General features: G+C 59.4%; 5 protein-coding genes across 9 annotated transcripts in view; 3 read left to right on the top strand and 2 right to left on the bottom strand.

The window, feature by feature from the left end:
* The first annotated feature begins 290 nt into the window (after positions 1–290).
* JUP (junction plakoglobin) lies at positions 291–19153 on the top strand. Of its 4 annotated transcripts, none has more exons than XM_059489193.1 (15): positions 291–334; positions 9389–9621; positions 10575–10828; positions 11999–12237; positions 13117–13318; positions 13700–13844; positions 14170–14273; positions 15168–15506; positions 15955–16110; positions 16405–16524; positions 16655–16805; positions 16886–17007; positions 17387–17426; positions 17967–18134; positions 18317–19153. In XM_059489193.1, exons 2-14 carry the CDS (start codon positions 9396–9398, stop codon positions 18110–18112), a joined length of 2244 nt encoding a protein of 747 aa, XP_059345176.1. In that variant the 5' UTR covers positions 291–334; positions 9389–9395; the 3' UTR covers positions 18113–18134; positions 18317–19153. The 4 variants fall into 4 exon arrangements, with proteins under 4 accessions (XP_059345176.1, XP_059345177.1, XP_059345178.1 ...); XM_059489194.1 differs by lacking the exon at positions 291–334 and adding an exon at positions 341–375; XM_059489195.1 differs by lacking the exon at positions 291–334 and adding an exon at positions 486–490 and having other exon boundaries at positions 9394–9621.
* A 1490-nt stretch (positions 19154–20643) lies between these two features.
* HAP1 (huntingtin associated protein 1) lies at positions 20644–32217 on the top strand. The gene is given in 17 exon segments (XM_059489015.1): positions 20644–20810; positions 21942–22024; positions 22936–23127; positions 27159–27235; positions 27346–27462; positions 27567–27667; positions 27900–28008; positions 28134–28212; positions 28295–28425; positions 28510–28584; positions 28670–28807; positions 29189–29256; positions 29333–29504; positions 29710–29974; positions 30068–30286; positions 30693–30786; positions 31377–32217. Coding segments are annotated over 17 exon segments (2490 nt in total). The 3' UTR covers positions 31780–32217.
* A 619-nt stretch (positions 32218–32836) lies between these two features.
* Positions 32837–33267, bottom strand: LOC132084242 (gastrin/cholecystokinin-like peptide). Its single transcript, XM_059489308.1, has 2 exons — positions 33081–33267; positions 32837–32961 (listed from the first exon to the last, which is right to left on the bottom strand). The coding sequence occupies exons 1-2, from the start codon at positions 33265–33267 to the stop codon at positions 32837–32839; spliced, it is 312 nt and encodes a 103-aa protein (XP_059345291.1).
* A 3789-nt stretch (positions 33268–37056) lies between these two features.
* Positions 37057–38629, bottom strand: EIF1 (eukaryotic translation initiation factor 1). Its single transcript, XM_059489302.1, has 4 exons — positions 38464–38629; positions 38024–38187; positions 37833–37934; positions 37057–37277 (listed from the first exon to the last, which is right to left on the bottom strand). The coding sequence occupies exons 1-4, from the start codon at positions 38492–38494 to the stop codon at positions 37233–37235; spliced, it is 342 nt and encodes a 113-aa protein (XP_059345285.1). The 5' UTR covers positions 38495–38629; the 3' UTR covers positions 37057–37232.
* Positions 38630–57047: 18418 nt separating this feature from the next.
* The window catches only part of LOC132084177 (keratin, type I cytoskeletal 14), a 14735-nt gene continuing 10834 nt past the window's right edge, over positions 57048–60948 (top strand). For both annotated transcript variants that reach the window (XM_059489221.1, XM_059489223.1), the window contains exons 1-4: positions 57048–57589; positions 59071–59153; positions 59663–59819; positions 60326–60487. In XM_059489221.1, coding sequence (XP_059345204.1) covers positions 57083–57589; positions 59071–59153; positions 59663–59819; positions 60326–60487 — 909 coding nt within the window. In that variant the 5' untranslated portion in view covers positions 57048–57082. The remainder of the gene's footprint in view (positions 57590–59070; positions 59154–59662; positions 59820–60325; positions 60488–60948) is intronic.

Here is a 60948-nt window from a genome sequence, read left to right as displayed (position 1 = left end):
CGGGTCCGGCCCCACCTGGCCGCGCCCACTGACGTCACCCAGGTGGTCCCCTCGTGGTCGCGCCCTTGCTCTGCCGCCGCCGCGCCCCGCCCGCCCCGCCCCGCTGTCCAATCACCTGCGGGCAGGGGGCGGGGCGGCCGCGCCCCCGCCAATGGGGAGCGGATAAACACGTCCGGCGGGGGCGGGGCCTGGCGGGGCCAGGAGTTGATGGGCGTGCGGAGCAGCCAATAGCGAACGGGCGGCGTGTGGGCGTGGCCTGTGGGGGGCGGGGCGGGGCGCGGGGCGCTGCTCGCCTTTTGTTCGGGCAGGAGCGGGCGGGCGGCGGAGAGCGACGGTGAGCGGGGCTGGGACACCGGGGACGGGTGGGGAGCGACGGTGAGCGGAGCCGGGGCACCGGGAACGGGCCGGGAGGGACGGTGAGCGGGTCCAGGGCACCGGGAACGGGTGGCGGCAGTGAACGGGACTGGCGCACCGGGCACGGGGAGCGACGGTGAGCGGGGCGGGGCACCGGGAGCGGCGGTGAGTGGAGCCAGTCAGCGAGCATCGGGCATGGGGGACCGGCGGTGAGCGGCAATAGGCCGGCGGAACCGGGCAGGGATCGCTCCGGTGAGCGGGGAGGCTCCGGAGGACCGGGCTGGCGGGGAGGGGTCCGGTGAGCGGGGTTGGGGCGGCCGGGCCGGGCCGGGGCCGTGGCTGTCGGTTGTTCCGGGCTGGGCTGCACCGGACTCCGCCGCGCGGCGCTGGGGAGCGGCCGCGCTCGGGGCGGGGAGGACCAGGGTGGTGGCCGGGCCGGGCAGTACCGGCAGCACCGGCAGTCCCGGCTCGGCCGTGGGGCAGCGCTCCCCGTGTGCTGCCCGGGAGCTCGGCCGGTGCTGCGCGGCACCAGCTGGGCGGGTCCCCACGGGCAGCCGGGCTGTCCCGGCCCTTTCCCGGTGCCGAGTGGCGGCTCCGGGAGTGCGAGGCGCTGACTCTGTCCCGGCCCCGCCCGCAGCCGCCGCTGGGCGGGCGAGGCCCTGGCACGGCGCTCGCCCGGTGCTGTTGGGGCTCTTACGCAAACCGGGGCTGCTCCGTGCCACGGCCACACCTGGGGACACCGCGTGCTGCTCTTGAGGCCGCCTCGGATCGCCTCGACATCGCCATCCCTACCCGTGGGACCGGGGATATCCTCGGCTTGCCACCTGGCATCAGGGGGCTGAGAGGGTCTGGGGGGGTCCTGGCATCACCCCACAGCCCCCCGCGGCTGAGGGGTGCTGGGCACGGTGAGCACGGAGGGTCCCAGCTGAGCCCCCCGGACAGCGGCCATCCGCACCGGGAAACGGCGGGGGGAGCGAAACTTGGCTGTTTGTCTGATGTTTGGAGAGGAGAGAGCGCTCTAATTGCGTTAGCTGAGTGATTAGCTTAATTAATCAGGTTTACAGCGCAGATGAAAGGATAATGCTGAAATGTTGCTGGGAGTTGCCCGGAGAAGGCAAACGTGGGCTGTCATACGAGCAGCGTGTGCTGGGAGAGGAGCGGACGGGACAGGGTGACCTGCGCCACCATCGTGCCTGCCCGGGTGTGGGACCATCAGCTGCACCCTCTCCGGCCAGGCTGGGAGTCCCTGCACCCCCGAGACGCTGTTGGGGTGCCGGGGTGAGTCCCATGCCTGGTGTCATGTTCCCTTGTCAGCTTCCCCATACCAGAAGGGAGGTGGCGGCTGGGGACACAGCCCCGTGACACAGCCCCCCCAGTGGCTTCACCTCCTGCTCCAGCCCACGTCGTGCTGGTGCTGGCGCTGGTGCCAGCCCCGGGCAGCGCACAGCTCCGGTGTCCGTCTGCCATCGGCCGGGGGGAGCCGGGGGCGCAGCGTGGCCCCGCCAGCTGCCGCCGGGATGGGGATGGGGATGGGGCTGGAGCCGTGCCGGGGGCGTTTGCTCCGGGCTGGCAGGTGCAGTGTCCGCGGGGGCTGCTCCGGGCTCCGCGCTCGGAGTGTCCGGTCCAGCCGGAAACAGGGAGGAGAAAATTATAGGGGTCCATCTCTGTGTCCTTGTCGCTGTCGGAGCTGGCTGGGAAGGGTGCAGGGCACCCACTGGAACTGCGTTTGTACATCCGAAGCCTGTTATCGCTCATTGTTTTAGAGGTTTTCCATGAAGTGTCACGAAAAAAACCATTTTTACTGCTAATTTGGCTTAAACAAGTTGGCCATGGGGACGGGGCCGCGCAGAGCTCCTGGCAGCGGTGGCTCGGGGTTGTTCTCCCTCCTTGCCCTGTGCAGGAGCAGGGACAGACGCGGGTCCCCAGGGCTCGGGGCGCTGGGGAAAGGTGGGGCGGCCGTGCGGGGCCCTCTCTCAGACAATGGCGTTCCAGTCTATTGTCTGGGCGATGTGCCGTGTCCTTGCCGGCTCCAGGAAGCGCGTTCATCCCCGGGAGGGGCTGTGGGGACGAGCCGGGCTGCAGGGAGGGGTCTCCTGGGGCTGGGTGTGCGAGTAGTTTGTGCTCCGTGCCTGGGCTAGCGCGGGTGCATCGTGGCCGGGCTGCAGGCAGGGGCATTGAGGGATGTCCCCTCCGGTCCTGGTGCCGCATTTCAGTGTTTCAGCGCTGCCCTAATCCTATTAACTCCCCCCTTTGTTTCCCCCACCTGAAAGCCTCGCTCAGCCCAGCCGGGCAGGCACTGCGGTGCAGCTGCACGGCTCCTGCAGCCCAGCCCGTTCCTGGGGAGGACGGCTTCCCTTCGAGACTGTGCTTTGGTGTGGGAGCGCTTGATGGGATTTGGCTTTTTATCACACTTCCAGATCTCCGGGATTTCAGGCGGCGCTTTTGCCGGGCGCGCTGCCGCTCGCAGATGGCAGAGCTGCCCTTGGCCCCGCTCCGCAGGCTGGGGGAGCGAGCAGAGCCTCTCTCTGCGCAGAGAACTTGCAGAACTTTAATTGCAGCATCCCTAACGACGCTTGTGCCGGTTTTGAAGGTTTAAATTAGACGGGCTTCTAATTAACAGAAGTTAAAAAGAAATGTCGTGTCTGTTACAGCAGTAGGAGCCTAACTCGGGGTTCAGGTGGTGCTTCCCCACCTGGACAGGGTGTGTGGGCACCCAGAGCTGGGGGTGGGTGTCAGTCTCAGCCCCGTGGGGTGTCTCGGGTGGGTCTGTGTGAATGGACACGGCTGGGGATGGCAGCTTGGGAGGACACCAGGGCAGCATCCGTGCCTTGAATCGCATTCTCTGCTCTGGCAGGGTTGATTTTACCCCTCTTTGCTCATGGACGGACCTGACAAAGATGTGGACAAGGGCGTGGGAAGGTGCAGGTACTCTTGCTCCAAAAAAGCTTAAAACTTGACCTCAGCCCCGTGTCTGCGCTTAAACAGGGCTGGCTTTGCAGCCACACCCGCTTTGTCCATGGCTGCGCGGGCTGGGCAGGGGGGAGATGAAGATGTTTCTATTTAAGCAGAGGTTTGAAATACCCTTCTAAATCCGCCATCCCCGATGGGTTGTGCGGTGGCTGCTGGCGGGCCTGGAGGCATCCTGGCACGCCTTGGGCTCGGGAATTGCTTTGGGAACGGGGCCGGAGCCTCGAGCCGCGGCTGCCGGGGCTTGTCGGGCAGCCCGCGACATCTGTGCCGCCTGTTCCCAGCCCTCCTCGGGCCTCCTTCCCAGACCCGGAGCTTCTGCAGGGGTGGAGACGGAATGCTCGGTGTTTTCCCCATATCCCACGCCTGGCTGAGCTGACCTGGCAGGGGTGACGGTGGCAGTGCCCTCTGGGGGCTGCCCTGCTGTTGAGGCACAGACCCCATGGGGTGGGTGCATGGGGGTCCTGTGTGGCTTTTTGGGGTAGGGGGCTGGATGGAAAGCGTTCCTCTGTGTGTGGGGAGAGACCTTTGGCAGCTGGCAGAGCTGCTGTAATCGCGGTGACGCAGGGGCAGAGCCCTGGTGACAAATCATTAACTTGCTCCGACAGGCCGGGTGCTGACGGCTGTGGGTGATAATTTCTTGTGAAGCGTCTGAACTTTGCAGCTGTAATGCAACTGGATGGAGAAATTAGGCCGGGGCTCAGCACCTCTGTGCCCCTCCTCGCTGCCCCAGCTCCTCTGGCAGGGCTCGGTGGCAATCCCTGTGTGCTGGGCACCGTGGATGGAGCTGGGAACAGCCAGCAAGGTCCAGAGCCTGCAGTTAGAGTGTTCTTATTGTTCTTTGTGCTCATTGAGACAAAATAATGGTTTTTGGGTTTTTTTTATCCAGATGGAGTAATTGTGATTAATCTCACCATGCCAGTTCTCCATTTCATGGACAAGTGGCAAATTCCCATCTTTCCCAGACGTGATTCTAATGAGATCAGCAGAGTGTGGGGAGATGAGCCCATGTGGGTCCTCCTGATCCTGCAGGTGGAGGTGTCTGTGCCAACAGCCAGTGATGTGGGGAGGGGGATGCGCTGCCAGAGACCCCACAGTGGGTCTTGGGCAGGTGGGTGTCCCTGGGAAAGCCATCCCTGGGCTGAGGGTCCTGCTGTGGGCCCTGCCCTGCACAGGAGCCGGGGCTGGGTGTCATGCTCAGCGCCGTGTGTGCGCACGCAGCGGGAGAGCGCTTGATGGATAACACTGTGTTGGTTTGTGATGTGAAGTGCCAAAACATCACAGCCTGGGCCTGGCATGTGCTGGAGCTGTCAGGAGCTGTTAATTCAGGTGCAGGTGAGGCATTTCGGGGACACGGTCTGGGTTGATGGAGAGCATCAGCTGAGTGCTGCAGGTCGTGGCACAGTTGTCACCTTCTGGGGCTACTCTGCTGCCAGAGCCTGGTCTGGTGCTCAGGGGGATGCAGCACCCCCAGCAAGAGGAGCTGGAGCTTTGCATGAGGCATTCAGCAGCTCAAGTATAACAAAATCACAGTAGCTGAAATATAGAAAAGGTTTGGAGCCGGGATCTGAAGCTCCTGCACCCTGCTGCCTTTCCTGAGTGCCCAGAGCTGGTGGGGCAGCCAGGAGCCATTCTGGACCAGGGCACATCCACACACAAAGGCCATGGGCTCCTTTGTGTGCAAGGCCAGGCCAGTGGTTTTGCCTGCTCTAACGAGAGGCTGATCCCCTGCCACTGTCTCCTCCTCATTAAACTTCAAGCTGCTCTCGTTCCCCTTTGAACTCTTCCACTCATCTTCCCTGTGAAGCCCCAGTGAAAGGGCTCCCGGTGCTGGGATCTGACTCCAACGCTTCCCATTGATGCTGCTGAGGTCTTGACAAGCTCCTTTCTCTGCCTGCTCCCGCTGTGTGTTCCTGAGGATCCTCTTCAAAACCACTGAAGCTTTTGTGCTGTGTCTGCAGGGCCTTCGTTAGCGGCTGCCTCAGCTTTCCCAGCCCTTGGTGTCACTTGAGAGCACCTTGGGGCAGGGGCAGGGTGCTGGGGGACTTCAAGGTGCACTCTCACAGGGCTCTGGGTGCCCTTGTCTGTGGGGAGACCTTGTGCTCTGGCTGCCCAGGGCTGTCTGAGCTGCTAATCCCTGGCTGCTCCAGGGAGGGGGGGACCGGAGATGGCTTCTGTGTAGTGTAAGTGCTTCTAAAATAGAGTCTTTTCTTGTGCTGCATTTATTGAATTGCCTTAACTGCCTCTTCCCTTTCCCTTGTAAGCCTTGGCCACTGTAATTGCAGTGAGCTCAGCCGAGCTCAGCCCCTCACATGCTGGGGCTGCATGAGGGGCTCCCCCCAAGCACTGTGGGGCTCTGTGGAGCACCCACACTGCTCCATGCTGGGCTGAGGGCAGGCTGGACCTGCCTGTGATGAGCTCAGGCTGCCCCTCACACCCCCTGACCCTGAGACCCAGTGCTTGTGGGGGCTTGTGAGGGTGCCCTGTGCCCCACAGCTGCTCCCCTTGGGGTGACCCCACACTGGGGATCACAGCTGCTCACCCCAGGGGCTGCTGCTCCCCGAGAAGCCCCTGAGCAGAGGATATTCCTGCATAAAGCAGCGCTCGCTGCTCTCCTGATGCTGTTCTGGGCAGTTCAGCCCTGTGTGCCGGCTGTGCCCTGCCTGCTGGGGCTGAAGGCTTCACAGCAGCTGGTGAGAAGGGCTACTCAGGCCTGGGGCTGCATGTTTGCCAGAGACTTCCTCTGCAGACGGTGTCCCGGGGGCGCTGTGCTGCTTGGACCACGATCAAATGGCTCCGGGGGCGGATGAGCTGCTGGCCAGTGCCCGACAGCCTGCGGGAGCTTCCTCTGCCTTCCTGGCTCAGGGAAGTGGTGGGAGAGGGATTAACCTCTTCCTGGCAGTGCCCTGCTTGAGTGCCTGAAGGCCCTGCCCGTCCTGCATCCCATGGCTGAAACCCCTCGGGTGTCTTGGCTGCTTTCCTGTTGTGGTGCAGGAGCAGGATGGAGATTCTCCCCAACTCGCTGGCCCCTCTGAACAGTCCCCCACAGCTGCCTCACTGCTTCCTGGGGGATTTCTCACTGTTTGAGGAACAAACCCTGTTTCTCTGGGGTCTAGGTTTGTGTGGAGTGGGGCTCAGGTGAGGCCTGGTGGGTTCGTTCTGCCCTCACTGTTCTCCCCTTCCCATCCACCAGCTCGGTGGGGGAGGCATGGCTGGGCTCAGCAGCAATCATCCTGCCCACAGGCCTGATGTGGGAAGGCTGGAGCCCACCCAGACATGCCCCTTGCTCATGGCTGACCCTTCAGTGTGGGTATTGTCACATGTGCCCCAAATAACACCCTGCCTCTCCCTCCTGCACAAGGGTCCTTCCTTGCTGCAGCACTTCCCTAGAAACACTGCTGGGAATGGCTCCTGAACCCAGGGCTAACCAGCTCTCCTGATCCTGCTGAGGAGAGAGGACACCTGAGGACAGAGCCAGGCTGTGGAGGATGAGGGAGAAGCTTGTGTCAGTGTCTGCCCCTCACGGAGTGATGAGCAGGGCACGCTTGACACAGGGCTCAGAAAATGTCACTGCTCACAGCAGGAGTGTCTGGCATTTGCTCCACTGGCCCTGTCACCTCGGGTGCTGCTGGCTTTGCTGTTCCCTGTGGCCATGAGCAAATGCTGTTGGGGGGATGCTCAGGGGAAGCACAGGTGCCTGTGTCTCTTCAGTGGGGCTCCTGGTCCTGCTCTCCTGCTTGGAGCTCGTCTGGGGCAGCTCATGTCAGAGCTGGAGGAGCTGTGCTGGCTTTTGATGTCCCTGGGTGCTGTGGTGCAGACAGAAGGGGTGGCTCATGCATAATGCAGGGCTCTGTACAGTGTCTGAGCCCAGCTCCTGGAGGTTTGGAAAATTAAGTGCCTGTCTGATGCCTCTAAATTGTGGCGTGGATGTCACTGTTCAGCAGTGGTGCAGCAGCATCAGCCCCTGCCAGCTCTGCCAGCTGCTGCCCGGGGTCCCTGCCCTGGCTGTGTGGTGTGTGCTGCCCTCAGCTCTGCTCTCCCCCTGCCCACCTTGTCCAGGGCAGCTTTCCAGTGCTGGCCTGGGCTGTTGTGGCCTTGCAGTGCAGGTGGGATGGTGCCAGCTCACCCAGCCCCATGGCGCTGTGCCCTGCCAGTGTCACAGAGCCCTCTCCTGCCTACCACCTCCACACTTCATAAAACACGGCTATTGCTTCTCTTGGGTTTCCCAACACTATTTAGAGACTGCCACCGTGCCAGGGTGACCCCGCTGAAGGACTCACCCTCCCAAATACCAACGCAGGTGTGCGGCACTCCCAGCTCCGCCCCGGGGCTCCCACGGCCCATCCCTGCTGCCACGCGGGGTGGGGAGCAGCTCTGCCCCTCCTCTGGCCCCTGGCACCGTGTGTCACACACCGTCCTGCCCCACTGCTCAGATCCACCGCCCTCCACTAGCGGCTCCTCCGTTTCCTGACCACCGTGCATGATGCTCAGCCCATTAGAGCCGCTCTCAGTCTGCCGGTGCTGCTTGACAGCTCAAAAAATATCGGATTGGCAGGAGCTGCGCCCTGCCGCGGCTCCGGGCAGGCGGTGGGACCGGGGCTGGGCGTTGCGGGATGCTCCTACCGGGGGGGACACGCGTGGGGGGCGTATTTCCCATCTGAAGGATGAGAGTTTGGGATTCCTCCCTGTGCAGAGAGGGCTCGGGGTTCCCATCTGTGCAAAGGGTTTGGGGTTCCTCCCTGTGCAGAGAGGGCTCGGGATTCCTCCCAGTGCAGAGAGATTGGAATTCCTCCCTGTGCAGAGAGGGCTCGGGATTGCTCCCTGTGCAGAGAGATTGGGATTTCTCCCTATGCAGAGGGTTTGGGATTCCTCCCTTGCAGCTCCTTGGGAACAGCCGGCAGCGCCGGACGAGCCGCGCCAAGCCCGAGCGCGCCGTGCCCCGCCGAGCCGCGTCCTCGGCCACCACCCGACGCCCTGACTCAGCCTGGGGCCTGGCGGGAGGCTCAGCTCCGTGTTCTCGCTCCCCCAGGAGGGTTTTGGGCCCGGGGTGCCGCCCCAGCCCGGCCGGTCCCTGCGGGTCCCGCGCGGTGCTGGCGGCTGGAGCGGGGCCAGGGATGCGCGGCCGCCCCGGCGCAGGAACCGGGGCCGGTGCAGGCGGTAATTAGGGTGTTTGCGATGGGTGCTGCTGCTGCTGCTGCTCCCTTATCGCCTCTGAAACTCTGACTCATTCCTCTCCTGCGCGGCCGGGAAGGGATAGGAATGCTGGGTGATGGGTCAGCGGAGGGCTGGGCGGGTGCTGCCTCCATCCCTCCTTCCCTGCCTGCCTCCATCCCTCCTGGTCGTGCCGGAGGCCTGGATGCAGGGCTGGTGACTCACAGCCCTGAGTGAGCTCAGGCATTAATCCCTGAGCCATCCTCCCTCCTCCTGTATCTCCAAATTAAAGACAAGGAAATCCCAGCCCTGCTCCCAGCAACCTTGGCTGGTTTGTCCTGAGTGTTGGGATGTGCCGGGCTGCCCTGTCCTGGCACTGAGTGGGGAGTGCCGAGCCCCAGACCACGCCGTGGGCGCCTGTGGGAGAGCTGAGCCAGTGGCTTTGCCTGCTTATTTTTAGGTGCTTTAGGAGTGTCCCAGGAAGCTTCTAAAAAAGTTCATTTTATGCTTGGAACTCCAGCCATATGGAGCTTGGAGCTCCTGGCATGCCCCCAGCTCTGAGCAGGTTGTGTCTCTGGAAAAGGTCTTAAAAAAGCTCATGGGACCCTGAAGCTTGTGGTGTGTCTGCGCTGGGCAGAGCCTGCCCACACCTTGGCCGTGGCAGTGGTGAGACACAGCTCGGTGAGACGCAGCCGCCGTTCATGTCTGAACACGAGCAGCAAAGTGCTGAGCTTTGGGTTCGTCATCGCGGTGCCGCCTTTCATCTCCAGTGGGGGAGGAGGGCAGATAGGGATCGGCTCCATCTGCGCAGGGCCGGCTGCTGCGCGGGGCCTGCCGTGCCATTCGGGGCCAGGACGGGGGCAGGAGGGTCCTGAGGCTGCCTGGAGGTGTAACATCTGCCCTGCCTACCTCGCAGAGCAGCCATGGAGGTGATGAACATGATGGAGCAGCCCATCAAGGTGACGGAGTGGCAGCAGACCTACACCTACGACTCCGGGATCCACTCCGGTGTCAACACGCAGGTGCCCTCGGTCAGCAGCAAGTGCCTGGGGGACGATGACGAGGTGTATGGGAAGCAGTACACCATCAAGAAGACAACCACCACGAGTTACTGCCAGGGAGGGAGCCAGAGCCAGAGCCAAGCGCAAGGTAAGGGGCTGTGAGGCCCGGCACATCCGCGGGCTCAGCTGCTCAGCTCCTGCCTTCCTCTTCCTCCCCCGCAGCTGTGCTGCTTCTGGGTACTCCTCCATGCTGGCTTCCACACCCTGGGAGTTGTTGCTGCCTAAAATATGCTTCCTCCTGTCCTCCTCCCCAGCGCCGAGAGGCTGTGGCGCGGGGGCGGCGGGCGGTCAGCCCGCGCTGGAGCTGAACTGAGTGGTGCGCACATCCGAGTGCGCCAGCGGGTTGGCTCGAGATGGGAACAGCTGATCCCATCCCACGGAGCTGCCACCTGCTCCACTGCCTGTCTGCCTGCTGGGAAACCTGTCCCAGTGTGGCTGCCAGAGCTGCCAGTCTGTGCCATAACACTGTGGGCACTGCCACGGCTTCTCCTGCTGAGGCGAGGACGATGTGGAGCCGCAGCCTGGGGTGAAGGAGATGCTCCCCCCAGCTTTATCCCCTCAAAGGGGCTGGTTTGCTCTGCTTGCCTCTGCAGTTCCCTGTCAGCACTAGGTTTATTGGCAGTTCCCATGGGGATCAGAACTCCCCATGGGACCCTGTGCAGTCCTTGTGGTGCAGAGGTGGTGACCATGGTTGGCTACCACAGTATCACAGCTCAGCATCCTCGATGGGCAAGGCCTCAGTGTTGTCCTTTTTTCCAGTGCCAGCTAGTCCCAAGTTGCAAATACCCTTAATTTTTTTAATTAATAGGCCTTGTGTGACAACTGCCCCATCACGCTGCCTAATTGAGTGTTGTCTTATCTCTGTGCTGCCGGATCTGTTTACGCTTTGAAGCTCCAGCTCTGCGCAGAGCGCGCGGGCACTGCTGACGTGGCCGGTGTCTCTGCGCTAAGCTCTTGCTCATCTCGTTGGGTTTGGGGAGCAGGGCTGGGAGTGCTCCTTGGAGAGAGCCTCATGCTGCCTCCCTGTCCCCCCTCCTGCAGCAGACATGGAGGCCCAGCTGGCCATGACCCGTGCCCAGCGTGTGCGGGCTGCCATGTACCCCGAGACGGTGGAGGACCGCTCGCTCCTCATCACCACCCAGCTGGAGGGGCAGCAGACCAACGTGCAGCGCCTGGCTGAGCCCTCCCAGATGCTGAAGTCTGCCATCGTGCACCTTATCAACTACCAGGATGATGCTGAGCTGGCCACACGTGCCATCCCTGAGCTCACCAAGCTGCTCAATGATGAGGACCCGGTAAGGAGCTCTCTTTGCTGTGTTTGTCTCTGCAGCTGATGTGTGGTGGAGTTTGCAGGGGTCCCAGGATGAGGGAAGGGATGAGAATCTTGACTCCATGTTTCAGAAGGCTGATTTATTATTTTATGATATATATTACATTAAAAGAAAATTATGTATTAAAGCTATACTAAAGAATAGAAGAAAGGATTTCATCAGAAGGCTAGCAAGGAAAATGATGGAATGATGATAAAATCTTGTGACTGCTCACAGCCTTGACACAGGTGGCTGTCATTGGTCATCAAGTAAGAACAATTTCACATGCTGGGTAAACAGTTTTCCAAATCACGTTCCAAAGCAGCAAAACATGGAGAAGCTGAAGCTTCTCAGCTTCTCAGGAGAAAAGGATTTTTCATAAAATATATCTGTGACACTGGGCTCCTGTCCCTGTGGGGCTCTGTGGCCATGTCTGTCTCCTTCTTATTCGCCAAACTCCTGCTTGCCTCTGCCCTGCACCAGGACTGAGCCCACCCTGCCCAGCCACGTCACCTCACACCCTGTCCTTGCTATGGGACCTCTTCCCACACCTCTCCTATTGGAATATTACCAATATAGCCAGATGGATGTGCCTGAGCTTGTCTGGCCCTTGCTGCTTGACCAAAAGGCGGCAACTGTGGTGATCTCACCTCAGAGACACCTTTGGCTGGCTGCATGCTGCAGCTGGGTGCTTGGAGACAAGTGATTTGGATAATTGTTTATCCAGACATGCAGGAGCTCAGGTTTACCTTGGTGGAGAAGCTTTAAGGTGATGGTGAAGGAAAGGAGTCGGTTCTGATGGAGGGTTTGGATCCAGAGCTTTATTCTGGCTCACAGCCTCTAAATCCAGCAACAGCTCCAGCAGAACTCCCTGAGCCTGTGGTTGCTGCTCCTTTTAACCCTGGGGAGAGGGGCAGGGAAGGAGTAGAAAGCCAACAACTAGGTACAAGGGACAAAGGACACCTGGATGGCCCAATGCCCCCCCAGGGGTAGAGGGCATCTTTTGAATCACTTGATGCTCTTCTGGCATGCCAGGATTGACAGACAGTGCTGGGAGGGGAAGGAGAGGTGACTGACGCACCTGGGGAAGGAATCTTCAGGTAGAAACCCGGGCTATCGGAGGCAAACCATGACCCCTCAACGCTCTCCCTGCAGGTGGTTGTCAGCAAGGCAGCCATGATCGTGAACCAGCTGTCCAAGAAGGAGGCGTCGCGCCGCGCGCTGATGCAGTCGCCGCAGATCGTGGCGGCCGTGGTGCGCACCATGCAGAGCACCAGCGACCTGGACACCGCCCGCTGCACCACCAGCATCCTGCACAACCTCTCCCACCACCGCGAGGGCCTGCTCTCCATCTTCAAGTCGGGCGGCATCCCAGCCCTCGTCAGGATGCTGAGGTAAACGGGGGTGTAGAGCCTTTTGCTGGGTTTGGGGTGTCCTGTTTGGGACAGGCTGCCCGAGCTCCAAAGCAGTTCTCAGCTGCAGGCAACCTTGGCAAGCTTGAGTGAGATCAGCTCTTGAGTGATTATCAGCTCATTGTGATTTCAGCCCTTCAGCTTGCTAGGTGCCTAGGCAGGCAGGGAGAGAGGAGAAGGCTGTATGGGGTTCCACAGTGATGTCTTTATTAATTCTTCTGTGGAGGTTCCCAGTGACAGCTCTTCAACCAGAACCAGGCTAAAACAGCTCTTTTTATATATATATATATATGTATATATGTATGTATATATAAATATATGTATATTTTAATATATATGGGGTACAGGGGGATCAGAAATTGTCCAATGGCAAGGGTTACGGGAAAGTGACCTATAGGGGTACAGAGAGATAAGCAGGCATTCCAAAAGGCAGAAGAAGGGCTTCTAGCCCATTCACCATGACTTGGCATCTCCTATCTTAGGTTTCTGCACACCTGTGCCTGCTACAGTGATGGGCATGCCAGGGGGATGGCAGAGCCTGGCAGCCCCTCCTGGGATGGGGGCAGAGGAAGGGAGGGCTCATGCTGCCCTCAATGTGGGTCCTTCTGCTCACCAAAGCAATGGGAGAGTGTGAACCTGTGAAAACCCCTGGGGTTTGTGTATGGAACCTGCATGGGGGCAGGAGGAGGAGCAGCTACCTCACCCACACTGGCCACAGAGATGGGGCTCAGGCTCTGAGGTGTCCATTCCCTGGGGTGCTGCTGGGTGCTGGGCTCGGGGCAGCCCTGGGCGCTCTGCTGCAGCCTGCTGTGAGTGTGGTGTAGCTTCTGCCCTGATGTGGAGTGTGCTGCCCTCCCACAGCTCACCCGTGGAGTCTGTCCTCTTCTACGCCATCACCACCCTGCACAACCTGCTGCTGTACCAGGAGGGGGCCAAGATGGCCGTGCGCTTGGCCGACGGGCTGCAGAAGATGGTGCCCCTGCTGAACAAGAACAACCCCAAGTTCCTGGCCATCACCACTGACTGCCTCCAGCTCCTGGCCTATGGGAACCAGGAGAGCAAGGTGGCCTGGGGATCCCAGAGGTGTGGGGAAGGCAAGAAGGGGGTGGTTGCCCAACTTTGCACCTCAAGGATGTGCAGGAGGCAGTGGTGGAGACCCCACCATCCGTGTATCCCTGGTGATGTGACCAGAGCGATCCTGCATGCCAAGGGGCTGGAGCTCCTGCCTGGTTTGTGTCCTGGCATGAGCTGGGGAATCTGGAAAGGGGGTCCCACACCCCAGCCCTCCATTCTTGATGTCCATCCCTGGAAATGTTCAGGATCAGGTTGGGCAGGGCTTGGAGCCGCCTCATCTAGTGGAATGTCCTGCTGCCCGTGGTGGAGGGTGGAACTGGAACTTTAAGGTGCCTTCCAGCCCAACCCATTCTGGGATTGTGCCTTGCAGCTGATTATTCTGGCCAACGGGGGACCCCAGGCCCTGGTGCAGATCATGCGCAGCTACAACTACGAGAAGCTGCTCTGGACCACGAGCCGCGTGCTCAAGGTGCTGTCCGTGTGTCCCAGCAACAAACCTGCCATCGTTGAGGCTGGTAAGAGAGGCTAGGGAACAGCCACAGGGGGAGGTGAGTGGTGGTGGCAGGGTGATGTGGATGGGGACGTGTCCTCCTGCATGGCTGTGGGATGGGCAGGGGTCTGCACAGCCTGTGCTGGCCTGGATTCCTGCTCTGAAGGCTGCTTAGGCATGTTCCTGTGTGGGCAGGATCCATCCTGGCTGTCCAAGAGCTCTTCACACACCACATTTGGCCTCTGCTGAGCTGCTCTGTGTGCAGGAGCATCAGCCCAGCCCACCCAGCCCTGCTGCTGCTCCTGCTGGGATGGCCAGGGCTGCTCACAGGACTGTCCCCTTCCCTGCAGGTGGCATGCAGGCCCTGGGCAAGCACCTGACCAGCTCCAGCCCCAGGCTGGTCCAGAACTGCCTGTGGACCCTGAGGAACCTTTCTGACGTGGCAACCAAGCAGGTGAGGCTGCAGGACCCCTGGCTGTGCTTTGGTGCCACATTTTGGAGCCGTGTCCCTGCCAGGTGCTGGGTGGCTGGTGCCAGGCTGGGTCCAAAGCCTTGTGTTCCTTGTTCCATGTGCCTGGCAGGGTGAGGGGATGCCCTGCTGTGCCCAAGCTTGCCCTGCATCCCAGCGCTGCTCGTGCCAGCTGGCTGCCAGCACTCCTGCGTGTCCCCAGCGCCGGGCCAAGGCCACCACGGTCACTCAGCAGTGCCACCAGAGTTTGCTTTGGCTCGGGAGCCCCATCAGCCTGTCCTGGGCTGGCTGCCTGCCCAGCTCCTTGGGGAGCTGCTGGCAGAGCTGCTGCCAAGGCTGTTGTGCCACAGTCTGTGCAGAGGTGACCCCAGCCCTGCTCTGGGTCTGCTCTCCCAGCCCTTTGCTGCCTCCTGATGAGTTTTCCCATCTGCTGGAGCTGCTCCATGTGGATTAGCTCTTATGCAGCCTGGAAACTATTTTGGCTGTCATGGAACCATCTCTGGCTCTGATGACTGAAGGGCTGGAGGAGGATGTGGTCATGGCTCTTTAACTCTTTCCTGACCTGCTGCTGGCTGCTGGCCAGGACTGGGGTCACTCCATCACTGTGTGGGGAGTGCTGGCAGGGGCATTAAAAGTGTGACCCCAGCAGGAGACATTAAACTCTGAGTGAAACTGCACATGTTAGAGTGGGGTTCACCATGAAGGAGCAGCTCCATCTGTGGGGGATTGAAAAGGAGCCATGGGGGGATGGAAAAGGAGCTGTGTGGGAGTCAGGAGCACTGTGCCCCCCATCACTGGCTGCTGTGGGGCTGGATGTGGGGCTGGAACTGGGTCTGGCTGCGTGTGTGCTGCTCTCACCTCCCATCCCCACCCCTGCAGGAGGGCCTGGACGGCGTCCTCAAGATCCTGGTGAACCAGCTGAGCTCTGATGATGTGAACGTGCTGACCTGTGCCACCGGCACCCTCTCCAACCTGACCTGCAACAACAGCAAGAACAAGACCCTGGTGACGCAGTCCAACGGGGTGGAGGCCCTGATCCACACCATCCTGAGGGCAGGTGACAAGGAGGACATCACCGAGCCAGCTGTGTGTGCCCTGAGGCACCTCACCAGCCGGCACCCCGAGGCTGAGATGGCCCAGAACTCAGTGCGCCTCAACTACGGCATCCCCGCCATCGTCAAGCTCCTCAACCAGCCCAACCAGTGGCCACTGGTGAAGGTGAGGGGCCAGAGGGGTGTTGTGGGCAGGAGGAGGCCCATGAATGGGCTGGAGAGGGCTCCTGGCTGCTGTTCTGGGATGGGATGGGATGGGATGGGACGGGATGGGACGGGATGGGATGGGATGGATGGGATGCTGAGGGGGGCAGCAGCTGGTGCTGTGCACAGAGTGATGGTGGCTGCTGCTGCCACAGCCCTGCTCCTGGTGGGTCATGTCCTGATGGAGGAAGTGGCTCGTGCCTGCTGCTCATTGGAATTGGAGCTCAGCTTGGGGAGAGGGAGGATCCAGGGCAGGGGGAGGCTGAGTCAGCTGCACCACAGAGGGGATGGGGTGGGACACATGGGGAGGGTGCAGCCAATGTGTCTCTGGGGGAACACAGACTGTTCTGATGCACAGTTGAGACAAATGGCTCCTTCCTCCTCCTCCTCCTCCTCCTCCTCTCCCCCAGGCTACCATAGGCCTGATCCGCAACCTGGCCCTGTGTCCAGCCAACCACGCCCCGCTGCAGGAGGCTGCTGTCATCCCCCGCCTGGTCCAGCTGCTGGTCAAGGCTCACCAGGACGCCCAGAGACACGCAGCTGCTGGCACACAACAGCCCTACACAGTGAGCACCCACCCCTGTGCCCCCAGCACAGCCTGGCACCCCAAAATCCAGCCCTTCTCTGACTTACAGGAGATTTTTCAAATGCACAGAAGGTGTTTAGATGCTGTCACTAGCCTGCAGCACTGAACATATCTCCTCCTGCAGTCCAAGACTGAAAACTAATTCACAAATCAAATGGGATGAATCTGTTTAAAATATTTTGTCACCTTAAAAACCTGGGCGTGCCCTGTGCCCATACTTCAGGTGGCTGTGCCCCATGAGTGAGGCTCTGTCTGAACTCTTGTTCCCTGGCAGGATGGAGTGAAGATGGAAGAGATTGTGGAGGGTTGCACGGGGGCACTGCACATCCTGGCCCGGGACCCCATGAACCGCATGGAGATCTTCCGCCTCAACACCATCCCTCTCTTCGTGCAGGTCAGGGACACAGGGCCGCCTCCTGCCCAGCCTGCACGGGGAGCTGCATCCTGGCCATGCATCAGGACGTGCCCAGAGCACAGGGGCTCCTGGCAGGCTGCTTCACGCAGCTGCTGATCTCTCCTGACAGCTCCTGTACTCGCCGGTGGAGAACATCCAGCGCGTGGCGGCCGGCGTGCTCTGCGAGCTGGCCCAGGACAAGGAGGCAGCAGATGCCATCGATGCCGAGGGCGCCTCAGCTCCCCTGATGGAGCTGCTGCACTCCAGGAATGAGGGCACAGGTGAGTGCTGCCGTGCTGGGGACTCTCCTGGTGCTGGTGCTGCGTGGCAGCAGGAGCTGAGGCTCTGGCTGTCCCCGCAGCCACCTACGCGGCCGCTGTGCTGTTCCGCATCTCGGAGGACAAGAACCCTGACTACAGGAAGCGCGTCTCCGTGGAGCTCACCAACTCCCTCTTCAAGCATGACCCCGCAGCCTGGGAAGCGGTGAGCATCCCAGCCAGACCTGGATTTCCCTGGGGATGGCCCCTGAGCATCCCAGCCAGACCTGGATTTCCCTGGGGATGGCCCCTGAGCATCCCAGCCAGACCTGGATTTCCCTGGGGATGGCCCTTGAGCATCCCAGCCAGACCTGGATTTCCCTGGGGATGGCCCCTGAGCATCCCAGCCAGACCTGGATTTCCCTGGGGATGGCCCCGTGCTGCTTCCAAAAGCTGTTGGCAGCACCTCCAGCCGGAGCTCAGACAGGAGGGGCTGTCAGACAGTGGGAGGTGGGAGGCAGAGGGGCTGTGGCCTCAGCTCCTGGGTCATGGTCCCTGAGCATCATGAACATCAATCCCTTCAGTTTTGCCATCTTCTTCCCTAGGCTCAGAGCATGATCCCCATCAACGAGCCCTACTCAGATGGTGAGTATGGCACCAGCCCTCCTTGCAGGGTCCCCGTGGGCTGGGTTCTGGGGGGCAGCTGCCTCATGTCACTAAGCCAGGCTGGTTTTAAAACCTTTCTCAGGTGGCTGTCAGGCAAGTGCCAGCCCAGTCTGCTGGGGATTGAGTGGGATGCTCAGCTTAGAAAGTTCGTGCTTTCTAACTTCCCCACGATTTGATCTGTGTGTTAGTGTTCTAGGAGAGGAAATCTGACGTGGAAAAACCCTTTGCTTCCTGCAAATCCCAACTGAATGAGGCCAATCCAGTTTGCTGAAAGCAAAGGGTCCGTGTCCCAGGACCTTTGGGGTGTCTGAGGTTTAATTCTTTCTTATCTGAGAGCTGACTTTGTGTCCCTGTCCTGCCAGTCCCCACAGAGGGAGCACACACAGCTCGTGCCCTTGGGCTCGGGGATGGTGGGACACTTTTACAGCACCACGTGTCACATGCTGCCCTGGATGGGGAGGACAAGGAGGTGGCTGAGATCCTGATGGGAGCTGAGGCTGCCACACTCTTTCCCTGCAGAGCTGGACCCTGGTTACCGCCCCATGTACTCGGGTGACATCCCCCTGGACCCCATGGACATGCACATGGACATGGACGGGGACTACCCCATGGATGCCTACAGCGACGGCGTCCGAGCGCCCTTCGCTGACCACATGCTCGCCTAACCCGCCCACAGCCCCACACCAGGTACCTGCCAGCACCCCTGGCACCTGTGGCAGGGCTGCCTGCTGGCACCTGCCACCCTGGTGCCACCACGGTGTCCCTGGCGCTGTCAATGTCCCCATAACCTGTGAGCCCAGGGTGTCCCACGCGCTGGTGTCCTCCCAAATCCCCCCTGGGTGGGTGACAGGAGCTCTCTGCCCCTGCAGGTGTTCTCTCCATGCAGAAGAGGGTGGCCCCAGAGCTGAGCATTCGCGAGAAGGACTTGGGAGACAGAAGTGCCTGAGAAGACAAAACTTTTCCATTCCCACGAGAGGTTTTAGTTTTCGATTTGTTTTCTTCGCTGTGGGTCTGTGGAGAAGGTCCTTCCTCCTGGGACTGCTTCGAGCACCTACTGCCACATCCAGCATCCAAGATACTGTTTCTGAAGCTTTAAAACACAAACCTTGCACCGTTAGTGATCTTTCATTGGCAAAATAGTCTTTTCTATGAATATATATTTCTTTTTTATTTTTAATATGGTGCCAACGGCTTTTGCCGTCTTTAAGTTTGTGCTTTCTAACCTCCCCACGATTTGTTCTGCGTGTTAGTGTTCTAGGAGAGGAATCTGACATGGAAAACCCCTTTGCTTCCTGCAAACCCCAACTGAATGAGGCCAATCCAGTTTGCTGAAAGCAAAGGGTCCGTGTCCCAGGACCTTTGGGGTGTCTGAGGTTTAATTCTTTCCCATCTGGGAGCTGACTTTGTGTCCCTGTCCTGCCAGTCCCCATAGAGGAGTGACTCCAGCATTAGGAACTGTGTCCTTGTACTGATCTTTGTTGCACATTTTAACCCCTTTCCCTTCTCTTTGGTGAGTGGTGTGTTTCCGTCCCCTCCTCCCTTATCTAACGCATTTTTTAAAAGAGGCTTTAGATCTGATGGTGGTTTAACACTCCAGCTGGAAAGGGATGGACAGCTACTGGAGTGTGGGTCAGGAATGGAAGATTTTATTATTTCTGTAAGTTGTTTTTGTATAGACCAAAGCAAAGAATAAAATAACCCCTGCAGCCCCGTGCTGCCTTGAGCCTGTTCTTCTGTCGGCTGGGGACGGTGCCTTGGGGCAAAGCAGGGGAAAGCACAGCTCTCACCCTCTGGTGAGCCCCTCCATGGGCCAGAGTGATCCTGGGGAGCTCATTCCCATGCTTGGCACCTGCTTTGCCTGGATGTGGGCCCAGGCTGCCGCAGAGCACGGCAGGACAGCGAGATTCATGTGCTGTGCTCAGGACAGGAGCAAGCGGGGACAAAGCAGCAGGAGCTGGGCTGGGAAGTGGGTCTGGGGGGGACATCCTGCCTGCCTGAGCTCGGTGCTGTGGCCACAGCCAACCCCAGTGCTCAGGGAAATGGAGCTGCTTCCTGCCACAGCCCGTGCCAGGACCTGCAGCGAGCAAAACAACAGCTGCTTTCCGGGCAGAACCCAGTGCACTTCCCGAGGGCCATGGGGCTGGGGTGCCTCATGGGATGGGGGCCAGACAGCCCCTGGCCTGCTGCAGCTGCTGCACAATCTGTGACAGGCCTTGGCTCCAGCCCTGTGTGCCTGGATGGGGCTTTGGCTGTGCTGAGCCTGGACCCCACCTCGTGGAGCCCTGCTGCGTTCACAGGGATGTTTGTGCTGTCACAGCTGCCTGTCCCCAAAGTGCCAGCGGGTCTGGAGATGCCCCAGAACATCTGCCCTAGGAGGGGCCGGGTCCTGCAGCCCTCCTGGAGCTGTGGGCAGGGATGCACATGCCGAGATCCCCAGTTCCCTTGGGCGGAGCTGCCAGCGGCATGTGTGGGATTTTGGGGGGAAAATGGAGCTAGAGGACACCTGGACCAGAGCAACCAGAGCTGCTTGCGGGGTCCTCAGGGAGGGATGGACTGCGGGTCCCGGCATCCTCGGCTGGGAGCGGCTTTTGCTGTCGGCGGGGCCGGGAGCGATGTCCATGGGAGCGATGTCCATGGTTCCGATGGCTCCGCAGCCAGGAGCAGCGCCCAGCGTGTGTGTGGATCGCCCTCCTCGCAATCCCTGCACCCAAACCCGGCATTCCCGCACTCCCGGTGCCCCCGGGCTCCCGCGGTGTCCCACTCCACGCCCGCTGTCACCGGCCGCGCTGTGCCTCCCGTTCTCACGGTGTCCCGCCTTCCCCAGGCTGGGCACCCCAAATCCCCGGGCCGTGCCCGAGGGTTCCCCTCCGTTCCCCGGAGAATCTGAGGGCGGCAGCCGCAGCCCCAGGAAAATTTGCCTCATCTCTCCCCTTCTCACGGCGCTCCTCGGGAGGTGCCCGGGCAGGAGGCGCAGGATGGCACCGGGCAGGGCACAGAGCGAGTCTGCACAGGCACCTGGGTCAGGCTGAGCCAGGACCGTGCTCCTCCTGGCCCGTGTCCCATCGGTGCCCGGGACCCCCGTCCTGCCCTGGCCCAGCTCCCGGGGCAGCTCCCGGCTCATCAAGCGCTGCTGGAGGGCGGACAGCGGGGTCCGGGGTCGGTGGGGTCCGGGGTCGGTGGGAGCAGCTCTGGGGCGATGGGAGCTGCTCCGCACGTGTCTGAACAAGGTTCCCCCGGGGAGAGTGAATGTACGTGCAGGAGCTGGGCCAAAAGCAGACGCAGGGCTCTGGCAGCCCCGGCTGAGCTGACTCACCCTCGCCGGCCGCGCTCCCTCCGCAGCCAGCGGCACCTCCGCTCCGCACGGTGGGTCCCGCTCCCTCCCTGGGGACAGGAGGGGATGAGGGTTTGGGGATGGGGAGCTGCTTCCTGGCCCGAGGTGTGGTGGTGGCAGTGCCAGGGGGCACAGGGCCGGGGAAGGCTGTGGGTGTGATTCGGGGTCTGTCCCTGTGTGCCAGGGGGAGCAGCGTGGCCTGGTGTGGGTGCTGTGCATGTGGCAGCGACCCCGAGCATCTGCCAGGAGAGAGGGCAGCCATGCCCTGGCATGAGCTGGGGACGAGGGGCTGCTTGTGGCACAGTGGGGGAGGTGGGAGCAGGGCTGGGGATGCAGCAGGGAGCTCCTGCCCTGCAGGGCAGAAGGGCAGCTGGGCCAGCAGCGGCCGCAGCCCGAGCCAGAGCCATTGGAGGTGGCCAGAGAGCAGGGATATGCTGGATTTATGGCCCGTCTCATTATGTTTATGGTTGGCATGAGGCAGCTGCAGATGCTGCCCAGCCCTGCCCTGCTCCCTGCTCTGCATCCTGCTGCCGACAGGGCGGAGGTTCGCAGGTGGACTTTGCTCTGCGAGGTGGAGCTGCCCAGGGCTCTCCTGGCACTCCTGCCGTGTCTGCCCAGCGCCGGGCAACTCGACAGCTCCTCCCTGCTCGTTCCACAGGCAGCGACCCGGCAGGGACCCTGTGGGGGCAGGCTCCTCTCCTGTCCCGTGCTGTCCTGTCCTCTCCTGGTGCTGCTTTGGTGCTGAGCCCCCCGGTCACACAGCAGCCACCGCAGAGCAGGTACGCTGACCCCTTGCCTCTGCCAAACCTGCCCCACATTCAGGGGTGGAGCTGAGCTGGATTCTGTTCCCACAGCTCTCCTGTGCCAGGACACCTGAGCCCTGGCTATGCCTCCTGGGCTGGCAGATGCTGCCTCCAGGAAGGTTTTTGTCCTATGGGGGGTCAGGATGTGTCCCTGGAGCCCTCGAACATCACCTGAACAGCTCCTTCCCCCCAGGCAGGGCCCGGAGGAGGGACTCTGGTGTGCCGCTCCGGGAGCCCGGGCGCACGGTGCCTCTCCCCATGGCAGCCAGGCCCCCACGCAACACCAGCCAAACTGGACACCCCGCTCCCACGAGAGACCCTCCCCAGCCAGAGCCCACCCGCCTGCCACGCCCTGCCCAGCCCGGGCTCAGCTGTCACCGCCTGTCCCCAGCCCAGCCCGGTGTCCCAGCCGGGCACACGCCGCGATGCCGCGACCATCACTGGTGGGTACAGCTGAGGGTGCCAGCGGGAACTGGGGTGAGGGGGGTGAGGAGCTGGGTCTCCTTTGGGCTGTTCCTCCATCCTGTCACTGTTCTGTGTTGGAGATGAGCCATTGTCCCGGCATCCTTCACCCCGCACTGCGTGCCAGGCCCACTGTGCCCAGCGCAGAGCGTGGCCAGGAGATGGCAGCAGGACCCTGCCCGCGGGCAGCGGGGGGATGAGGGGAGCAGGACAGAGCTGGGGAAGGGTCCTTGAGTGCCACCCTGCGGGGAACCCCCCAATCCCTGCACCAGTGGCTCTGGGGATGGACCCAGGCCCAAACCCCCAGGGCACAGAGTGGGCTGAGGGGTGCAGGAGGTTCCCCCCTGCACAGCCCCCTCCTCACATACGCCCCCCACCCTGGGCTGATGGTGACAGTGAGGGGGTGACAGTCCCCTCTTTCGGGGCTCCACAGAATCCCAGCTACCAATGGAGGCAAAACGGGAAACAAAAAGGCCACAGCAGCAGCACGGGCCTGGGTGGCACTGGGGTGGCACTGGGTTACTTTATTTGATGTTACATTCCCCCAAGTCTTGGGTCGCAATGAGCTGGGGGCAAACAACAGCTTATAGGGGGGGACAGGTCTCAAGGGAGGATACGATGTTCAGCTAATCAAAAGCACTGGGGGTGGAACACAAAGGCAAGGGATACAAGGGAGGAAAACTGCTTGGGACAGGAGGGGTTAACAACTGGATGTAGGAGGAAGGGGTTTGAAACTTGGCAGAAAAGTAGCTAAGCAGCAAAGAGATAAACCGACACTAAAAGCGGGGGTGGGGGGGGGGAAGCCCAAATAAACTACCAAACAACAAACCAAACAATAACCTGCAGAACAAAACCACACTGACGCCGTGGCCCTCTGTCCCCCTGTCCCCAGAGCTGTGCCGCGAGGCTGTCCCCGAGGTGGAGATCGTCAGCCTGCTGGCCGAGCAGCTGCCCCGCTACACGCTGCGGGCTGACACCGTGTTCGGCTACGAGCACGGCGACTGGCTGCGAGCCCCCAGCGCCCCCCCGCAGCCCGTAGCCCCCCTGACCCCCCAGCAGATCGAGGAGACCCTGCAGTATTTCCGTGAGTGCAGCGGGGCCGGGGAGGGGCGGTGGGCACGGCCGGGCTGATCGCCGCTAATGGGATTGACGGGCTGGATTTCCTCACCCGGAACATCCCGGGCTAATTCTGGGAGCAGCTGCTGCTGAGCCAAGCCGGATGCTGGGAGAGGGAGCCCCCCAGCATTTCTTGGGACCCCCAGCGCGTCCCTGCTCCCCTGTGCTGGGCTGGGACACTGGTGGGCTTGGCGAGGTGTGCCAGGGGATGCCAGGGCTGCTGCTCCTCCAGCATGCCAGCCTGGAGCAGGGGGCTGCCAGCAGAGCCCCCAGAGCTGTGGGGATCCCAGGGGGAGATTCCTGCTGCCAGCAGAGCTGTGGGGAACCCAGCAGAGCCCTCAGAGCTGTGGGGACCCCAGGGGGAGATTCCTGCTGCCAGCAGACCCCCAGAGCTGTGGGGATCCATCCCTGGTGCCAGCAGAGCCCCCAGAGCTGTGGGGATGTCATGGGGACATTCCTGCACCCCCCATGGCCAGGCAGGGGCAGTGCCCATGGCCCTGTGACGTGTTCCATCCCTGGGCAAGGTCGGGGTTCAGCGGGGGGCACAGACGGATTATCTCTGCCTTGTTTGTGCCTCTGGGCTGCGTGTGGCGGGGACAGGATTAGAGCAGGGGGCTGGGGGATGGATGTGGGGCAGTGGGAGACAGATGGGGGCAAAGCCTCCACCCACCTGCTCCCTCCAGGCTGGGCATCATCCTCACCGTGCCCTGCCTGTGCTTGCAGCCTTCCCCTGGTGGCTGCTCCCTCTCTGGTCAGCAGGCGACCATCGGCACAGCCCCCTGCAGTGGCCATACAAGGGATTGAGCCCCAAATTCTGTCTCTGTGCCATGGGGTAGGGAGCATGCAGCACACCAGCACCCCAGCCCTGCTCCATGGGGCCAGGGGCTCTCAGTCCCACACTCCTGCAGGTCACAGCCACTCCGATGCTGCTGGCATGTGCTGGAGGGGGCCCATGGCGTCAAACCTTTAAGCTGCCATCAGAAATAGCCCCCTGTAATCTGCTTGTGCAGGCACAGGGAACCTGCCCAGAGCAGCAAATCCTGGGGCAGGGGATTAGGAAGAAGCAGCTCCTGCCTGTCCATGCTGAGACGTGTGCTTGAGTCCTTGGGGTCCCTGGAGGGTGGGTGGTGCTGGCTGTGTCATCCCAGGCCTTACCAAGGGAAAATCCAGCTCCAGGAGGAGGGAGAGGGTGAGACTGAGGGCATCTGCTCCATCCTCACCCCAGAGAGGACTGAGGGTTTATGGCAGGATCCCAATGGGTAGGAGCGAGGCAGGCAAAGGTGTGCAATGCTGAGGGGCAGCTCCAGCTGCATCCCTTCACTGATTGTTTGGGTGCTCACAAGGGTGGGCATTGGGGCAGGTGATGAGGACAGAGCACGTTGGCATTACCAGCACCACACCCACGGCATGTGCTACGTGCCTGCCAGCTCCTCCATAATTCAGCACACCATGATTTATTCACCTTTCCTGCTTCTGTGCTGCCTCTGCACCAGTGTTGTGGGGACGAGAGGGTGCCGGCCAGGGAGTGTGGGGCATCCTGGCTCATGCCAGGCCATGCTTGGAGCCAGGGGTGGTGAACGGGGAGCTGGAGTGGGATGGAAAAGCCCCTTTGCTGATCAGGGACCTGGCAGGTCCCAGCACTGCAATGGGCACTGCAGGTGCAGGGTTTGTGACGTCGGTGATGACGGGAGGATGGCAGAGCAGGGCTGGCCAGAAAAACGTACCCTGACCCTCATGGGGACCCCATGGCTTTGTGTGAAGGGCCCCAAATCTCTCCCCGTCCTTCCCAAGGGGCAGAGCTGCTGTCTGTGGGTGACCCACAGCATCAACACCGCAGAGCGGCTGCTCAGGGACCCCCAGGGTCCCAAGAGGTGGGAGGGACACCTCCACCAGCCCCCAGGGCCGAGCAGGGTTGTCCTGGCGGGTTTCCCAACAAAGAGCCCAGTCCTGGGGTGCCTGATGGGGATCGCGTCCCTGGGGAAATGCGCACCCCGACCCCGCATCGCCCCCGCTCTGCTCCCGCGCGGCTCCGCCCCTGTCCCGGCCCCGCCGCCGGGGGATGCGCCGGGCAGGTGCGCGGGGAGCGGGCGATCCTATAAATAGGGGCGGGAGCGGCCGCAGCGGCTCCGCTCGGCGCGGCGGGGCTGGGCACGGCTGGCTGGGCACGGCTGGGTGGGCACGGCGCGATGGAGATCTGGAGCAGCCCCGCCGCCTACGATGAGTTGAACGGGAACGCGGAGCGCGGCGCGGACCCCATCGCCCGGGAGCTGGAGGAAGGTGAGGGCGGCGCGGGCGGTCCCGCCCCGGGGATGGGGGTGAGGATGAGGATGGGGGTGAGGATGAGGATGAGGATGGGGGTGAGGATGAGGCTGCGGCAGGGCAGGGCACCCCGCGGGGTTGGTTTGGAGCGGCGGGGCCGGGGTGTCCCCGGGGCCGGGGCTGGTCCGGAGGGGTCAGGGCCGGGGTCTTCCCTCGGGAGGTGCCCTGCGCTCCCCACCTGTGCCTTCCCTCAATCCCCGGCTCCCTCGCCGCCCTCTGGCCCGGGGTTGCCGCCGCCCGGTCCCTTGGGGACCCCCAGGGTCACCCCGACCCCAAGGAGAGCTGTCCCCACGGACAGGGGACAGCCAGGTGTGCCAGGTGTGCCCGTGGGGAAGGAGAAGGACGCCCCTCCTGCCGTGGGAACGGGGTGCTCCCCCCCCAATCGGGCCCTGGGTGGATGTTTACATCTTCGCCAGCGCCGCAGCCCCCGTCTGCCAGGGCCAGCCGCTCGCCCCAAGCGTAACGATGCTCATGCTCTAATTACTTCCAATTAATGGCTCAGGGGCCTGACGAGGTGCAGTTGGGGACCCCCGCGGAGAGCGGCTCCTGTCGGGGTGCAGAGAGGGGGGATGAGGCTGGGGATGGGGCTGGCCCTGCGCCCCATGGCCGTGTTTGGGGTCCGTGTTTGGGGTCCGTGCCCTCTGGGGCGTGGGGCAGTGCGGGCCGGACGGGACCGGGGTGGCGAGTGGGGGCATTGCCATGACAACACACTCGCCATTACACAACCCCAGCTGGGGCCGGCTAATGGGATTTGTGTGGCTGAGCTTCCCCGTTAACCCACTTCGTCTGCGCCACTGGGGGGTGCCTCTGACTGGGGCCCTGAGCGCAGCCGGGGGAAACTGAGGCACGCACCCTCGGGGCAGCAGAGCATGGAAAGGGCACCGGGCAGGGTGTGGGGCACAGGCAGCTCCGGGGCTGTAGCAGGCTCTGGGGTGCGGGCAGGGCTCGGGGCTCTGCTCGGGCTCCCTCCGGCTCCAGCGCCGCCGCCCGGGTGCGTGCCCGGCGCTGCCTGGCAGGACCCGCAGCGGGGGCACCGAGACTCGGTGCTGGCACCTCCTCTCCCCGCCAGACCCGGGGAGCGGCGGGGCACGCAGAGCTGTGCCGGGGGCCCGGTGGGAGCCCCCGATCCCTCCTCGCCTCCGGGGCCGTGCAGCTGCGGGGGCACCGGGTGGGCGCGGGGGGGCAGCGTCCCCTCCCCCAGAGAGAAACCAAACTAGGGCAGGGGGGATCTGGGGGAGGGGGCTGGGGACAGCTTGGAGGGGACGCCGCCCGCGAGCCCGGCTCGGCACGGTGCCACCCACGGCTATTTATGCTGGAGCTCCAGCCTGCTTTCTGCTGGAGATGTCACCTCTGATCCTGTCTCTGCTGCTGCCCTTCCTTGTCCCCCTTCTGTCCGTGAGTCCTGCAGTGGGGCTGGCACTGTGCCTGTGCTGTGGGGTCAGCAAGGGTGCCAAGCGTTTTTCTTGCCCCCTCAAGGTGTGGGCAGGGTTGGGGATGAGGTGTGAGCCCCCCCATTTCCCCCGATGCTGTCACCGCTGTGGGGATCCCTGCCTGGCACTGTGTGAGGTGCCACCCAGCTGACAAAAGTCCTTTTTGGAGACCAGCTTCGGGGGACAGTGCTGAGCCCCTGGGTCAGTGCTCCCACAGTGTGGGGGTTCACCTTGTGCCCTCTCCCCCCAGTCCTGTGTGCTGAGCGGGTGGCCAGGATCACAAAGACCTACCACGATATCGACGCTGTCACCAACCTGCTGGACGAGGTACGCTGGAGATGCCACCTGTGTGAGGGCTGGTGGCACCCTGGGGACACAGGGCTGGGTGAGGAGTGGGGAAGGGATGAGTCCCAGCTGAGGCAGACCTGCCCCTGCAGAAAGAGCGGGATCTGGAGCTGGCAGCACGCATCGGGCAGTCCCTGCTGAAGCAGAACCGGAGCCTGACTGAGCGCAATGAGCTCCTGGAGGAGCAGCTGGAATTGGCCAAAGAGGAGGTAACAGCTCCTGGGCACAGGTCTGGGCTTTGGCCCCCTGTGTGCCCCCCTGGGGGCTGCTGTGGTCTCTTTGGCCATGTCCTGAAGCTCTTTTGTCTCTCCAGATTGCGCAGCTGCGCCACGAGGTGTCCATGCGGGATGACCTCCTGCACTTCTACACCACCAGCACGGAGGAGAGCGAGCCCACCACCACCACCTCCACACCGTGAGTGGGACCCCCTGTCCTGCCGCTCCCCTGGGGCTCAGCTGCTCCTGTGGGCAGGCCAGGAGCCATCACATCCCTGGGCTGGCACTGGCCACATCTCCGCCCTCCCTTGGTGGCCGTGGGTCCGACCCCACAGAGCTCGGTCGCTGTGGGTGCCTGGGGGAGCGGGCAGGGGTCAGAGTGGGCATTGCCACCCTGCCTGCCCTGCTCAGGCCATCCCTGCTGTCCCCAGGCTGCGCAGGCACGAGTCCTCGCTGTCCTTGCAGCAGTACTTCCAGTACGACACCCTGCAGCAGAAGCTCAGGAGCCTGGAGGAGGAGAACCAGAAGCTGCGCATGGAGGTGGGCACAGCCAGCTGCAGGATGCCCTCAGTGCCCACCCATGCCCTGCTCTCCCTGGGGGGACCCGAGCTGCCCCCTCAGTGTCCTGCCTGTCCCGCTCAGCCTCTCCAACCCTGTCCCCCCAGGCCACCAACATCGCCACCGAGACCTGTCAGTACGAGCAGCAGGAGCAGCAGCTGATGATCGACTGCGTGGAGCAGTTCTGTAAGCAGGGCTCGGGGCTCTGCCCGGGTGGGTGGGCTGGGGCCGGGGCGGTGCCCGGCGGTGACAGAGCCCCCTCCCGCAGCCGAGGCGAGCCAGCAGGTCGTTCACCTGTCGGAGGAGCTGGCGCACCGGGCGGAGGACGCTGCGCGGCAGCAGGAGGAGATCAGCCAGCTGCTGGCGCAGGTCGCGGATCTGCAGCACAAGTGCCGCACGGTGAGGGGGTGAGGGTCCCCTGCCCGTGCCGGGGGGTCGAGGGGTGCGGGCACAGCGCCCTGACCCAGCCTCTCCTGCCCGCAGTACGGCTCCGAGGTGGAGGAGCTCCAGCAGCACCTGACGGCGGCCAAGGAGGTGCAGCAGCAGCTGCGGATGGAGGTGAGCCCGGGGGGAGCCCTGGGTGCCCCCCTGGCCGGGGGTCCTGTGCCAGGGCCGTGCTCCAGCCGTGCCGGTGTCCCCCCAGCTGCGGGATCTGCAGGACAAGTACGCGGAGTGCGGCGGGATGCTGCAGGAGGCGCGGGAGGAGGTGAAGAGCCTGCGGAGCCGCAGCGTCCCCAACAGCACCGTGAGCCGCTACAGCGCTGCCAGCCTGCTGCCCGTGGTGAGCGGGGACGGAGAGGCACGGGGGGGGTCCCTGCTGTGCCCCCGGTACCGACACTGCACCCCCAGTGCTGACACTGCACCCCCATACTGACACTGCCCCTCCAGTGCTGACACTGCACCCCAGTACCGACACTGTGCACCCCCATACTGACACTGTCCCCAAGTACTGACACTGCACCCCCATACTGACACTGCCCCCCCCAGTGCTGACACTGTGCCCCCCCAGTATTGACACTGTGCACCCCCATACTGACACTGCCCCCCAATGCTGACACTGCCCCCCAGCACTGACACTGTGCCCCCCCATACTGACACTGCGCACCCCCATACTGACACCGACACTGCCCCCCCATACTGACACCACTTATCCCGTCCCCAGGACTCGCTGGCGGCTGAGATCAAGGGCACGATGAGGAAGAGGACGGACAGCTCCTCCTCGGACTACAAGTGAGTGCTGTCATTGATGGTTTGTGCCGTGCCGTGGGACGGCTCCGGCTCACCCCGAGCTCCCTCCTGCCCGCAGGAGCTACCAGCGCGTCTTTGAGACGGTGAAGGCCGTGAACCAGGCAGCCAAGGCCAAGTCCTGCTCCGAGTCTCCCCACCACGTCCCGGGCTCCAAGCCAGTGTCCACTGCCCACTCTGGGGGGGCCAGCACCCCCCAAACCAACTGCTCCGGCTCGGAGGATGCTCAGTGAGTGCTGGGGCAGGGGAGAATGGGGCCGGGGGGGGCAGAACGGGGCCGGGTTGGGGATGAACGGGGCCGGCTGGGACAGCGGCTGCTCCTGCACAGGAGTTGGGATGCTGGCAGCAGCCTGGGGCAGGGAGGGCAGGGTCTGGGGGAGTCCCTGAGGTGCAGCCCTAAGCTGTGCCCCCATCAGGGCCGATGGGGCCATCAAGGAGCCCCGGGCAGCCCTGGGCCGGCAGGACCTGGAGGCGGCGGTGCAGCGGCTCTCGGAGCGTTCCTTCTTCGAGGCCGAGCGGGAGCGCAAGCTCTGGAGGCTGAGGGATGGGGAGAGCTCCAGCGGCTTCCTCACCCCCGAGGGCAGCGTCGTCTCCACCGGGACAAGCTACTCCGGGGGCTCGGAGCTCACGGCTGGCTCCGGCTTCTCCCTGGGCTCCCTCACCTGCTTCCCCGACAAGCTGCAGATCGTGAAGCCGCTGGAAGGTGAGGGGCAGAGGGGGTGGGTGAGGAGCTGCAGGTCCTCTGAGGGTCCAACAGCCCCTCCTGAGCTCCCCTCGGCTGTTTTCCCATCCCCAGGCTCTGTGACGCTCCACCACTGGCAGCAGCTGGCACAGCCCAACCTGGGCGGGATCCTGGTGCCCCGGCCCGGGGTGCTCACCAAAGACTTCAGGCAGCTGGACACCGACCTGGAGGAGGTGTACAGCCTCAATGACCTGGAGGAGGACGATGTGGACGCCAGCTCCTTCCAGCTGCTCCCTACCTCAGCGCCCGCCAAAGCCAAGGAGCGCCCCAGGGGTGAGCGGGGGGCGAGGGGACAGAGGGGCCGCAGCCCCCGGGGTGCCCCTGCCCTCCTGTCCCGGCTGGCCCTCGCCTTCCCCGGTGCCTTCCCCTCTTGCAGCAGCCTGTCCGTGGCACCCCGCGCTCCCCAGGGGGATGCTCCGCCTGCGGCTGTGCCAGGGCTGTTCTCGGGCAGCGGGATGAGCCGCGGCCACCGCCCCGGCGAGCCCCTGCTGCCCCCCGGCTGCCTGCAAGGGGCCGCTCTGGCATCTCCTGGCCCATCCTGTGCCGGCTGCCCGCTCTGAGCAGGCACCGGGCGCAGTTGCTGCTGAATCCCCGTGCAAGGAGCTCCCAGCCCGGCTCTGGCTGCCCCGCCTGCCCTCCGTGCCCTGTGTCCTGACCCCTTGTCTCCTGTCCCTTCCAGTGTTCCTCTCTGTTAACAACCTCCCCCAGACCCCGTCTACCTTCACCATCACCACCTGCCACATCCTCCACCCCACCTCTGCGATCACCACCAGGTAAGGTGCGGGGCCCCCGCTGCCTGCCCCGGCCTTCCTCCTCCTCCTCCTCCCCCGTGCCTGGCTCCCTGCAGCCCCTGATGCTCTGAGAGGTGCCAGCACCAGAAATCTCCCCAGATGTGGCTGCTGGGGTGTCTGTGTGTCTGTGGATGGATGGACGGACAGACGGACAGCCTTCCTCGGCTGGGCTCGCCCAGGGGAGCAGTAAATGCTCCTGGCACTCTGGGGAGCAGACACAGGTTTTTGGTTTTTTTCCTCCCTCCACACTTGGGCAGCAGCCAGGAACTTTTCGAAGCCGGCTGCTGGGCTGTCCCCTCATTAACGAGCGCCGGTGATTAGCCCTAATGAGCCCCCCTAAGGCTCGCTGGGGGTTGGTGTGAGCTGCAGTTCGCTGTTAGACAAACCCTGGTGTCTGGACATTGCTGCTGGAGCTGTGCCCGTGTCCCAGCGTGTCCTGGCTGGTGAGGAGCAGCCCCAGCACCCTGTGGGGGCTTTGGGGTCTCCTGCAGCCCAGGGCTCTTTAGGGGAAGGACAGGGGGTCCTGCCTGGCCCCCCCAGCTGATCCCCCTTCTGCCCTCTCTTCCCTCCAGTCTGTATCATGCCGTCGTGCCTTCTTGTGGGCCCTTTGAGGGGCTGAGCCTCTGCAGCCCCTGCCCAGAACCGGCTCCCCCCACGCTGGCGCTGGGCCCTGGACCCCCCAGCGCCCCCACGGGACTCGTGAGGCTCCTGCTGGGCCGAGATTCCCACCTGGCACCAGGCACTGGATCGTGGAGGGCCCCCTCACTGCACTGCCAGGAGCCCCAGCACTGTGAGCCCCCCGTGGCCAGGGGCCAGCAGGGACCCCCAGGCAGGAGCAGCACCTTCAGCTGGAACCTGGTGGAGAAGCTGCAGCGCCTGGGGCTGGACAAGGTGGTGGCCAGAGGGCAGAGAGCTCCTGTGCCCTCTGGGCTACCCAGAGGTGACACTGCTGCAGAGCCCCCAGGCTCAGGGTGAGACACATCCTCTTCCTCGCCCGTCCATGGGGAAATGGAGACAGGACAAGCTTCAGCCTCAGCTCCTGGTGCTGCCCCAGCTCCATCAGCGCTCCTGGCACCAGCATGGAGGGCTCTGCCCTGGCTGCAAGGACAGAACTGGCCCTGCTCCCCATGGATGGGGGTACAGGGGGTGCTGGCTGGCCCCTCCTGCTGGGGCAGTGTGGACCCTGCACAGGAGCCAATTTCTGGCAATAAAAACTGTTCCTGCTTCTGCTGAGCCTGTCTGCGGAGCGAGAGGCAGCTCGGCCCGTCTGGGGCTGTCCAGATGCTGCAGGGATGGAGAACACCCAGTCTGGGCTCAGGTGTGTCCTGGGGCAACCCACTGGGGCAGGGGGACCCCCTGCACCCTGGGCTGGGCCCTGGCCAGCGCCTGGCCTGGACTGGCTTCAAAGGGAATGCTGGTTTAGCTCTTCCCTGCTCACTGAGTAGCAATAGTAGCAGCACCCACAGCTTGGGATGTTCCTGGGGGTGCTTCTGCTGCTCCCCTAATTGTGTCCTTCCCTCCAAGCTGTGCCCAAACCCCTGGCAAATAAATGTGAATTCACAGAGCAGCTGCTGTGTGCTGTGTGTGCTGCTGTGCCCAGCTCAGCCTCTGCCCCTTGCATCCCTCTGGGGCTGGGGGCAAATATCTTCTGCCCTCTGGGGCTGGGGGTAAATCCCCTCTGCATTCTGGGGGCAAATTCCTTCTGCATTCTGGAGGCAAATTCCTTCTGCCCTTTGGGGCTGGGGGCAAATCCCTTTTGCCCTCTGGGGCTAAATCCCTCTGGGGTTGGGGGTAAATTCCCTTTGCCCTTTGGGGCTGGGGGCAAATCCCCTCTGGTGCTTAGAGCAAATCCCCTCTGCCCTCTGGAACTGGGGGCAAATCCCTTCTGCCCTCTGGGGTTGGGGGCAAATCCCCCTGCCCACCTTCCCAGGCTCTCCCCAGCACATACAGGAGTGCAGAGGCCGTGGTGCCAGAGTTTTATTGAGGGAAAGGGCAGGCCCTGAGTGTGGCAGTGTCCTGCCCAGCCCAGCAGCTACACAGCACCATCCTCATCCTCAGTGCTGCGGCGGCCAAAGTCCATCCAGTCGGGGTAGAAGTGGTCGTGCAGAGCCTCCAGCCCCTCGTCCTCATGCACAAAGGCCTTGTGCTTGTTCAGCTCTGCCAGGGCAAAGGCAGCAGTTAGAGCTGGAAATTGCTGGAAATTTGGAAATTGCTGGTATTTTCCCCCCCCTTCCACGGGGGCCAGGCTGTGCCCACCCACCCACAGCTTGCAGTACCTGTGAGGATGTGGGGCAGGAACTGGGACAGGAGGTGCTGCTGCTCCTGGGACAGCTGCTGGGGCCATTCCCGGCGGGCCAGGCTCGGGGGGGGCTCCTGGGGGTCCCCCAAGGCCGCCGGGGGCCGGCACAGGCTGGGGGCCACCGCGAGGGCCAGGATGAGGCACAGGCACAGGGACGCCTTCATGGCTGTGGGGACACTGAACGGGGGGGCAGCTGCAGCCCCTGGACTGGGACAGGCTCAGCCCCAGCCCATGGACAGTTCACAGTCCCCTCTGTCCCCCCCTTTGTGTCCCCAAGTCCCCTCCATCCCTTGCAGCTTCTCCCCAAGCCTTTTCCATCCCTCTCTCCTGGCTGGTTCCCATTTCCCCCAGAATCAGAGTGAAGGCAGAGGGATCCATGAGGATCAATCCCACTTGTGGCTCCTTGCAAGGATGCTGAAAACTAAAGCCCGTGGCTAAGAGCATCATCCAGCTCCTCCTTGAATCCAAACAGCTGGGGAGCTTCTCCTCCCCAGGGCATGGCCAGGCCCAGATCCCCTCTGTTCCCCTCAGTGGGACTCTGAGTTGCTTCGTCCCTCCCGTCTGCTCCTCAGGTTTTCTCCATCTTTCCCTCTCCCCAAGTCACCTGCAGCCAGTGCCAGAGCCCTGTGAGACTCTGAGACTCACCTGTGGGTTCTGAGGCTCAGCAGGGTGTCCTGGGGGTGTCCTGGTGGGTGTCAGGGGGTGTCCCAGTGGGATTGTCTCTCCAGGATCACCCCAGCTCAGCCCTGCTTTTAAAGGCACTGCCGGGGCTGCCACACCCCAAGGAGGCTCCAATCACATCCACCCACCCCCAGGGGGGCCTCGGGCATCTGTGCGTGCTCACATACACACAGACAGACAGACAGACACACAGACACACACACAGACACACAGGCAGACCCACAGAGCCACACAGACAGATATATATATACACACATACATATATATAAAATATTTATTAAAAATATATTATATTATATTATATTATATTATATTATATTATATTATATTATATTATATTATATTATATTATATTATATTATAATTATTATATTATATTATATTTATTATATTATATTTATAAATATGCATATATGTATGTAGGGAAACACAGATGAATGCTTACATAAATACATATATATGCATATATTTTTATGTACATGTCTACATACATGTATTCATGTATTCATGCATACAAGTATTCACAATTATATATCCATACACACATGTTGGACTTCTAACATAAATGATTCATTCTGGGATTATGTGTACATATATACACACACGCACACACACACACACACACATATATATATATATATATATATATATAAATAAAAGATATACACATATATATGTAAATATATTACATATTATAAATATATAATATATATAATATATATAATATATAATATATAATATATAATATATAATATATAATATATAATATATAATATAAAATATACAATATAAAATATATAATATAATATATATAATATATAATATATATTCACGTATATATATGAAAATATATGAATATTTGTACACATATATCTAAATCTGTACACATTTATACATACATACATACATATGTGTTTATAAATAGCAATATATATGCAAATATCTGTATAAACACACATGCACATGTATGTATGTATATACAGAAGTATGTTTGTGTACATATGTGTATTCTCACATGTGTGTCTGTACACACACACACACATAGATGTACCCACACCCTCACACCCAGGTGTGTGCACAGGTTCATAACGTGTTGTGCCAGGGCTGCCAAAGGCTCTGTGCCTCTGGGGTTGGGGGGCAGTGTCTGTGAGGCCCCTCAGCAGGACACAGACCCCAGAGCAGCCCATTCTGCAGCTCTGGGTCCCTCCCTGCACCCCGAGAAGCTTTGGGGTGCTGTGGCAGCAGAGGGCCCCACTGACGATCCTGTCTGTCCCCACCCACCCCCAATGGATATTGACGCTTCCTGCTGCCTCTGTTGATCCCCCATCAGTGTATTTGCAGAGCCCATTTGTCTCCCTCCTTCAATAAACCCCGTGAGTGACATCCTGGGCTGGGGCACGTCACTGTCCCCTGTCCCCAAGGAGCTGTGTCAGCTCCTCAAACACCCCAAAATAAATGGGCTTTGGATGGAGGGAGGCAGCAGCACCCAGCACCCCTCAGCCATCGATCGCTCGCTCCAACCAGCACCTTGCACAAGGAACAAACAAATTGTTTTCCAATTTCTGCCTTTTAATGGCTCAATCTGGACCCAATGAGCCGTCAGGGTGATGGGGACACGGTGACTCACGGCATCACCCTGACGCAGGTTTGTTACCAGGCCTGTGGGCATCGGGGCTGGACCCTGCTCCAAGGCTGAGCTGAGGATGCACCAAGCTCCCCTCGCCCCCGGGGCCAGCTGTCCTGGCAGTGGCCAAATCTGTTGCCAAGTCCCTGGGGAGAAATCCAGGCTGGACATGCTCTGACACACGAGGGGCACAGGAATTCTTGGCACAGCAGCAGCAGAGATTGGGCTGGGGGAGGTTGTGGGCACAAAAGCACACCCTGGTGTGGATGCTGCCCTTGGTGCTGTCAGCACTGCTCGTGATGGGCAGGGATGGTCACCTCTCTCACCTGAGGCATGGGCAGGGATGGAGGCCACCAAGGGCTGGGCAGGGCAGGAGGTCACTCTGAGGTACAGGCAGGGCAGGAGGTCACTTTCAGGAAGGATGGGCAGGGCAGGAGGTCACCAAAGGATGGGCAGGGCTGGAGGTCAGTCTGAGGCACAGGCAGGGCTGGAGGTCACTGAGGTACAGGAGGACAGGAGGTCACCCTCGGTGCACTCACAGCTGCTTTACATAATTGCAGCAATTCTGTTTCCAAGATCAAAGTCTCCCAGGAAGGTGGCAGTGAGCTCAGTGCTCTGAGCACCCACGGGAGATGGGGACATTGTGGCAGGGGATGAAGGGCCAGGCCCTGCTCTGGGAGGATCAGGGTGGGAGCAGCACCCCAGGACACCCCAGCCCTCCCCGCTGCAGGGCAGATGTGCTGGGGGACAATGGCAGAGAAACCCAGGTTTGAGTTCAGCATTTCAGAGCACTTCACACTGCTCCCGTGCCAGAGGCACTGCCAGCCCCCAGAACCATCACGGCCCTCAGCCCATGCGTTTACTGAGATTCCATTCTTGCTTGTTGAGCTTGAGCTCACAAAATAGAGACAGCACTGAGCCCCTGACCTTTGGCAGAGCCTGACCCGGGTGGCAGCGCCTCCTCCTCCTCCTCCTCCTCCTCGCAGTTTCTGGGAAGCAGAAGTGACCCTGCCCACGGGACTGCCAGGAACACAACGAGGGAATGACTCAGCACCCACCCACCCCTCGGCTTCCCTCAGCTCCCAGCAGGAGCAGCACACACAGCACCGAGGGAACTCCCTGTTCCTGCAGTGGGGGACAACCCCCAGGCCCCCCAGAGCAGGGAACGCCACCAGAGAAGGTGCTTTGGCCCCTGGGAGCGATGGAACCACACACACACAGGCTTTTGAAAACCAATTTTATTTAAATAACTTTAAATACATTACAATAAAACATTAGAAACGAAACCAAAGCCGTGTTACTGCACAGGGTGTGAGCTCTGCAGCTCCAGGGATGTTATCCTGCTGTTAGTCCTTGTCACGAGTTTAACCCATGGGACAGCACCTGGCACCTCAGGGCTCGCAGGTACCCACACCTGAGCTGCTGCCATGGTGCCTCCAGGTCACTCTGGTGTCACTCCTGTGCCCCCAGGAGCCAGCAGTGCCCAGAGGGAGCAGCTGGCACCAGGCAGGCCAGGATGGGAGCACAGCTGGACTGAGGAGCCATCAGCACAGGCCGAGTCCCCGGGCTTAGCTGGAGCTTGTGGCTTCAGGCTGGATGGTGCCAGCCCTTGGGTTAGCTCTGGGAAATGAGGGACAGCCAGACGAGATAGCATGGGCTCGTGTCAGTTTATTACATCACCAATTACAACAGTCCAGACCCAACAGTGGACCCAAGATCGTTACATTACACAAACCGGCTGCTTTTAAACTTATGACAAGGGACAGGTGGGAATTTCATGGTAAGGATATCTTCTTGCATAAAGCTCCAGTGGCCCACAGGCACTTAAAACCCGTGGACTTTCAGCTGGTCGTCTTTAGCCAGTCCAATCTGCAAGAGAGAAAACAAATTCACAGTGTGGGGTGATGCCTCTGTGAATCCAAACACTGCCCACACCCAGGGATCTGTGTGCATTTAACAAATTTGTGCTGATTTTAGGTAGTGAAATATAGGTCTTATAAGCTCTTGGAGATTTATTACACACCCAAGATAGCTCAGCTACCTTAAAAGGGGCATAAAATCAGCAGGATGGCTTCTGTGGTAGTGTTGGAAACAAAAAGGTTTTAATAAAAGGCAAAATAACTAAACTCTTTACAGAGAAAAACCAAGCCAGGAGAACAGGTTCTTGCTGCTGGTAGAACACCTCACAAAAGTGATTAATTTCCTTGTTCCCTTCTTTTTCTAGCAAATTGTTCGGGTGGGACTTTTTGGCTCCTGTCCAAATTAGCTATCCTTAAGTTTGAGGTGAAGTCCCCCAGGTCCTATGAGGTGCCTTTTCACCTAATTAAGGAGAGAAACTTCGGGGCTTATCTCCATTTTAAAGGCACAAAGGATAGTTTTGTCACTCCATCAACAGGGGGCACAATCCTACAGAAGCTGTCCTACCTCCACAAGGAACTGGCAGATGTTCTTGCGCTGGTCACCCTGCAACTGAATCACTTCTCCATACTCGGGGTGCTCAATTACAGTACCATTGCAGGCAAATTTCTGCAGCAGAGACAAAAAATCCTCATTAACACCACCAACATCCCTGCTGGGCGTGGCCGCTGCCCCACCCCCGAGCCCCCAAGCCCCACCTTCTTGAAGGCCTTCACCAGTTTCTTTTTATCGTAGTCATCCGCGATGCCCTGGACTGTGGTGAGGGTCTTCCTGCCGTTTCGCTGCTGGATCCTTATATGGATGTAGTCCTCAGTGCCGGCCGGGAGCAGGTCATCACCCTTACTTGCATCCGCAAAGGGGTCTGCGGGGAGATCCGTCAGGCCCCGCCCCAACAGCGCCCCATTGGCCGCCTCACCCGCCCATCACGCAAAGATCCAGCCCTATTGGCTGCCGCACCCGCCCGTCACACCCCAGCCCCGCCCCCACCCCATTGGACACCGCGCCCGCCCAGGTTTGGGCTCCGCCCCCACCCCCCCCGCGGCTGACGCAACCGGGCCCGGAATAGCAACTGCGCCACGGGGCGGGGCCGGGGCGGGGCCCGCGCGCTCCCCCGGCCCCACCGCACAAAGGGCCTCACCGAAGGGCTGGAGGTTCTGGATAGCGGACATACGATACGCTTCCCTTCCCTCGGCGGAGGCGGCGGCGGCTGCGGCGGGGGCGGCTCTGGCGGCGGGAGCGGCTCTGGGCGGAGGATGCTCTCGCGGCGGCGGCTCGAGGCAGTGTCAGGGGGGCGGGACTGCCGCCGACCGCTTATATACCGCCCCTCCGTGACGCCATCACGCACGGCCAACGAGGCCGGTGATTGGTCGCCGCGCGGGGGCGTCAGGACGCATCGGGCGAACGCGGCCGCGCCCTGGCTGGCGCGGGGGGGAGCGGGGCGCATGCGCGGGGGGAGGGCCCGGCAGCGCGCGGGGCGGCGCGTGCGCAGTGCGATCCTGGGCCGGGCCGGGACCCCCCGAGCCCCCTCAGGGTCCGCCCCGAGACCCCCGCGAGCCCCAAAATCCTCCCGGGACCCCCAAAATCCTCCCCGAGAGCCACAAAATACCCCCACGAACCACAGAACACTCCCCGGGAGCGCTCAAACACCTCCAGGTCCCCTCGGGCCTCCCCTCCAAAGGACGCGGTGCGGCCCGAAACCCTCATGGGGCCTCAAATCCCCTCCAGCCCTCGCAAATTTTATTGGGCTCCTCCAACCCTGTGCAAAACACCCCTGTTATGCCCCCCAAAACCTCTCTGGGACGCCCGAACTTCCCCGTCTGAAAAATGCGTATTTTATGATTGGCTTTTCGCAAATATTAAAAGGAATGTTAGATGTGTTATGATGGAAAGTGATGCTGTATTGATTTTCTTAAGTTGTGTGTTAAATACAGTTTTAGGATGTTAAAACAGAAACTATGCTATGTAAGATGCTTTTTTTAAGAGAGGACTCATAGCAAGATAGCAGCCACAGGACACCTAAATCTTTCAGAAGAAAAGAATTTATTGCTCCATTATCGAGTTCTTCTCACCTTGCTCAGCCCTGAAGACATTTTAGGATTAAGAGGAAGAACTCGATAATGCCCAGACAGAATCCTGTGTTTGAATGGAATTTATGCATCATGTATAAGGTGTATGAATATGCAACAGGCTGTTGCTTTTAAGGGTTAATCCTCTATTAACGTGGGTCCTTTTTTGGGCTTATTTTGCCCAGAAAGAAGTACCCAGACCATCCATAACTCTTTGTTTCTATTGTCTCATATTATCCTAAATGCTAATTGTCCAAATTTCTATTACTATTCTTATAACCATTTTATTACTATTAAACTTTAAAAATTCTAAAAACAAGTGATTGGCATTTTTCACACATCAATCCCCGGCCCCAGCCTGGGGGTGACACGGCTGTCCCTGGCCCAGGGTGGCTCTCCTGGCCTGGCTTGGCCTTGCTGAGCCTGGCACTGTTTGGTCACCACCCTGAGCTCTGATTTTGGGTCTGGAGCTGCAGCCTGGGAAGGCTCAGGAGGAGGAGGAGGATCCCACCCTGGCTCCTGGGGGATCCCAAAGGCCTGGCTGGGTCAGCACATCCCAGTAAATCCAGTCACATCCCAGTCATGGTGCTGGGAAGGGGCACTCCCTGTTCTTGGGGGCCAGGAGGGCAGTGAGCCCAAGGTTTGGGAAACCAGGGTCAGGGGTAGCTGCTGATCTCAGCTTTAATCCTGTTCTGACTCCTGATTTCAGGGCCTGCAGCCTGGTTCACACAGTTGGGAATGAGCTGTTAAACACGGCCCTTCCATGGATTTAATCCTGTTCCTAACTCCTGATTAAAGCCACGGCCCTTTCATGGTTTTAATCCTGTTCCTGGTTCCTGATTTTAGGGCCCTTCCATAGATTTAATCGTGTTCCTGATTCCTGATTTTAGGGCCTGAAGCCTGGCTCCCAGAGCTGGGAATGAGCTGTTTAACATGGCCCTTCCATGGCTTTAATCCTGTTCCTGATTTTAATTCTCACTCCTGATTTTAGGGCCTGCAGCCTGGCTTGAAGAGTTGGGAATGAGCTGTTAAACACGGCCATTCCATGGATTTAATCCTGTTCCTGATTCCTGATTTTAGGACCTGCATCCTGGCTTGAAGAGTTGGGAATGAGCTGTTAAACACATCCATTCCATGGATTTAATCCTGTTCCTGATTCCTGATTTCAGGGCCTGCAGCCTGGCTCCCAGAGCTGGGAATGAGCTGTTAAACACGGCCATTCCATGGATTTAATCCTGTTCCTGGCTTCTGATTTTAGGGCCCTTCCATGGATTTAATCCTGTTCCTGATTCTTGATTTTAGGACCTGCATCCTGGCTTGAAGAGTTGGGAATGAGCTGTTAAACATGGCCCTTCCATGGCTTTAATCCTGTTCCTGATTTTAATCCTCACTCCTGATTTCAGGGCCTGCAGCCTGGCTCAGAGCTGGGAATGATCTGTTAAACACGGCCATTCCATGGATTTAATCCTGTTCCTGATTCCTGATTTCAGGGCCTGCAGCCTGGCTCCCAGAGCTGGCAATGAGCTGTTAAACACATCCATTCCATGGCTCTCCCAGTGGATAAACCCCAAACTGGAGGGTGAGTCTCTGCACGGGGGCTGCTGCCACAGCAACATCACATCCTAAATCCAGGCACTAAAAATCCCCCACAGCAAATCTCTGACAATTAATGGGCTCAAAAGGCAAAAATCCAGCCAGAGCCTGAGCTGTCCTCTGGGTCAGAGCTGCTCATGGAGCAGGAGCATCACCCCGGGCCTGCTGGGCTGAGGATCTGTGTCTGGAGCTCCCTCTGGATCCCCTGCAGCCCCAGCTCCCTGTGTGGGTGCTCTGGAGCCATCCCTGTGGGTCTGACAGGTTATTGGCAGCTGCCTGTGCTGCCATCTGCAGCTCTGGCACACACCACGAGGCTGTTGCGTCATCCTTGGGGGGTTGTTTGAGATAAAGGCAAATGATTTCTCTGGCACCGGGCAGAGGGAATTGTTTGTGTTGCTGTGTTTGTGTCTCCCTGGTGTTCCTGGAGCATCTGTCTCTTGTGTTTGTGACACATCAGCTGGAGAACTGGCTGAAATTTTCCTAAGAATATGAATTTGCTCCATGACAGCCATGAACAAGCAGATGGTTCTTCTCTCTCCTCTTTCTGATCAGATTTTCCTCCTCTCCCAGAGCAGGAGCTGTCTCCAGCAGCCACACGGTGGAGTAGCCAGACCGGAGAAGCAATGAGAGCTTTGCACTCCATCTTTCTGCTGGAGGCATTTCCAAGTCCAAGGGCTGCTCTTCAACACCAAACACCCGAGCAGAGCCATCAGTCTGAGATCAGCTCTGGCCCCCCAGAGGGTCGATTTATCAGTGTCACTTCTGATTTGCACATCCACACGACACATCCTGACTGTGTCCTCACCACTGAGCCCTCAGAGCCTTTGGTGAACGCCAGAAGAGAGGAGTGTGTGTCAAACCCATCCCTGCAGAGGTCAGGGAAGTGTTAGCATCTAAATTTTGCTGTGAGCAGGGTTCAGAGCTGGCGCCTGCAGTTATAAGTGCCTTGGGCTGAGCCCCTGCACCCTCCTGCTCATCTTTGCCTGCTGCTCCCGATCTGGTGCCGCTCCCGGCTCCCCACGAGGTGGCAATGCCGGTCTCCTGCAGGAGCAGCTCCTCAGGAGCTCCGAGCTGCTGCCTTCTCCTGGTACCCAGCGCTGGCAGCCAGGCCAGCCTGTGCCCCCGGGCACCCCAATCCCTGTGCGGGGGCCGGGGCCAGGCCAGGGGAGCTGCCAGAGGCTGCTCAGGGGCAGCAGGAGGAGCAGAGGGAGCCCAGAGCCACCTGTGTGCTGTGGCACCTGTGTGCTGTGACACCTGTGTGCTGTGACACTGTGCTGCCACTGCCCACTGAAGGCATCTGAGGGTGCTCCTGGGCACCTTTGTCCTCCTTGGCAGCAAAGAAACGTCCTGGTGCTGAGGGCTGGTGAAATATGGGTCCCTTCAAGCCAGGTCTCATAAGCTCTTGGAGATTTATTTCACATCCAAGATATCTCAGCTACCTTAGAAGAGGCATAAAATCAGCAGGGTGGCTTCTGTGGTAGTGTTGGAAACAAAAAGGTTTTAATAAAAGGCAAAATAACAAAACTCATTACAGAGGAAAACCTATCCAGGTGCAAGAGGTCCTTGCCCCTGATAAAACACCTCACAAAAACCATTAGTTTCTTTCTTTTCTTCTTTTTCTAGTAAATTGCCCAGGCAGGACTTTTTGGCTCCTGCCCAATTGGTTATCCTTAAATTTGAGGTGAAGCCCCCCAGGTCCCATGAGATGCCTTCTCGCCTGATTGAGGAGAGAAACTTCTGGGTTTATTTCCTATTGAAGGGGACAAAGGATAATTTTGTCACTCCAACAACAAGGGGCACATTCCTACGGGCAGGGTCTATCCAGCAGCAGTGCCCCTGCCAGTCCTGGGGATCTGAAGCTCCCTGTGTGTGTGCAGCTCAAGGCTGTGTGTGGGTCCTGCAGCAGCAGCCCTGGGGCTCCTGAGGCTCTTGCTGGGTGACCAGCCTGTGCTTCCAGCAGGAATCTCTCCCTGTTGGGTCCCGCAGGGCCTTTTCACCCTCTGCTCTGAGGTGGGGGCTTTGGTGCCACCCCCAGCCCAGCTGGGGAGTGCAGCAGAATGAAGGAATCATCCCGGCATTGGGCTTTACTGCTTCTCCCGCAGCCCAGCAATGCCCTCCGGGTTGGGACATTCCTAGAAACCAGCTTTTCTCCTCCAACATCCTCCCTGCAGCCTCTGTGTGACTGCAGGACGGGGATTGAGGATGAGCTGGATGTTTGAGGGATATTTGATCCCATTAATCAGCGCTGGTGATTAAGCTGCTCCTGGAAAGAGCGGCAGGGTGAGCCCGCCTGTCACGGGGCCAGAGGCAGCGCAGGGATTCCCTGATCAAGCCCTACATTCCCTTTCTTTACACAGCTCTTCCTGGCATCATCCCCAGCCCAGATTTGCAGACCCCAGGGTGTTGGACTGGCTGTTCCCACCCACAGTCGGGGATGCTCAGTGTGGGATGCTCGGGATGGAGGCGCTGCATGTGCTGTGACACATCAGAGGGACAGCAAGGGCCGGCCGTGGGCACATCCCGATCCCTGCCAACCCAGTCCGGGCACCGACACTGGGTGTGTCACAGCCACTGCGTTTAAGGGAATTTATTCACCCTCCCGCTTCCCCTGGCAGGTCCCTCCCTCCCTCCCTGCGTGCTGTGACACCGCTGCTCTCCGCGAGGTGCCAGGAGAGCTCCAAGCACAGGCTGAGCCTCCCGTGCTGCTGCTGCGGGTGAGCAGGAGCGCACCTGGGGCAGGTGAGCGGGCAGGGACCCGGCTCAGCTCTGTCCCTCCAGGCCGGGGCTGGGGAATTCTCCCAGGGAGCTTCTCCAGGATCTTGGAGATGCCGTGGGTTTCTGGCACAGACACATTTTCTGAAAAATCCTTTCTTTAGGATTTTTCCTCCTGAGAAGCTGAGAGGCCTCAGGAACAAAATGCAAACAATGGTTATCTGCTGCTGTGGAATGCAACAGGTGCATCTGTGATTGGTCTCATGTGGTTGTTTCTAATTAATGGCGAGTCACAGCCCAGCTGGCTCAGACTCTCTGTCCGAGCCACAAGCCTTTGTTATCATTCCTTCTTATTCTATTCTTAGCCAGCCTTCTGATGAAATCCTTTCTTCTATTCTTTTAGTACAGTTTTAATATAATATATATCATAAAATAATAAATCAAGCCTTCTGAAACATCCTCATCTCTTCCCTCATCCTCAGATCCCTGTGAACACCATCACAGGTTTCCCCCTGTTTCCCCATGGGCTCTCTCCTCCACCCATGGGGATCCCCCTGGCCAGGCTCGATGCCCTGTGCAGACATCCCAGTGTTGTATCAAACAACCATCCACCTTGTGGGGATCACTGTGGTCTGAAAGCTGGGGCCTGGGCATCAGCCTGGAGCAAAGCTGAAATGGGAACGGGGAGGGTGGGAGCAGCTCAGGGCAGCAGCTCTGCTGTCCATCAGACACCCTCAGAACTGCTGGCAGCACTGGCCCCTGCCCAGTGACAGGTCCAGAGGGTTTTCTGCAGTGGAAGGGCCCAGACCAGGCACTGAGGGCAGCTTGAGCAGCTGGGAGAGGGGCTCAGCCATGACAGGATTTCCATTCCCTCTCCTGATGTGTTCAGGAGCTGTTGGCACCAGGCACAGCCAGGGCTGACTCAGAGCCTCGGCACGGGGCTGTGCTGGGAGCAGGGATCATCCCTGCACAGCAGCTCTGCTGCAGCCCCACACAGCCTGTTTGCACTTGCCAGGCACCTCCTGCCTTGCTGCAGCTTGTCACAGCTGGGCCATGGGACACAGAAAGGGGCAGAGGTACCAGGCTCAGCTCCCACAGCTCCCTTGCTGCCAGCACAGCCAAGGAGCACACTGGGACACTGAGTCCCATGGAGACAGAATTCATCTCCCACTGGGAGCCCTGCATGGCTCCAGCCCTGCTCCGCCCATTCCCAAGGCCCCATCCCTGGAAGTGTTCAAGGCCAGGTTGAATGGGCCCTCAGAGCAACCTCACCTTGAGGAAGGTGTCCCTGCCCATGGCAAGGGGTGGAAGTGGATGAGCTTCCCTTCCAACCAAAACCCCTCTGGGATTCCATGATCCATCTGGGCAGGGCTGTCCTGCCCTGCTGCCCCCTGCTTTCCTCTTGCCCTTCCACTCTGTCTGAGCCAGGCAGGTCCCCTCTAATCTGGAGGGAATTCCCTGCTCCACGCCAGGGAGAGAATTTGGGCCATGGAGAGACCCTGGGATAAACCTTTGCTGGAACCTTGTGTGCCAAGGCAGGGCCCTCCTGAGCTGGGCTCCTGATGTGTGCCAGCTCATCACCAGCACCAGCATTGGCAATGTCTTTGGACACAGGATGGGTGCACTGGGCCCTTTCCTGCCATGGTGGGTGCCCAGCAATGGGAACAATCTGCATGCACTGGGAAGCACTGGGAGAGCCTCCTCCCAGGTGCCCTGGCACCCACCCTGTGCTGCCAATGCTGCCTGGCACAGTGGGGATCACAGCAGAGTCCCCTGTGCTGGCACAGGGCAGAGGGGACAGACCTTTGTGAGCAGCTCTCTGTGCCTGGGGCTGTGAGGGCATGAGAGGAGCAGCCCCTGCCCTGCCTGGAGCCCTGGAGAATCAATGTCCACTGTTCACTGCCCCTGTGCCCCTCACAGGAGGAACCAGCCCGGCTGCCAAGCAGCTCAGGTGTTTGATCCTGCCCTGGTGGGACAGAGGATGGACACCAGGATGGACACCAGGATGGACACCAGGATGGGCACCAGGCTGAAGCCAGCTCTGGCCAGGAGGTTTTTGGGGTGACAGCAGCAGGAATGACGAGCACAGGGCAGAGCTGGCCCCACTCTGCTGACTCGAGCACAGAGAGGGGCAGGTCAGGCCAAACACCTTGGTCAGCACCCGCCCTGCTCCAGTTCGGATTTCACTTACGAGGCAAAACCGTGCGGGGTGTGAGCTCACCCATCCCCAGCCCGGCCCCTTCCCTGCCCCGGGGCACGCACACTCATCCTCTCCCCGCCTACACCAACCCCCCAGGGCCAAACACTGCTCCTTGCCTCGCTGCCAGCCGCAGCCCTGCCCTGCTGCCAGCCCCAGCACGATGCTGGCACCGCAGGGATTTGCCTCTTACAAAACACCCGGCCTTGGCACTCCCTTGCCAGGTCGGGAGCTGGGAATGGGGGGTGGGATGGCCACACTCTGGGGTCCCGGTGGCCTCAATCCCAAAGCCCAGACTGGCACTGGGTCAGGCTGGCACAGGTTGCAGTGGCAGGGGACACTCGAGGGGATGTCATTCCCTGGGGTGCTCAGCAGACACAGCTCTGTTTGCTGCCGTGCTGTGCCCGCCCCCCCGTGCCTGTGCACACTCCTGGGGCTCCCCTGGCACCCCGAAGGTGCAGCAGCAGTGAGTTTATCCCAGAGCTGCCTGGCCACCTTATCTCTGTGACCAGCAAGTGCCAGCCTGGCAGGGGGACAGGGAAACCCCAGCAACCGCTCGGTGACAGCCCCTTCTTTTGGTTATGAGACGGCAGCGACCCCTCAGCAGAGGCATTTCCATGGAACAGCGCTGCTCAGCTGCCGTGTTTGTGGCCACTGCACTCACCCCCTGGCATGGAGCTTCCTGGGAAAACCAGGTCAAGATGGAGCCTTGCAGCTGCTCCAGGTTCTGCTGTGCTGGTGCCACAGGCTCGGCCCTGCACCTGCCAGAGGCAGAGCCGCAGGCTGGACTGGTGTGGGGCAGGAAGGGCTGGCAGATCAAATGGATTTTGGGGGCACTGGGAAGGTCAGGATTGGAGTGCCAGGGCTAATATTGGCCCTGAACCTCCCAACCCTACAGCAGGCTGGGCCAGGCTGGGCCAGGTGCTGAAACCCTGTAGGGCTGAGATCACAAGTGGGCACTGCCTGGCTCCCCAGCTGTCCCCCTGCTCCAGGGCAGACTCTGGTTGCCTTTATCCTTTTTCCTTCACTCCTGACCCAGGAATAAACTCCCCAGCACAGCCTCCCCTGCCCAGGGGCTCTCCCTGAGCCTGCCAGGACCCCAGCACAGGGCCCAGGGCAGGAGCCCCCCGGGCTGGGGGTGCTGGCTGAGCTCCAGGCATTGTTTTGTGTTCCTGGCGTTGTTTTGGCAGCCGGGGCCGCGTCCCAGCTTGTCCCCACGCCCGGCGCTGGGCTGTGATTAACGAGGCGGGTCCTGCCCTGTTCCCATCCCCGCGTCAGCGCCGCCGCCCTCGCTGGCACTGCCAGGCGGTGCCCGCAGCCAGGTGTGCCCAGCCAGGTGTGCCCCAGCCAGGTGTGCCAAATAAGGAAACCACCCGCGCCCTTCTGCTTGCAAAACACTTTGGACTCGGTGCGGTGCTGACGCTGCCGGTTCCCAGCAGCTCCTGGGATGTGCTGGAGGCTGAAATGGCCCCTCTTGCCTTGCTGAGAGCCCCGGGACCCTGCAAAAACAGTGCCCTGAACCCCCACAGTGCCAGGGACACAGGGAGGGGACACAGGCAGGGACCCTCAGTGTGGATGTGGGGCAGCCCTGGCCATGAGACTGCCACCCCTTGACTCCCAGGCCCAGAACATGAAGCATGGCAGTGCCCCACTGTGCCCTGTGCCACACTGTGTCCTGTGCCACCCTGGCCTGGTTGGGCTCATCCGTGTCCCTGGTGCTGCCAATGAGCCACAGCACCGGGCACGGAGCTGCAGTGGTCACAGCCCTGCCACAGCTGCTGCAGCACAGCTGGGACAAGGCCAGGAGAGCAGAGCAGTTCCAGCCCTCCAGGATCACACAGGGGGTCACCAGCACAGAGGGGAAACACAGAGGGGATGGAGGAGGAGGTTGTGGCACAGCTGGTTCAGGGACTGGCTGCCTGGGTCTCTCCATGTTCTGTGTAACAGGGAGAGGCTCAGGAATGGCGGATCTCAGGACTTTCCCAGCTGGTTAAACATCTGGGATGAGCAAAATGTGTCCAAGGGGCTCAGGGGTCCAGCCCTGTCTGTCATTTGGGAAGGCTGTGTGTGGCTGGGGGTGACAGAAATGCCCCGAGCAGATATGGCCCCTCATCCAGTGAGTCTCATGTGTCCCCTGAGTCCCCCAGTTCCTCACAAAGCCCTGGGTCAAAGCCTGGGTCCCAGGCAGTCACTGGGGAGCTGTCCTTAGCCAAAGCAAAGGTGAAGGGTGACAAGGCTCCAACTGAAGGGCCTGACTGACCACCCATGTGGCTCCAATCTCTTGGGGACACTGATGCAATCCCCTCATCCCCAGCTTCCAGTCAGCACAACCATCCACTCTGACCCCCAGGGAAGGGTGGTCAGACCCCAGCCATGCTGGGCACTGAGCTGCACCAACCCCACACTGGGAAAGAAGGCAGCAGCACCCCGTCCTGCAGGAGCTCTGGGGACAGCAGGAGCGGGTTTGGGGCTCTCTGCAGAGAGACAGAGCCAAAATGGGGCTGGCAGGAGCCCCCCAGTCCCACTGGGCTCCCTGGGCAGGGCTGTGGCTGGGCCACGCAGGTGGAAAGCTATTTCTCAGGAACTGGCTGATGGTGAAAGTTCTTTCCCAGGCGTGGCCCAACAGGAATGTAAATCCTCTGAAGTCCTCATCTCCCCTGTAATTAGTGTCAGACAAGTTTCAGCTTGGAGCTGGGCCGCCCCGGCCGCGGGCGTGGGAGCAGGGGATGACGCAGCTGGCCTGTCCCTGCAGCTCACATGTCCCCTCCTGCCCCAGGAATGTCTGTGACTCACAGGGGCCAGCCAGGCGCTGGGTGGGGGCTCATGCAGGTGTGGGACCCCGTGTTCTCCAGCCTGGACATGCCGTGGTGTGGCTGAACGGCCGGACACAGCCTTGCCTTCATCCCAGCAGTGTCCCAGTCCCAGGAGGAGGTGCCTTCCTGGCTCTGTGAGGGGTCTGAGCACGCAGGGCACTGCTGGTCTGGTCTGTGCCCCCTCAGGGTGTCCCTCACCTTGACCAATTCCACTGGCACAATCTCTGGGACATTGTCACTGGGCCAGTGCACAACCTGTGGGCAGTGGATTCCGAAGGGGGAATAGCTCATGGGGCTACCAAAACCAAAACTGAGGGTCATTGCACAGGACTGACAGAGTCTGACCCATCTCAGGGGAGCCTGTGCAGCAGGAGCTGGAGCTGGACATGGAGCAGTGCTCAGTGGCATCTCAGGGCCAGGGGCTCGGGGTGAGCCTGCTGGGGGCATCCCCAGGGGAATCACTCGGGAAGGAGCCCTGCACTGTTCCCTCATGCTATGGCCAGACTCTCACCCCTGTGCTGTGCTCCCGGGGTCGGTCACAGGCCCGGGACTGGGGCTGAGCAGGGTCCACACTGCCAAGGCCCGGGGTCCCAGCAGTGCCCGGTGCCAGAGGGGCTCTCCCCATAGCCCGTGTGTGCAGAACAGCCTCGGGTGTGCGTCAGAACTGTGAACACACGAGCGTGCTCACCTTACACACCCCACACACCCCACACACCTCACAACCTCACACACCCCACACACCTCACACACCTCACATACCTCACACAACTCACATACCTTACACACCTCACACAACTCACATACCTTACACACCTCACACACCCCACACACCTCACACACCCCACACACCTCACACACCTCACACACCTCACACACACACCTCACACACCTCACACACCTCACACACCTCACACAACTCACATACCTTACACACCTTACACACCTCACACACCTTACACACTTCACACACCTCACACACCTGCTCACGCTCTTCTCCTCCCCTCTCCGCCCGGCTCTGCCCGGCCGGCTCCGGTGCTGGCTCAGCACCCGCCCCGGCTCTGCAGCACCGGCACCGGCACCAGGGGTTGAGGGGGGCACGGCTGGGGCGCGGGGGCAGCGCGGGCAGGATGCGGGCAGGGACCGGCTGCCCACAGGGCACCTGCGCACACCCCAGTATCCCCCGCACACCCCTGAACACATTGGCACCCCCTGAGCACCCAGAACTGCCCCGTCCCTGTCCCCATCCCCCTTCCCGTTCCCGTTCCCGTCCCCGTTCCCGTTCCCGCTCCCGCCGCGCTCCGCCCAGTGCCCGTGCCCGCCGTTGCCAGCAGGGGGCGCCCGTGCGCAGCGATCGCGCCCCCGGGCACGGCCGGGCGCTACCGAGCGCTGTTTGTGGCTGTCCCGCCCGCTCCCACCGGGTACCCCCCGATCCTCCCGGCCCCACGGGGCACCCTCGATCCCAGCCTTGTCCCACTGGGCATCTCCCGGACCCTCCCGGCCCCACCGGTCCCCCGGTCTCATCAGGTCTCCTCGGATGCCCCTGCTCCCCGGGAGTCCCACCGGGTCCCTGTGCCCTGACCCACAGCCCAGAGCGGGATCCCAGCACCATTTCCCAGCCCAGATGCCCAGCTGCAATCTGATCACACCCGGGGTTGAAGGGCACCGGCATCACTGGGGCATTGGGACCACCAACACCACCGGGACACCGGGACTACTGAGCCAGCAGGGCATGGGAACCACTGGGACCATAGGTACCACCAGAACCATCAGGACAACAGGACTACCAGAACGCTGGAGCATGGGAACTTCTGGAACCATTGTCACCACTGGGATCAGTGGGGCACGAGGACTAGTGGGACCATTGGCACCACCAGGCTCAGTGGGACACAAGGACCACCAGGACCATTGGCACCACTGGGATCAGTGGGACACAGGGGCACAGGGACCACCAGGACCATTGGCACCACCGGGGTTCCCAGCATTCGGTTCTGCCCAAGAGTCTCAGCCCAGCCCTGGAGGTGCAGAACCACATCCATGTACGGTACAGAGTTTATCCCAAGCACCCGCTGGTCCTGCAGCACTGGGCTGAGCCAGGAGTTCGGATTAACAGAATAATAACAGAGGAAAATCTCTTAATGAGTGCAGCATTAATTACTGTTACGTATCAGAGAATCCGCCGCGCTCCGGGCGAGAGCGGGGCCAGCGTGTGCCAGGCCCAGGCAAGCCATCACCTCCTGATGGGCCTTGGCTCTGCACTCCCAGCTCGTGTTCAGAAAATCATTAGTGTCATTAGACTCCAGGGTGGAGCAGTGTTCCTTGGCCAGGAGTGCCTGGGCATGGCGAGGGAGCAGGGATGGGGTCCCAAGAGGGGCTTTAGCAGGGCTGGGGTGGGGGCTCAGGTCCCTGGGGGGAGCCAGGGAGGGATGGGGCAGGTTTATTGCCAGGGGCCTCTGGTAGGCACTGAGTGTTTCAGTCTTGTTAATGACTTCATATAAAACTCCCTGCCAAGTACAGATTAATGAGCAGCCAAGTCATTTCCATTGTGTGGGAAGTGACAGCACAGCCCAGTTACAGGGACTGCTCTGGGGTGCATCCCCTGAGCACAGGGGCTGGGCAGCCCCCTCCCCTCCCAGCAGCTCTGGTGGCCCATTGTCCCCTCAAGTGCACAAGGTGACAAGGCTCTGCTGCACCAAGGCCATGGAGCAGCCCCACAGGAAACACCTGCCACAACCATCAGCCCTTGAGGAGCAGGGGAGAGGGAGGGCAGGAGGGATCCAGAACACAGAGCATGTCCTACCTGAGGGGCCAGGCCACAGCCCTGTGCCAGAGGGGACTGAGACCACAGCTGGGGTCCCAGCAAGGAGAGGGGCTCCCCTGGGGCAGCTGGAAATCAGTCTCTGGGGGCTGGAAATTACAGTCTGTAGGGGCTGGATATCCCAGTCTGTGGAGCTGGAAATCACAGTCTGTGGGGGCTGGAAATCCCAGTCTGTGGGAGCTGGAAATCAGAGTTTGAGGGACCTAGAAATCACAGTCTGTGTGGCTGGAAATTACAGTCTGTAGGGGCTGGATATCCCAATCTGTGGAGCTGGAAATCACAGTCTGTGGAGCTGGAAATCAGAGTTTGAGGGAGCTAGAAATCACAGTCTGTGGGGGCTGGAAATCACAGTCTTTGGGGGCTGGAAATCACAGTCTGTGGGAGCTGGAAATCCCAGTCTGTGGAGCTGGAAATCAGAGTTTGAGGGAGCTAGAAATCACAGTCTGTGGGGGCTGGAAATCCCAGTCTGTGGGAGCTGGAAATCAGAGTCTGTAGGAGCTGGAAATCAGAGTTTGAGGGAGCTAGAAATCACAGTCTGTGTGGCTGGAAATCACAGTCTGTGGGAGCTGGAAATCCCAGTCTGTGGGAGCTGGAAATCCCAGTCTCTGGGGGCAGTTCCCATTGCTCCTGCCCATCCTCCTGGTCATCAGGGCTGTGCTGCTGGGAAGGGTCTGCATGGGGCCAGGACAAGCCCTGGATGCAGGAGGGCACTCAATGCCAGCAGAGGCTCCTGTGGAGGAAGCACAGGGCTGGTGGAGTCCCTGTCACCAGCAGCAGGTTTGTCACATCCCCCTGGGTCCTTTGGCGTGACTGGCCTCACCCCAGAGTGGGGTTTAAATCACGATTCCCTTCTGTGAGCACACGTGTCCCCAGGCCAGTGCTGGTTCTTGCCTCACCCACCACCAACGTCACGGGTGTCCCAAGCTGGGATTCCCATCTGGCTGAAGACCTTGCCCTGGGGCTGGTGTGGGTGCAGGATGAGTGTGGGAGCTGCTGCTCGTTGCCCACAGTCAGCAGAATGCTCATGTGGCTCCCTGCCATGCCCAGTGAGGGGAGCAGAATGAGCAGACAGGGTGTGATTGCATTGCCACACCGAGGAATGAGACATGAGAAAATGCAAGAGCTGCTGCTGCCTGGAAGAGAGATGCTGAAAAGCTAACGTGGGAAACTCCATAGGTTGGAGTTTGTCATGGAGATGGAGCTCAAGCAATTCCTGCTGGCTTGAGACTTTAGCTCTGTTCAGACATAGAAATATTCTTCTGTCTGAGTAAAACAAGCCCTGAGGTGTGTCCATCTGTCCTTCTTCCTCTGGTCAGCTGGGGGAGATTCACAGATCCTTGGTGCCACCCAGCATTAGAGCAGCTTGTGCCTTGGGCTCTGGGAATGCCCAGATCTGCTCTTGGCTCTGCAGATCTGGGCATTCACCTCCCCCAGCGAGGGAGGTGGCTCATGAAGCATCAATGACAGGGCTGGGACCTCACCTGATGCTCTGCAAAGCACTCAGGACACGGGCCAAATGCAGGAACATCACCCTGGGCCAAATGCAGGAACATCACCCTGTTCCACATGATCCACATGAGAGAGGAGAGGAGAGGAGAGGAGAGGAGAGGAGAGGAGAGGAGAGGAGAGGAGAGGAGAGGAGAGGAGAGGAGAGGAGAGGAGAGGAGAGGAGAGGAGAGGAGAGGAGAGGAGAGGAGAGGAGAGGAGAGGAGAGGAGAGGAGAGGAGAGGAGAGGAGAGGAGAGGAGAGGAGAGGAGAGGAGAGGAGAGGAGAGGAGAGGAGAGGAGAGGAGAGGAGAGGAGAGGAGAGGAGAGGAGAGGAGAGGAGAGGAGAGGAGAGGAGAGGAGAGGAGAGGAGAGGGCTCATCAGTAGCCCAGGGTGGCCCTGATGTGGGGCTGCCAGTGGGGCAGCTGGAGGGCAGTGGCACAGCAATATCTGACTTTGCTGCAGTTTGGAGCTTGCAGAGGGACAATCCAGAGTCACTCCTTGTCCTTCCCTTCTCCCCACTGCCTCCTTTGCCTCCTCCTTCCCTCTGGGCCGGGCTGTGCTGTCCATCTCTCAGTTCCTTGGTGTGGAAGGAGGGGATTAAAGGGGGTGGCATCACCCCCACCCTGCAGCTTGGCTGGCTGATGGCAAAGTGCCCCGGGCAGCCCAGAGGGAGTTTCCATTGCACACACAAGTGCTGTTTCCTTTCATGGTAATAGGAGCCGCGATGGCTTTTTCCAGATAATGTGGGGGGGGCCGTCAGGACACGTCCTGGCAGATGGTAAAGAATCGACAGCTGAGATAGAAACAAAGACATCATGTGTCACTCCACACCTTGATATATTTGTTCCCTATTTTCTGTTGTTGAGACTTACAGAGCAGCAAGGGTAGAGCCTGTGCCTGCCATTTCTCACACTCAGGAGTGCTCCTTTCCCAGCTCTGCAACCCTCAGTGAGCTCCAGCTGAGCTGAGAATCGCTGTGGAAGGCACTGGGAGAAGCTGGCCCACAGGGGAAAAGCAATGACTCCTAATTAGCTCTTATTCATGACATTAAAAGCACAATTAGCTGTTATTGTTTGAGGTAAATGCAACACAGTGACCGTGGACGTTCCACAGCAGCTTTTTCCACTCTGGGCACTGCGTGTGCAGCGTGGTCATCCCAGCAAGAAATGTCACCTCCCCTCCAAAGCAAACCGAGGAGCTCAGTCCTTTCCTCCTGCTGCAGCACACGAGGCACAGATTGCATCTCCAGCGTGCTTCTTGCTGGAACAGACTGATACCATCTCCTGAGTTTTATGATGTTCTTTTTTTCTTTTATCTCAAGGGAATTTGTTGTGGGTGAGTGCTTCAGGAGAGCCTGGGAGATTGAATTCTTCTGGTAGCATGAAATAGTTGAGGCAGAACTGCTCCTGTGTGTCCTGATGTAAACAGCCAGCACAGGGGAGCTCTGTGCTGAGGGTTCCTGATGTCAGAACAGTGTGGGATTGTTGTTCCAGGTGTGGGATTGGTGTTCCAGGTGTGAGATTGGTGTTCAGGAGCTCAGTCAGGGGCCAGGGCAGCAGCTGCCCAGCAAGAGCATTGGTCAGAAAACACCAGGGAAAAGCTGATATTGCAGGACAATTTCCTGAGATTGCCTGTGTGACATCTGCCACACCTGGTAAAAGAACTGAAACCTGGGCTGAGGCTGTGATAATACACAAGAAAAGCTGTAAAAAGGCCAGGTGTCCCCTCCCTGTGGGCTGTGGAAGGGCTTTGCCTTGTGTTTTAGGGCAGTTGTCACCTTCATGCTGACTTGGAACTTGGCCTAAAATGTGGGGGTGACCTGAGGGGGGTCAGACCTCCCAGCACAGCTTTCAGCCCATGTGGGAGGCTCAGGGCCAAGGAGGGAATTGCCTGGAGCAGGAGGGTGTTTGCTGGAGCAAAGTGAGCACATTTGGAGGAGCTGGGAGCAGGGGTGGCCCAGGGTGGCTCTGGAGCACAGCTCTCACACGATGGGTGTTGGGTAATCCTGTACCCCCAGAGCAGAGGGAAATGGGCCAGGAACAGCTGATCTGGGCCCTGCCAGGATGGTGCTGGGAGCTGAGCACTGTTCTCTGCTCACTCTGCTCTTTGCCAGTGCTGGGTTGTGCCCAGGTTCCCCTCCTTCCCCAGCTCTCTGAGGGAACGTGGGCATTCCAACCTCTCAGTTTTTGCAGCTTGGGGAGTCAAAATTCCAAATCTGAAGCCCATGGGTGTGAGACAGTGCTGCCCAGAGAGCAGAGCCCTTGAATGGGAGGATCCAGAGTCTCTCTTGTTAAGCTGTGGCTTGGTGGCTGCCCAGAAAGTCACCCCACGCCCCTGGAGCTGCTGAAGGGAGCGTGACTGCTGTGAAGTCCTGAGATCTAACAGGAGGCAGATAAAGCCTTGTTGTTCCTGTGTCCTTCGGGGAACATGAAAGAAAGGAGGCACCATGAATTACCGAGGGTGAGGCTCTGGGAACATCTGAGCACCTCCAAAATCAGTTAGTGCATTATAATGTGAAAACAGCCGGAGGGGGCTGGGAAGGAAGGAGCTCACAACAGGAGCGAGAACACAAAAGGGTTCCTAATCCCCATAACTCCTTCACTACCTCACAGGCACCTCTGAGAAAAGCTAAAATAACTTCTTTTATTGAGAATGCCATGGCTGGAGCCAGGCAGGCCGGGCTGGGTGTGCGATTTTCCACCGCACACAACAAGAGCTGGCGTCACATCAGCGAAGGGCTTTTTCCCCAAGAAAGAATCAAACAGAGCAGTCCCACATTTCCTGCTGCTTTGCTGTTTTTTTCCACACCAATACCTGTCCAGATATGTTACTGCAATCATTCTGCTCAGTCCTTCAGTGGCCTGGGGCAGGTGTGGCCAGCACTGTCCCTCTCCTCTGTGCCACAGTGGACAAACTTTGGAGTTTGCAAGGTTGGGGTGTGTTGAGCTTTGCCCATCACCACTTTTGATAGAGGTGATGCTGCTCTTGCTACCATTGGCATCACTGTCTTCAGCTGCAAATCTGTAGGAAAAAGCCTAGAGCACAAACACTGATAAGGATTGATTGATCTTCCTGCTGATAAGGATTTATTCTACTCTTCCCATTGATAAGGATTGATCCTTCTCTTCCCATCAGGAATTGCTAGTAACCTGCTCTGCTCTACCTCTATCTTGTAGTTTCAGTCCCTCTCCTCTGATTTAGGATGTTTCAGCATTAAACTGTGCCTCGGTGTTGTGGTACAGGACTTTTTAGCTTCTACACATTTTTTAGAAGTTACAAGCAGTTTCTGTGGGATTTGGGAAAGGTGGTGAAGCAAAGCAGGTACTGCTGGGAAACATTACTCATCCACCCTTTAAACTGACTGAAAACCCACCACTGCAGGGACTTTCCAGTCTCTGTAGGGAGATTCAGCCCAGGCTGGTACATAAGCAGAAATTGCTGGAGTTTATTCTCTTTTAAGCTGTAAGATTTCTGCCAAATCCTCTATCAGTACACAAATCCTGCCAGGTCTGTGCTTGTCCTGCAATAAAGGTCCTGACAGGAAAGTTTCCATCCAAAGTTTCCATCCGGCTTTGGCTTGGCCCATGTAAAGATTATGGATGCACAGAGCTCTTGTGTGCATTTGGCTTTAGACTCTTTAAAAAAGCTTTCCTTGGGTTTAGACTCTTTAAAAAACCAAATAAACAGATTTGTAGATGTTTGCAATGATACTTGCAGGTGACTTGGCGGATAACAGAGGATTCACTTGTGTTACTCCAAGAGGGAGCAGCGGGTGGAGCAGGAACGGACACTGGGAACGCCAAAACATAGCCCGGAGCAGGGACCGGCACCACGCCAGGCGCTGGGAATCAAAGAGGAAAAAGGTCCCATGGTGGATGTGACAAAAGATGTGAAATCAAGGAGAGGAAAATGATGATTCTGGAATTTGGCTTTGGCTGTCAGGGGTGTCGAAAGGCGCCGGCAACGCCTCCTGGCCGGGCTATAAAGGGCCCCGAGGCAGCGGAGCGAGCACTCGCTGCTGCTGCTGCTGCTGCGCTGCCGAGCCGCCTCTCTGTGCCCCTGCAGCCTCCAGCATGAGCACCTCTGTCCGCCAATACTCGTCCTCCACGTCCCTCAAGGGCTTCGGCAGCCTGGGGGGAGGCTCCAGCAGGGTCTCCTCCGTGCGTGTCGGGGCCGGGGGGTACCGGGCCCCCAGCGTGCACGGCGGCTCCGGCAGCTACTCCGTGTCCTCCCGCGTGGTCCCGGGGCTCGGCAGCGCCTTTGGGGGCAGCTACTGCAGCAGCGCAGGAGGGGCCCTGGGCGGCGGCTTTGGGGGCGCCTATGGGGCCGGCTTTGGGGCCGGCTTTGCGGGGGGATTTGGAGGCTTTGGGGGCGGCGATGGCATCCTGCCGGCGGGGGAGAAGGAGACCATGCAGAACCTCAACGACCGCCTGGCCAATTACCTGGACAAGGTGCGAGCCCTGGAGGAGGCCAACACCGACCTGGAGGTGAAGATCAGGGAGTGGTACAAGAAGCAGGCGCCTGGTCCTGACCGTGACTACAGCCCCTACTACAGGACTATCGAGGAGCTCAGGAACAAGGTAGGATGCTGGGGTTAACGTGACATCTTCACCAAAGTCACTTTTAAAGAGAGTCACTTTTAAACCTTTTTCATGTTACAGCCGGAGGGGACAGGTTTATCAAATAGCAGGTAATTAGTGTGAAATGAAAAGCAGAGCTTTGGAATAACAGTCACTATGAACAGCAGATCACCAGGCACCAGAATGGGGCTTCTGTTGACTGTTCTGGTGTAGGGAGAAAGATGGGGCAGGAAAGGACTCCCATAGTGATTCAGGTTACCTGATGATACTTGCTGCCACACTGTCACCTCCTGCCTTCCTTTTCACTACAGGACTATTGAGGAGCTAAGGAACAAGGTAGGATGCTGGGATTATCACTGTGGGATGTGTCAGGGAGGAAGCAGAGAAGATGACTGTTACCTCTGTAATTAGTCATTACTAATTATGTTGTAAAAAGCATCCCAGTGGCATGTGTGGAGTTCCCGGCTGGAAATTAGAGATGTCTCAATCTCAGCTTTTGGTTACATCCTCCTGAGTGGGACAAGTGGCAGCTTTCACTGGCAGGAACAGATCTAAGAGGATGTAAGGCAAAAATGAAGAAAACAGACAAGTCTGCACTGATCTTGTGAGTTCTTGGGAGTTTAAAATTAAGGTGCAGGGAAATTTGCAGCTGTGGGCGAACTATGAAACACTGATGTCATATTTGGAAACACTCAGGCAAAGAATTTGCAAACTTCTTTCAGCTCCTCCTGTGGTGGAGATTTAGATGATAAAAAGATGGAACTGACCAATAAGAGTCAGAGTTTTTTGCCTCTTTTGGCAATTACTGCCCCAGGGCTGGAACGGTACAAAGTCCCCAGCCCAGGCAGCTCAGGGGGGATTCCTCTCTGTTTGATTGGAGTCCCAGCATACCATTTTGGAGGAAATGCTCCAGTTTACATTGTTCTCTGTTACTTCCCATGCATGAATTGCCCCCAGGGATTCCAGAAGCTGTGCACAGCTGGAGCTGCAGGAGTGCTGGCAGAGGATGCAGGGAGCTCATTTTCCCCCCTCTCCTCAACAGAGTTCTCCTCCCAGTGTGGGTTATTTGCTCCTGCTTTGGTAATATGAAAATCAGAATCTGTAGGCACCTGCTCACTGCCTTTTGCTCTGTTTCTGCTGCCAACCAATTAAATCCATCCCAGAATAAAGTGTAACAAGCACAGACACCCCACTGGTCCCTCTGACCTTTGCACAAACAGCACCTGCCCTGGAGGATAGGAACAAAGGCCACCATCAGATCTCACACATTTTATGTGGCCTCACTGCCTTTTGAAATGCTTACTGGTGGATTTTTGGAAAGGGAGCTCATGGAGTAACCAGCAGTCAGTCTCAGCTGCATCTCACTTGTCCTGATTCCAGACTTCTGCTAAGGAAATGCCAAACTTCCCCAGAAGTGTTGTTCCTGTCCCAACACTCAGCCAGGAGGAATTCCTGACACTCTTTTATCTTTCACTGCCCAGGTGTTGGCGGCCACAGTGGACAATTCCAACCTCCTGCTGCAGATTGACAATGCCAGGCTGACAGCAGATGACTTCAGGACTAAGTAAGACACATTTCCTGGAAAAAAAATGGACTAAAGTGTGCAGGGAAGTTTGATGAAATGAGGAGAAAATCTTGTCCACACCCCAGAAAGGCAGTGTGGAAGCAAAGCCTTCAAAATGAGGGTGCAATTTCCAAAGCAGATGGTTCTTTCAGCCTTACAGGCACACAGGGATTATGTTGGTTCTTTCCAAACCCACAATTTTATTCCTGTTGCTGATTTATCTCTGGTACAGAGACCTTGCCCTGTGCCTCACTGTGCTCTTAATGTGAGTGTGCAACTCCACAGAGCCCAGGGCAGTACCAAAGCCTGGTGTAAGGAGCAGGGTGATGTTATAGACTCAGGTGGACACTTCTTTATCAGTTTCCCCCCACTTTGCTCAGAGCTTCCCCTAGGAAAATTGTCAATGGGGCCATGTCACGATGCCAACAGCAGTGTGGAGGCACAGACAGGGGCTGTGTGTCCAGCTGGCAGGGCTGGTGCAGCTTTGCTGAGTGTGTTTGTGCCCCCAGGTTTGAGTCGGAGCAGGCTCTGCGCATGAGTGTTGAGGCCGACATCAACGGCCTGCGCCGGGTGCTGGACGAGCTGACCCTGTCCAGAGCTGACCTGGAGATGCAGATTGAGAACCTGAAGGAGGAGCTGGCTTATCTGAAGAAGAACCACGAGGAGGTGAGCACAGAGTCAGGCTCTAAAAAGGCCACTCTGGGTAGTGAAATTTGAGTTCTGGTCCAGCCTTTAAGGCTGTGCTGGGTTCTGAACTGCTGGGCAGGAGGTGAGAAGTGCTGGTGAGGCAGCAGAGGGGATGCTCTCTGGACAGCAGCACATCCTCTCTGGAGCCTGTGGAAATCCCATTCACCATCTGCCACATTAGTAATACCCATTGTGGCTGTTAGAGGTTTATTAATAGCCCTTGCAGCTTCTGGCTGGGAAGGACAGTTCCCTGATAAATGAACCACCTACAGGCACTGCTTTATTCTCTGGAAAATTAACTCCAGTGGGGATTTCACAAGAATTTGAATTATTTTATTTGTGGTCATGGAGCAAATACCCCAATTTGCTCCCTTTTGATCAGCCCCCAAATGCTCACTTTGCTGAAGAGCTCTTTCTCAAGAGGAACATTTTAAATGCTGGTTCTTGAATTGCATTATGATGATGTTCTTCTCCTTTTCTGTCAGGAAATGACTGCCCTGCGTGGGCAGGTGGGTGGGGAGATCAGCGTGGAGATGGACGCTGCTCCTGGCATCGACCTGACCAAGATCCTGGCGGAGATGCGGGAGCAGTACGAGAGCCTGGCGGAGAAGAACCGCAGGGACGCCGAGCAGTGGTTCTTCAGCAAGGTGAGGAGCTGGGGCTGAGCACTGAGCACAGGGCTGGGGCTGGGGCTGCTGTACAGGGGGAGTGTGGTGGTCTTGGAATCTGCTTTCTCATACAACATCACATCATCATTGGAACATGACGAGAATAGTGGAATAGAATAAGGAGTTGTAGTGGAATCATATTGTTTGTCCTGAGGTGGTTAGGAGAGCAGCAGCTGCTCCTAGGATGGGTCAGGGGCTAGGGAGGGTCTACTACGTGACAAAATGTGCTTGGTGTGCCACTGAGAGTTAGGTATTTTCGTGTAGGTAAAGGCTCAGTAGGAGCACGAAGACATAGGCTTGGATTATCGCTACTGCTACCTCTAGGATGGCTAGTAAGAAGAGAATTAGTAGAGTTAGAAGCTAAACTGCTGGTGTTGTGGAAAGTAGGGCTGCTGTGGCTGTAGAGATGAGTTGGATGAGAAGGTGGCCTGCTGTGAGGT

The sequence above is a fragment of the Ammospiza nelsoni genome, chromosome 26 (genome assembly GCF_027579445.1).
Source record: "Ammospiza nelsoni isolate bAmmNel1 chromosome 26, bAmmNel1.pri, whole genome shotgun sequence".
In the NCBI taxonomy this organism is placed as follows: Eukaryota; Metazoa; Chordata; class Aves; order Passeriformes; family Passerellidae; genus Ammospiza; species Ammospiza nelsoni.
This window is presented reverse-complemented; position numbering and strand designations above follow the sequence as displayed.

What these genes read in the sequence shown, in the direction of transcription:
- EIF1 (XM_059489302.1), bottom strand. Translation starts at nt 38,494, where the DNA reads ATGTCCGCTATCCAGAACCTCCAGCCCTTCG. An exon ending in TGGTGAAGGCCTTCAAGAAG is followed by an intron (nt 37,935 to 38,023) that starts GTGGGGCTTGGG and finishes TCTCTGCTGCAG; the next exon opens with AAATTTGCCTGCAATGGTAC. An exon ending in TCTGCCAGTTCCTTGTGGAG is followed by an intron (nt 37,278 to 37,832) that starts GTAGGACAGCTT and finishes TCTCTCTTGCAG; the next exon opens with ATTGGACTGGCTAAAGACGA.
- JUP (XM_059489193.1), top strand. Translation starts at nt 9,396, where the DNA reads ATGGAGGTGATGAACATGATGGAGCAGCCCATCAAGGTGACGGAGTGG. An exon ending in GCACACAACAGCCCTACACA is followed by an intron (nt 16,111 to 16,404) that starts GTGAGCACCCAC and finishes GTTCCCTGGCAG; the next exon opens with GATGGAGTGAAGATGGAAGA. An exon ending in CCATCCCTCTCTTCGTGCAG is followed by an intron (nt 16,525 to 16,654) that starts GTCAGGGACACA and finishes CTCTCCTGACAG; the next exon opens with CTCCTGTACTCGCCGGTGGA.
- LOC132084242 (XM_059489308.1), bottom strand. Translation starts at nt 33,267, where the DNA reads ATGAAGGCGTCCCTGTGCCTGTGCCTCATCCTGGCCCTCGCGGTGGCC. An exon ending in CCTGCCCCACATCCTCACAG is followed by an intron (nt 32,962 to 33,080) that starts GTACTGCAAGCT and finishes TTGCCCTGGCAG; the next exon opens with AGCTGAACAAGCACAAGGCC.